Below are 72,089 nucleotides of genomic sequence, written 5' to 3'. Positions count from 1 at the left end.
GCAATGTGACTAATGAGTTAGTTACAGGATGATGCATTATGGAACGAGTAAAGAGACTTGCCGGTAACGAGACTGAACTAGGTATGAGGATACCAACGATCGAATCTCAGGCCAGTAACATACCGATGACAAAGGGAATAACGTATGTTGTCATTGTGGTTTGACCGATAAAGATCTCCGTAGAATATGTAGGAACCAATATGAGCATCAAGGTTCCGTTATTGGTTATTGACCGGAGATGTGTCTCGGTCATGTCTACATAGTTCTCGAAGCCGTAGGGTCCGCACGCTTAACGTTCGATGACGATTTGTATTATGAGTTATATGTTTTGGTGACCGAAGATTGTTCGGAGTCCCGAATGAGATCACGGACATGACGAGGAGTCTCGAAATGGTCAATAGGTACGGATTGATATATTGGACGATAGTATTTGGACACCGGAATGGTTTCGGGATGTTTCAGATATTTATCGGAGTACCGAGGGGTTACCGGAACCCCTCGGGCAAGTAATGGGCCAACATGGGCCATAGGAGAGAAAGAGGGGAGCCCACAAGGGGTGGCACATGCCCTCTTCATGGGTTGTCCGAATTGGACAAGGGGAAGTGGGCACGGCCCCCCTTTCCTTTCCCCCTCTCCCTCTCCTTCCCTCTTTGCCCCCTCCATGAGAAGGAAAAAGGGGGGTGGTGAATCCTACTAGGGCTGGAGTCCTAGTAGGACTCCCCCCTTCTTGGCGCGCCCCCTGGTGGCCGGCCTCCTCCTCTCGCTCCATTATATACTTGGGCAGGGCACCCCTTGGAGATAGACGAATTGTTCCAAGCCGTGTCCGGCTTCTCTCCCCATAGTTTACTCCTCAGGTCATATTCACGTAGTGCTTAGGCGAAGCCCTGCGCAGATCACATCACCATCACCGTCATCATGCCGTCGTGCTGACGAAACTCTCCCCCGACCCTCTGCTGGATCAAGAGTTCGAGGGACGTCATCAAGCTAAACGTGTGCTGAACTCGAAGGTGTCGTACGTTTGGTACTTGATCGGTTGGATCACGAAGACGTTCGACTACATCAACCGCGTTAACCTAACGCTTCCGCTTTCGGTCTACAAGGGTACGTGGACACACTCTCCCCCTCTCATTGCTATGCATCTCCTAGAAGGATCTTGCGTGAGCGTAGGAAATTTTTGAAATTGCATGCTTCGTTCCCCAACAGTGGCATCCGAGCCAGGTCTATGCGTAGATGATATGCACGAGTAGAACACAAAGAGTTGTGGGCGATAATAGTCATACTGCTTACCACCAATGTCTTATTTTGATTAGGCGGTATTGCTGGATGAAGCATCCTAGACCAACCTTACATGACCACGTTCATGAGACCAGTTCCACCGACAAACATGCAACTTGTTTTGCATAAAGGTGGCTCGCGGGTCTCTGTTTCTCCAACTTTAGTTGAATCGAATTTGACTACGGACGGTCCTTGTTGAATGCTAAAACAACACACTTGCCGAAAAATAATTGTGGTTTTGATGCGTAGGTAAGAACGGTTCTTGCTAGAAGCCCGTAGCAGCCACGTAAAACATGCAACAACAAAGTAGAGGACGTCTAACTTGTTTTTGCAGGGCATGTTGTGATGTGATATGGTCAAGACATGATGTGATATAAGTTATTGTATGAGATGATCATGTTTTGTAAAAGTTATTGGCAACTGGCAGGAGCCTTATGGTTGTCACTTTATTGTATGAAATGCAATTGCCATGTAATTGCTTTACTTTATCACTATGCGGTAGCGATAGTTGTAGAAGCAATAGTTGGCGAGATGACAACGATGCTACGATGGAGATCAAGGTGTCAAGCCGGTGACGATGGAGATCATGACGGTGCTTTTGAGATGGAGATCAAAGGCACAAGATGATGATGGCCATATCATGTCACATATTTCGATTGCATGTGATGTTTATCTTTTATGCATCTTATTTTGCTTAGTACGACGGTAGCATTATAAGATGATCCCTCACTAAATTTCAAGGTATAAGTGTTCTCCCTGAGTATGCACTATTGCTACAGTTCGTCGTGCCGAGACACCACGTGATGATCGGGTGTGATAAGCTCTACGTTCATGTACAACGGGTGTAAGACAGTTTTGCACGTACAAAATACTCAGGTTAAACTTGACGAGCCTAGCAGATATGGCCTCGGAACACTGAGACCGAAAGGTCGAACGTGGATCATATAGTAGATATGATCAACATAGAGATGTTCACCATTGAAAACTACTCCATCTCACGTGATGATCGGACATGGTTTAGTTGATATGGATCACGTGATCATTTAGATGACTAGAGGGATGTCTATCTAAGTGGGAGTTCTTAAGTAATATGATTAATTGAACTTTAATTTATCATGAACTTAGTCCTGATAGTTTTTGCATATCTATGTTGTTGTAGATCAATGGCCCGTGCTACCGTTCCCTTGAATTTCAATGCGTTCCTAGGGAAAGCTAAGTTGAAAGATGATGGTAGCAACTACACGGACTGGGTCCGTAACTTGAGGATTATCCTCATTGTTGCATAGAAGAATTACGTCCTAGAAGCACCGCTAGGTGCAAGGCCTGCTGCAGGAGCAAATCCGGATGTTCATGAACATCTGGCAAGCTAAATCTGGTGACTACTCGATAGTTCGGTGTGCCATGCTTTACGGCTTAAAATCGGGACTTCAAAGACGTTTTGAAAGTCATGGAGCATATGAGATGTTCCAAGAGTTGAAGTTAGTATTTCAAGCAAATGCCCGAGTTGAGAGATATGAAGTCTCCAACAAGTTCTATAGCTGCAAGATGGAGGAGAATAATTCTGTCAGTGAACAGATACTCAGAATGTCTGGGTACCATAACCACTTGACTCACCTGGGAGATCTTCTGGATGATAGTGTCATTGACACAGTTCTTCAATCACTGCCACCAAGCTATAAAGGCTTCGTGATGAACTATAATATGCAAGGGATGTGATACGTCTCCAACGTATATACAATTTTTTATTGTTCCATGCTATTATATATTCTGTTTTGGGTGTTTAATGGGCTTTATTATACACTTTTTTATTATTTTTGGGACTAACCTACTAACCCAAGGCCCAGTGCAAATTGCTGTTTTTTTGCCTATTTCAGTGTTTCGCAGAAAAGGAATATCAAACGGAATCCAAACGGAATGAAACCTTCGGGAGAGTGATTTTTTGGAACAAACGTGATCCAGAGGACTTGGAGTCGACGTCAAGAAACAAACAAGGAGACCACAAGGCAGGGAGGCACGCCTGCCCCCTGGGCGTGCCCCCCACCCTCATGGGCCCCTCGTGGCTCCCCTGACCGACTTCCTTCGCCCATATATACTCATATACCCTGAAAACATCCAGGAGCACCATGAAACCCTATTTCCACCGCCGCAACTCTCTGTACCCGTGAGATCCCATCTTGGGGCCTTTTCCGGTGCTCCGCCGGAGGGGGAATCGATCATGGAGGGCTTCTACATCAACACCATAGCCTGTCCGATGATGTGTGAGTAGATGGCTTCTTCTCTCTCTTTGGATCTCAATACAAAGTTCTCGATCTTCTTGGAGATCTATTTGATGTAACTCTTTTTTGCGGTGTGTTTGTCAAGATCCGATGAAATGTTGGTTTATGATCAAGATTATCTATGAACAATATTTGAATCTCCTCTGAATTCTTTTATGTATGATTTGTTATCTTTGCAATTCTCTTCGAATTATCAGTTTGGTTTGGCCTACTAGATTGATCTTTCTTGCAATGGAAGAAGTGCTTAGCTTTGGGTTCAATCATGCGGTGCTCGATCCCAGTGACAGAAGGGGAAACGACACGTATTCTATTTTTCCATCGAGGATAAAAAGATGGGGTTTATATCATATTGATTGAGTTTATCGCTCTACATCATGTCATCTTGCCTAATGCGTTACTCTGTTCTTATGAACTTAATACTCTAGATGCATGCTGGATAGCGGTCGATGTGTGGAGTAATAGTCGTAGATGCAGAATCGTTTCGGTCTACTTGTCGCGGACGTGATGCCTATATACATAATCATGCCTAGATATTCTCATAACTATGCACTATTCTATCGATTGCTCGATAGTAATTTGTTCACCCACCGTAATACTTATGCTATCTTGAGAGAAGCCACTAGTGAAACCTATGGCCCCCGGGTCTATTCTCCATTATATTAATCTCTCGCAAACTAGCTATTTCTGTTGTCATTTATTTTGCACTCTTTACTTTCAATCTTTATCATAAAAATACCAAAAATATTATCTTATCATCTCTATCAGATCTCACTTTTGCAAGTGGCCGTGAAGGGATTGAGAACCCCTTTATCGCGTTGGTTGCAAGGTTCTTATTTGTTTGTGTAGGTACGAGGGACTTGTGTGTGGCCTCCTACTGGATTGATACCTTGGTTCTCAAAAACTGAGGGAAATACTTACGCTACTTTGTTGCATCACCCTTTCCTCTTCAAGGGAAAACCAACGCAGTGCTCAAGAGGTAGCAAGAAGGATTTCTGGCACCGTTGCCGGGGAGTCTACGCACAAGTCAAGACATACCAAGTACCCATCACAAACTCTTATCCCTCGCTTACTTTATTTGCCATTTGCCTCTCGTTTTCCTCTCCCCCACTTCACCCTTGCCATTTTATTCGCCCTCTTTTCCGTTCGCCTCTTTTCCGCTTGCTTCTTGTGTGCTTGTGTGTTGGATTGCTTGCTTGTCATGATGGCTCAAGACAATACTAAATTGTGTGACTTTTCCAATACCAACAACAATGATTTTCTTAGCACTCCGATTGCTCCTATAACCAATGCTGAATCTTGTGAAATTAATGCTGCCTTGCTGAATCTTGTCATGAAAGATCAATTCTCTGGCCTTCCTAGTGAAGATGCCGCTACACATCTAAACAACTTTGTTGATTTGTGTGATATGTAAAAGAAGAAAGATGTGGATAATGATATTGTTGAATTAAAGCTATTTCCGTTTTCACTTAGTGATCGTGCTAAAACTTGGTTTTCGTCTTTGCCTAAAAAGAGTATTGATTCTTGGAATAAGTGCAAAGATGTTTTTATCTCTAAGTATTTTCCTCCCGCTAAGATCATCTCTCTTAGAAACGATATTATGAATTTTAAGCAACTTGATCATGAACATGTTGCACAAGCTTGTAAGAGAATGAAATTAATGATACGTAATTGCCCTACACATGGTTTGAATCTATGGATGATTATACAAAAAAATTTATGCCGGATTAAATTTTGCTTCTAGAAATCTTTTAGATTCGGCCACGGGAGGCACTTTTATGGAAATCACTTTAGGAGAAGCTACTAAACTCCTAGATAATATTATGCTTAATTATTCTCAATGGCACACCGAAAGATCTACTAGTAAAAAGGTTCATGCGATAGAAGAGATTAATGTTTTGAGTGGAAAGATGGATGAACTTATGAAGTTGTTTGCTAGTAAGAGTGTTTCTTCTGATCCTAATGATATGTCTTTGTCCACCTTGATTGAGAATAATAATGAATCTATGGATGTGAATTTTGTTGGTAGGAACAATTTTGGTAACAACGCGTATACAGGAAACTTTATACCTAGGCCGTTTCCTAGTAATTCCTCTAATAATTATGGTAATTCCTACAACAATTCTTATAAAAATTTTAATAAGTTGCCCTCTGATTTTGAGACCAGTGTTAAAGAGTTATGAATTCCCAAAAGAATTTCAATGCCTTGCTTGAAGAAAAATTGCTTAAGGTTGATGAGTTGGCTAGGAACGTGGATAGAATTTCTCTTGATGTTAATTCTTTGAAACTTAGATCTATTCCACCTAAGCATGATATCAATGAGTCTCTCAAAGCTATGAGAATTTCCATTTATGAGTGCAAAGAGAGAACCGCTAGGATGCGTGCTAAAAAAGATTGCTTTGTGAAAGCGTGTTCTTCTAGTTTGCATAATAATAATGATGAAGATCTAAAAGTGATTGATGTGTCTCCTATTAAATCTTTGTATTGCAATATGAATCTTGATAATGATGGGACTGGAGATGAGTTAACTTTAGTTAAAAGGCGTCCCAATAATTTGGAGTTTTTAGATCTTGATGCAAAAATTGGTAAAAGTGGGATTGAAGAGGTCAAAACTTTAGATAGCAATGAACCCACTATTTTGGATTTCGAGGAATTTAATTATGATAATTGTTCTTTAATAGATTGTATTTCCTTGTTGCAATCCGTATTAAATTCTCCTCATGCTTATAGTCAAAATAAAGCTTTTACTAAACATATCGTTGATGCTTTAATGCAATCTTATGAAGAAAAGCTTGAATTGGAAGTTTCTATCCCTAGAAAAATTTATGATGAGTGGGAACCCACTATTAAGATGAAAATTAAAGATCATGAATGCTATGCTTTGTGTGATTTGGGTGCTAGCGTTTCTACGATTCCAAAAACTTTGTGTGATTTGTTAGGTTTCCGTGAATTTGATGATTGTTCCTTAAACTTGCATCTTGCGGATTCCACCATAAAGAAACCTATGGGAAGGATTAATGATGTCCTTATTATTGCAAATAGGAATTATGTGCCCGCAGATTTAATTGTTCTTGATATAGATTGCAATCCTTCATGTCCTATTATTCTTGGTAGACCTTTCCTTAGAACGATTGGTGCGATTATTCATATGAAAGAAGGAAATATTAGATTCCAAATTCCGTTAAGGAAAGGCATGGAACACTTTCCTAGAAAGAAAATTAAATTGCCTTATGAATCTGTTATGAGAGCCACTTATGGATTGCATACCAAAGATGGCAATACTTAGATCTATCCTTGCTTTTATGCCTAGCTAGGGGCGTTAAACGATAGCGCTTGTTGGGAGGCAACCAAATTTTATTTTTGTTCCTTGCTTTTTTTTCCTGTTCAGTAATAAATATTTGATCTAGCCTCTAGTTATATGTGTTTTTATGTTTTAATTAGTGTTTGTGCCAAGTAAAACCTATAGGATCTTCTTGGATGATAGTTATTTGATCTTGCTGAAAAAGTCAGAAACTTTCTGCTCACGAAAACAATTGTTAAAAATCACCAGAACGTAATAAAATACTGATTCCAATTGCAGTAGATCAATAAACAAATTATTTAGGTCTTCCTATTTTGGTAGATATTTCTGTCTTACAGAAGTTTGCGTTTGGTACAGATTACTACAGACTGTTCTGTTCTTAACAGATTCTGTTTTTCGTGTGTTGTTTGCTTATTTTGATGAATCTATGGCTAGTATCGGAGGTTATGAACCATAGAGAAGTTGGAATACAGTAGGTTTAACACCAATATAAATAAATAATGAGTTCACTACAGTACCTTGAAGTGGTGGTTTGTTTTCTTTCGCTAACGGAGCTCATGAGATTTTCTGTTGAGTTTTGTGTTGTGAAGTTTTCAAGTTTTTGGGTAAAGATTTGATGGATTATGGAATAAGGAGTGGCAAGAGCCTAAGATCGGGGATGCCCAAGGCACCCCAAGGTAAAATTCAAGGACAACCAAAAGCCTAAGCTTGGGGATGCCCCGGAAGGCATCCCCTCTTTCGTCTTCGTCCATCGGTAACTTTACTTGATGCTATATTTTTATTCACCACATGATATGTGTTTTGCTTGGAGCGTCTTGTATGATTTAAGTCTTTGCTTTTTATTCATAACTATGCACTATTCTATCAATTGCTCGACAGTAATTTGTTCACCCACCGTAATACTTATGCTATCTTGAGAGAAGCCACTAGAGAAACCTATGGCCCCCGGGTCTATTCTCCATTATATTAATCTCCCGCAAACTAGCTATTTCTGTTGCCGTTTATTTTGCACTCTTTACTTTCAATCTTTATCATAAAAATACCAAAAATATTATCTTATCATCTCTATCAGATCTCACTTTTGCAAGTGGCCGTGAAGGGATTGACAACCCCTTTATCGCGTTGGTTGCGAGGTTCTTATTTGTTTGTGTAGGTACGAGGGACTTGCGTGTGGCCTCCTACTGGATTGATACCTTGGTTCTCAAAAACTGAGGGAAATACTTACGCTACTTTGCTGCATCACCCTTTCCTCTTCAAGGGAAAACCAACGCAGTGCTCAAGAGGTAGTAGGATGGAAAAGACAATTCTCGAGCTATTCGCAATGCTTAAAGCTGCGGAGGTAGAAATCAAGAAGGAGCATCAAGTGTTGATGGTTAACAAGACCACTAGTTTCAAGAAAAAGGGCAAAGGGAAGAAGGGGAACTTCACGAAGAATAGCAAGCAAGTTGCTACTCCCGGGAAGAAGCCCAATTCTGGACCTAAGCCTGAAACTGAGTGCTTCTACTGCAAAGGGATTGGTCACTGGAAGCGGAACTGGCCCAAGTATTTGGCGGATAAGAAGGATGGCAAAGTGAAAGGTGTATTTGATATATATGTTGTTGATGTGTGTCGGTGTACAATAGAAGGGGCGCACCTTTGTACCCCTTTACCTGTGCACGGACAGTCGGAGCCGCGCCCACGGCCACACCAAGCAGAGCAGGGGAAGTGAACCGAGGTAAAACCAAAGCCCGAGGTAGCCAAAGCAACGCCAAGGCCAAGACCACAAAGAGCAGAGGGACGAAGCAGGTTCCCCCGGCAAGGCCCTTGCCGGGGGGCAGCCTCAGCAGCCCCGGCAAGACCCTTGCCGGGGCTGCTCGCCCCACACCAACAGAGCGAGCCACCCTTGAGCCCGCGGTCTCCGACATCACATTGGGCCAGGGCTCGGGAGGCACCTCTGTGGTGGCATGCAGATCTTTTTGAAGACATATTCAAGATCAGATGAGGATTAAAAGACCACGATCCTCGGCAAGATCCTTGCCGAGGAAAGCCACGAGACCCCCGGCAAGATCCTTGCCGGGGACGATAGCGCGCCACGGAAAGACCCTTGCCGGGCCACCCGGCAAGGCCCTAGCCAAAAACAACAGCAGGGCCACTGCCAGGCCCACATCAACCAAGTTTCCACCGCCGTTCACATACAGCTGCCAGCCCAAACCAGCCGGGAAGGCACCTGCGTGGCAACATGCAGCTTCCAGGCCAACTCAGCAGGTGCCTGCGTGGCGGCATGCAGATCTTCGAGAAGGCCCTACCACTGCGCCACCTCAGCTGCCTGCCTGCCATGGCGCCGCACGCATCGCTGGCCAGGGCGCGTGTCGAAGCGAGGAGAAGCGGCGACGGACGGGACGGGCCTTGCCCCCGTCCCCGATCAAGCTAGGGGACACCTAAGCTACGCATTATATGCGTCTTGTCCTGTAATGCGAGCGATAAGCTCATAGCACTGTGCGCCTTTTCACCTCCTGTGTGCCACTGTGGCAGCCCCTTTTGACTATAAAAGGAGGACCATGGCATACTGGAGAAGGATTCGGCTCTTTCGAACCACGCACTCACCACAGCTAGTTCGAGAGCTCAAGAACTCTCTGAAATACACCCACCAAAGCAGGACTAGAGTTTTACGCATCCTCGCGGCCTGAACCTGGGTAAACGATTCTTGTGCTGACTACTGATCCTGCTCTTCTTGCAACCCTGCGCCCCGGCAACCGTAGTAGGGATTCTTGTGATCCCATAGGTGTCGTTTCCCCGACATCTTTGGCGTGCCAGGTAGGGGGCGCAATTGTGAGAATCTGGTCTAGTAGTTAGCCTAGCAGTTCTTCATCGCCATGGCTCCCAAGAAGGAGACGGCCAGGAGAAAAGAGCGCCGCCTGCAAGCGTGAAGGATGCCAGTGCGGCAACAGAAAAGCTAAGTCATTTAGAGCCTTGAGTTATTTCCTCTTATACATAAGGTTATCGTCCTCGGAGATCTTGCCTATGTATAGAAAACCTGCACGCGAAGGGGCCTTTCCGCGATTGGCAACGCCCTTGTTCTGTTTTGAGTCCGCTCAACAGCTCAAAGCGGTCGCGTTGAGAGTGGCAGGGTAGCCTTCCGCACCTGGCAACGCTCCCGACTCTGACTCGAGTCAAACTCGACAGTTCGGGCGGCTGCGCTAAGGGCGGTAAGGTGGTTCACCCGGCAGCAAGCACACCCGGCAGGCCAATGGGGATCCGTCCCCAAGACGCCGCCCTGGGTTTACGCGCCGGCAAACATACCTAGTTAACGTAGGGTGGACATACGAAGGAAAATCGAACAGGAAAATAACATGCATGATACTAAAAGTGTTGCAGAGTTATGTTACATCAAATTGTTGTTGCGGTTCTGACTAGAGATAGCAATTGTCTTGGTTGTGAACCTACAGCGGCGATGAAAAACGGGGTGCCTAATCCCGGCGCTGGCCCTCTACCCTCTGGATTTCGCCGACACGGCTGATGATGGGCTTGATGCGCTCCCTGAGCGGCGCAAGGTCAGTACCCTCCGGCAAGCTCTCCAGCGCGGTGTCGAAGTCGAGGTCGGGGTACCAGTACGCCACCTTGGTGAGAACCTTGGTCATGGCACCCTGGCAAAGCCTCCGAGACTCGTCGGCCAGTGAGGCCACCCGGTTGGCGTGAAGCCGCTCCAAAGCGCCGACGGCCTTCTCAAAGAACATGGTCAGGCTGCAATTGGCGCTCACGCTCCGCTCCGGGGCATACCTCACGTCTGGCATCCCCATGGTGGCCAGCTGTGCAGCGGCCTTGTTGGCAACGGTGGCAAGGCGGTCGAGCCAACGGTTCTTGCCCTCCACGTGATCCATGAAGTTGAGGGCCTCGTTCTTCCGCAGCTGCTTCTCGTCCTCCAGGTTTTTGGTCAGGGTCTCCTCCCGGGGCCTGGCCTCCGACGGTATCTTCTCGAGACCCTCCAGCTTCAGCTTGAGGTCCTGGATGGAGTTGTTAGCCTCGGAAAGCTCCCCGGCCTTGCTGACGACCGCGCCATGCGCCTCTGTCAGGGCGCTGTTAAGCGTGTCCTTCTCCTGGGACAGCTTCAGGGCCTGCTCCTTCAGCCCGTCGCGCTCCGCCTCCAGCTCCTTCACCTTGTCGGCGTGGACCTGGGCCTGGGCATTGAGTGCCTCTTTGCGCCTCTGCTCCAGCTCACTGGTCCGCTGCAAGACAAGCTTCTCCACCTCTTCATCCTTGCCGCGAAGCATGGCAGCAAGCTTCTCCTCGCGCGCGGCGAGGTCCTCCTCCTGGGAGTTCAGCGCGGCCTCGTGCTGGGTCCGGGCGGCTTCGGTGGCGGCGGCCAAGTTACTCGCCGTCTCTTGGGCTTTCTCGACGTCGACGAGCTTCATGGTGAGCTCCACGTCGCGCCTGGCCAGCTCGCCCTGGACAGCCTTCAGCTCCTTGTGAGCCTCGCGGAACCAGTCCTGCGTCTCGGCAACGCGCTTCTGGAGGTCCGCCTCCGCCTTCTCCACCACCGCCGCCCTGGACTTAGCCTTGTCCAGGCGGGCGCGGTGGAGCACCTGGAGCTTCCGGAAGCTGGCGCCCATGGCGTGGAGGAGCCACTCTTCCTGCGAGCCGTCGCCACCAACGCTCGGCTCGTCGACGACCACAAGCCCGGCGGCGGCAAGCACTTCGTCGTCGAACACCTCTCACTCGACAGGCGTCCTGGTGCTTGACGCGCCTGGAAGGTGGACGAACAAGTCGTCACTCACCCTCAGGTACTTGCGGGAGCCGGAAGCAGCAGAGGAGGAAGACTGGTCATCAGCCACCTCCTCCTCCTCCTCCTCGGCAGCGGCCTTGCCGGCCTCCCCGGCAGGCCCCGTGCCGGTCTCCTCAGCGGTGGCCTTGCCGGCTTCCCTGGCAGGCCCCATGGCAGCTTCCTCGGCGGTGATCTTCTCGGCGTCTGCCTCGGCGGCCTTAGTGACGTCCTCAATGACGGCGTCCACGTCCTCTGGGTTCACCGAGGAGGAATCTGGACGCCGAAGAAGGGGGTGAGGCAAGGCCAAGACCAAGGGTCAGCAAGAAAGAAAAAGGAACAGGGACGAATGGCAAACGACTTACCAGTACCAGGCTGGGAAACGGAAGTCCCCTCCCCGCCAACATTTGGCGTCGAGGCAAAGCCGCCGGCGCCCAAGTTCTCCTCCTCCTCCATGTGCGTAGGTTCGGTGCTTGGCGCCCTTGCCGGGGACGCCCTTCGGGGCGGCATGGTCGATGGGGCGGCGTGTTGGGAGTAGCCCTCTGCGGCTCCTCCTGCTGCTGCTCTCCTCCTGCATACCTGGCAAGGTGAGCACCAAAGTGTCGTGCCCCTGACACATGTCGATGGGGGAAGAGTGATGAACTTACGCTGGGGGCTATGCCGGGGGCTGCTGTCCGGGCTGCTCAACACCACCAGTGGCGCCCTCGAAGTACCAGCCGGGGGCTGGCCGCCCGCCGAGACCTTGGCCCTCTTCACTCTCCGGGCCAGCGTCTCCATGTCCCTGCAAAGACGAAGACAAGTCAAGATGAGCGACACAGATTGAGGAGGCAGAGATAACGAAAAGGAACCTGATACTTACTCGTCGTCCGCCTCCTCCTCTGCTGTCTTCCTCTTCCTCCTAGGGCTGAGGGATCCATAATCGAAAGTGACATCCGCGTCAACATCCGCTGGAGGAGGGGAAGGAGGCAGTGCCTGGAAACGCTTGGAGGAAGAAGGGGCGGCTGTCTTCTTCTTCACCGCGGCCTTCGCCGGCTTCTTTGCCGCTGCGGCCCTCGTGTGGCGTCCGGACCACTCCAAGGTCAGTTGCGGCCGCGCAGCCCTGCCGGGCCAGACCGGCTCGCCGGAACTAGCCCGCCGCAGGACTTGCCCTCTCCCCATAGCAGGCGCCGGGCCTGCAGCCTCGGCCTCCTCCGACGACGACTCGCCGACCACATCTTCAACCAGAGGAGCCTCGGTGCCAGCGCTGCTGGCCTCCCCGGCGGCCGCCGCCCATCGGGCGAGCTCCTCCTCCTCCGCGGCCATCGTGGCCTTGTCCTCCACACTGCCAGCGCTGCCAGCCTCCTCGGCAAGCTGTGCCTCCCTCGCCCTGGTGGCGATGTAGTCCAGTTCCGCCTGGGTGGTGTCCTGGACGAGCAGACACTCGGCGTCGGTGTTGACGTACCCCTCGTGCAGATTATCAAAGAACTGCTGCACCTCGGTGTCCTCCGGCTCCTTCCAGCTCGGGTCAAGGCCATGCGTGTTGCAGTCCGGCATCATGGCGATGATATCGGACCGGCGCGAGTTATTACACAACGGGACCAACACCGTCGGCAGCTTGAACAAAGGCCCCTTGAGGACCTTACCGGCCTTCGCGGCAGCCCTCGCGACCTTGCCAGTCCGCTCGACCTCGCCGTCACGGCCCACATCAAGCTGGAAGAGCCGCTGGCAGAAATGGGTGTGTCCCATCACTGTGAAGTTGTGGTCGAGGCCGAGACGAAGCCGCATGATGTCGGCGGGGTTCGTGAAGAGGCAGGCTGGCCTCCCCTTGTTGTGCAGTGGAGCGATTCGGCGGCGGATGAAGTCCGCCCTGATCATCTCAAGGGTGAGCCCGGCCTCGGTAAGCCGAAGGATCCTAGTGGTGGCTACCGTGAGCTTCTCGTCGTCGGCGTCGACGTCGCTCCAATCGCTTCTGCGGACCAGCGGCGCCCGGCAAACTTCGCAGAACGCCGGCGGGTCCTTCTCTTCGATCCAGCACCACCGTCCTCGCCATTCTTCCCACCTCTCCTTCATGGTGCCCTCCGGATACGCCCCCTTGGACCTTGAGATCCAGGCGATACAACCGGAGATGGCGCCCCCTGGTTGGATCCGAGGGGAGAAGTAATGGCGAAAGAGCGCCGTGTTGGGGTGCACCCCGGCCTTCACAGAGGTGCGCAAAGAGGGCCATGCACGCCACAGCGTTTGGGGTAAAATCCAAGAGGTGGAAGCCAAAGGTGTGCATGATGTCGTTGAAGAAATCAGAGAAGGGAGGACAGAGCCCGCAGGAAAAATAATCGACAAAGAAGGGGTACCGATTTGGGGCAGCCTCGGCACAGTCGGTGGGGATGACGCGCGTGGCTGGATGCCCCAAATTCTCCCCCCCCCCCCCCCCCCGTCTTCACCCCCCACATGGGCCTGAAGGATTCCCGAAGCTCGAACACGTCAACTGTCGAGGGGAAGAAGGCGGACTGCGTCCGCTGCACCGCCAGTGCACTCTCCGGCGGCTCCGCAGCCCCGGCGTCCTTGGCCACTCCCTTGCCCTTGGTGGATTTTGGCGCCATGGCAGCTGGGGGAGGAGGGCAAGGCAGAGGGCGGCGGAAACACAATGGCGGCGAGCAGGGGCAAAGCTTGAAGAAGAAGAAGAAGAAGAAGATGAGCGGAAGCTTTCGAGATTGGGATTGCGCGAAGGGTGAAAGGAACAGTGCGCTCACGGTTATCCCTTTTTATGGGGAAACTACGGGTCACGCTGCCCATTTACTGTGATGTGACGCATGCGTGCAGGAACCACCCCACGCATGTCGCCCACCTCACGTGCACCCCTCCACGCCACGTCGCGCTGCATGCAGGACGTGGGAAGCGTAGCGCGCGAAAAGTTTTACCGCGGTAAGAACTGCCCTGCCTGACCGCATACCATTTTTGGGCCTGGCCCAACAACGCGTCGCGCTTATGTGTGGCCCAGGCTCGGGGGCTCCTGTCGGTGTACAATAGAAGGGGCGCACCTTTGTACCCATTTACCTGTGCACGGACAGTCGGAGCCGCGCCCACGGCCACACCAAGCAGAGCAGGGGAAGTGAACCGAGGTTAAACCAAAGCCCGAGGCAGCCAGAGCAACGCCAAGGCCAGGACCACAAAGAGCAGAGGGACGGAGCAGGTTCCCCCGGCAAGGCCCTTGCCGGGGGCAGCCTCAGCAGCCCCGGCAAGACCCTTGCCAGGGCAGCTCGCCCCACACCAACAGAGCGAGCCACCCTTGAGCCCACGGTCTCCGACATCACGTTGGGCCAGGGCTCGGGAGGCACCTCTGTGGTGGCATGCAGATCTTTGTGAAGACATATTCAAGATCAAATGAGGATAAGAAGACGACGATCCTCGGCAAGATCCTTGCCGAGGAAAGCCACGAGACCCCCGGCAATACCTTGCCGGGGACGATAACGCGCCACGGCAAGACCCTTGCCGGGCCACCCGGCAAGGCCCTCGCCAAAGACGACAGCAGGGCCACTGCCAGCCCACATCAACCAAGTTTCCACCGCCGTTCGCATATAACTGCCAGCCCAAACCAGCCGGGCAGGCACCTGCGTGGCAACATGCAGCTTCCAGGCCAACTCAGCAGGCGCCTGCGTGGCAGCATGCAGATCTTCGAGAAGGCCCTACCACTGCGCCACCTCAGCTGCCTGCCTGCCATGGCGCCGCACGCATCGCTGGCCAGGGCGCGTGTCGAAGCGAGGAGAAGCGGCGACGGACAGGATGGGCCTCGACCCCGTCCCCGATAAAGCTAGGGGACACCTAATCTACGCATTAAATGTGTCTTGTCCTGTAATGCGAGCGATAAGCTCATAGCACTGTGCGCCTTTTCACCTCCTATGTGCCACTGTGGCAGCCCCTTTCGACTATAAAAGGAGGCCCATGGCATACTGGAGAAGGATTCGGCTCTTTCGAACCACGCACTCACCACAGCTAGTTCGAGAGCTCAAGAACTCTCTGAAATACACCCACCAAAGTAGGACTAGGGTTTTACGCATCCTCGCGGCCCGAACCTGGGTAAACGATCCTTGTGCTGACTACTGATCCTGCTCTTCTTGCAACCCCGCGCCCCGGCAACCGTAGTAGGGATTCTTGTGATCCCATAGGTGTCGTTTCCCCGACAATGTGTACCTTACTAATGCTTGTAGTAGCGCCTGGGTATTTGATACTCGTTCTGTTGCTCATATTTGCAACTTGAAACAGGGGCTATGTATTAAACGAAGATTGGCTAAGGACGAGGTGACGATGCGCGTCCGAAATGGTTCCAAGGTCGATGTGATCGCTGTCGGCATGCTACCTCTACATCTACCTTCAGGATTAGTTTTAGATCTAAATAATTGGTATTTGGTGCCAGCGTTGAGCATGAACATTATATCTGGATCTTGTTTGATGCGAGACGGTTATTCATTTAAATAAGAGAATAATGGTTGTTCTATTTATATGAGTAATATATTTTATGGTCATGCACCCTTGATGAGTGGTCTATTTTTGTTGAATCTCGATCGTAGTGATTCACATGTTCATAATATTGAAGCCAAAAGATGCAAAGTTAATAATGATAGTGCAACTTATTTGTGGCACTGCCGTTTAGGTCATATTGGTGTAAAGCGCATGAAGAAACTCTATGCTGATGGACTTTTGGAATCACATGATTATGAATCACTTGATGCTTATGAACCATGCTTCATGGGCAAGATGACTAAGACTCCGCTCTCCGGAACAATGGAGCGAGCCACTGACTTATTGGAAATAATACAACTGATGTATGCGGTCCGATGAGTGTTGAGGCTCGCGGCGGGTATCGTTATTTTCTGACCTTCACAGATGATTTGAGCAGATATGGGTATATCTACTTAATGAAACATAAGTCTGAAATATTTGAAAAGTTCAAAGAATTTCAGAGTGAAGTGGAAAATCATCGTAACAAGAAAATAAAGTTTCTGTGATCTGATCGTGGAGGCGAATATTTGGGCTACGAGTTTGGTCTTCATTTGAAACAATGTGGAATAATTTCACAACTCACGCCACCTGAACACCACAGTGTAATGGTGTGTCCGAACGTCGTAGCCGTACTTTATTAGATATGGTGTGATCTATGATGTCTCTTACCGATTAACCACTATCGTTTTGGGGTTATGCTTTAGAGACGGCTGCATTCACATTAAATAGGGCACCGTCTAAATCCGTTGAGACGACACCAGATGAACTGTGGTTTGGCAAGAAACCTAAGCTACCGTTTCTTAAAGTTTGGGGTTGCGATGCTTATGTGAAAAAGCTTCAACCCGATAAGCTTGAACACAAATCGGAGAAGTGCGTATTCATAGGATACCCAAAAGAAACTGTTGGGTACACCTTCTATCACAGATCCAAAGGCAAGATATTTGTTGCTAAGAATTGATCCTTTATAGAGAAGGAGTTTCTCTCGAAAGAAGTGAGTGGGAGGAAAGTAGAACTTGATGAGTTAATTGTACCTTCTCTCAAATTGGAAAGTAGTACATCACATAAATCAGTTCAAGTGATACCTACACCAATTAGTGAGGAAGTTAATGATGATGATCATGAAATTACAGATCAAGTTACTACCCAACCTCGTAGGTCAACCAGAGTACGTTCCGCACCAGAGAGGTACGGTAATCCTGTTCTGGAAGTCATGTTACTAGACCATGACGAACCTGCGAACTATGAGGAAGCGATGATGAGCCTAGAATCTGCAAAATGGCTTGAGGCCATGAAATCTGAGATCGGATCCATGTATGAGAATAGAGTGTGGACTTTGGTTGACTTGCCTGATGATCGGCAAGCCATAGAAAATAAATGGATCTTCAAGAAGAAGATTGACACTGACCGTAATGTTACTGTCTTCAGATCTCGACTTGTTGCGAAAGGTTTTCAACAAGTTCAAGGAGTTGACTACGATGAGACCTTCTCACCCGTAGCGATGCTTAAGTCTTTCCGGATCATGTTAGCAGTGGCCGCATTTTATGATTATGAAATTTTGCAAATGGATGTCAAAATTGTATTCCTTAATGGATTTCTTAAAGAAGAGTTGTATATGATGCAACCAGAAGGTTTTGTCGATCCTAAAGGTGCTATCAAAGTGTGCAAGCTCCAGCGATCCATTTATGGACTGGTGCAAGCCTCTCGGAGTTGGAATATAGGTTTTGATAGTGTGATCAAAGCATATGGTTTTATACAGACTTTTGGAGAAGCCTATATTTACAAGAAAGTGAGTGGGAGCTCTGTAGCATTTCTAATATTATATGTGGATGACATATTGTTGATTGGAAATAATATAGAATATCTGGATAGCATAAAAGGATACTTGAATAAGAAATTTTCAATGAAAGACCTCGGTGAAGCTGCTTATATATTGGGCATCAAGATCTATAGAGATAGATCAAGACGCTTAATTGGACTTCCACAAAGCACATACCTTGATAAAGTTTTGAAGAAGTTCAAAATGCATCAGTCAAAGAAAGGGTTCTTGCCTGTGTTACAAGGTGTGAAATTGAGTCAGACTCAATGCCCGACCACTGCAGAAGATAGAGAGAAAAAGAAAGTCATTCCCTATGCCTCAGCCATAGGTTCTATCATGTATGAAATGCTGTGTACCAGACTTGATGTGTGCCTTGCTATAAGTTTAGCAGGGAGGTACCAAAGTAATCCAGGAGTGGATCACTGGACAGCGGTCAAGAACATCCTGAAATACCTGAAAAGGACTAAGGATATGTTTCTCATTTATGGAGGTGACAAAGAGCTCGTTGTAAATGGTTACGTCAATGCCAGCTTTGACACTGATCCGGATGACTCTAAGTCACAAACCGGATACATATTTATATTGAATGGTAGAGCTATCAGTTGGTGCAGTTCCAAGCAGAGCGTCGTGGCGGGATCTACGTGTGAAGCGGAGTACATAGCTGCTTCGGAAGCAGCAAATGAAGGAGTTTGGGTGAAGGAGTTCATATCCGATCTAGGTGTAATACCTAGTGCATCGGGTCCAATGAAAATCTTTTGTGACAATACTGGAGCAATTGCCTTAGCGAAGGAATCCTGATTTCACAAGAGAACAAAACACATCAAGAGACGCTTCAACTCCATCCGCGATCAAGTCAAGGAGGGATACATAGAGATTTGCAAAATACATACGGATCTGAATGTTGCAGACCCGTTGACTAAGCCTCTTCCACGAGCAAAACATGATCAGCACCAAGACTCCATGGGTGTTAGAATCATTACAATGTAATCTAGATTATTGACTCTAGTGCAAGTGGGAGACTGAAGGAAATATGCCCTAGAGGCAATAATAAATTTGTTATTTATATTTCCTTATATCATGATAAATGTTTATTATTCATGCTAGAATTGTATTAACCGGAAACTTGATACATGTGTGAGTACATAGAAAAAACATAGTGTCGCTAGTATGCCTCTACTAGACTAGCTCATTAATCAAAGATGTTTAAGTTTCCTAACCATAGACATGTGTTGTCATTTGATGAACGGGATCACATCATTAGGAGAATGATGTGATGGACAAGACCCATCCGTTAGCTTAGCATAATGATCGTTAATTTTTATTGCTATTGCTTTCTTCATGAATTATACATGTTCCTCTGACTATGAGATTATGCAACTCCCGAATACCGGAGGAACACCTTGTGTGCTATCAAACGTCACAATGTAACTGGGTGATTATAAAGATGCTCTACATGTGTCTCCGAAGGTGTTTGTTGGGTTGGCATAGATCGAGATTAGGATTTGTCACTCCAAGTATCGGAGAGGTATCTCTGGGCCTTCTCGGTAATGCACATCGTGATAAGCCTTGCAAGCAATGTGACTAATGAGTTAGTTACAGGATGATGCATTACGGGACGATTAAAGTGACTTGCCGGTAACGAGATTGAACTAGCGATGAGGATACCGACGATCGAATCTCGGGCAAGTAACATACTGATGACAAAGGGAATAACGTATGTTGTCATTGCGGTTTGATCGATAAAGATCTTCATACAATATGTAGGAACCAATATGAGCATCCTGTTCCGCTATTGGTTATTGTCCGAAGATGTGTCTCGGTCATGTCTACATAGTTCTCGAACCCGTAGGGTCCGCACGCTTAACGTTCGATGACGATGTGTATTATGAGTTATATGTTTTGGTGACAGAAGATTGTTCGGAGTCCCGGATGAGATCACAGACATGACGAGGAGTATCTAAATGGTCAAGAGGTAAACATTGATATATTGGACGATATTATTTGGACACCGGAATGGTTTCGGGACGTTTTGTATATTTATCGGAGTACCGAGGGGTTACCGGAACCTCCGGGGAAGTAATGGGCCAACATGGGTCATAAGGGAGAGAGAGGGGATCCCACAAGGGGTGGCGCAACCCCCATGGGTTGTACGAATTGGACAAGGGGAAGGGGGTGCGGCCCCCCTTTCCTTTCCACGTCTCCCTCTCCTTCCCTCTTTCCCCCCTTCATGAGAAGGAAAAAGGGGGGGCGAATCCTACTAGGACTGGAGTCCTAGTAGGACTCCACCCTTCTTGGCGCGCCCCCTAGTGGCTGGCCTCCTCCTCTCCCTCCTTTATATACTTGGGCAGGGCACCCCTTGGAGATACACCAATTGTTCCAAGCCGTGTGCGTCGTATCTCTCCACAGTTTACTCCTCCGGTCATATTCACATAGTGCTTAGGCGAAGCCCTGTGCAGATCACATCACCATCACCACCACCACGCTGTCATGATGACGAAACTCTCCCTCGACTCTCTGCTGGATCAAGAGTTCGAGGGACGTCATCGAGCTGAACGTGTGCTAAGCTCGGAGGTGTCGTACGTTCGGTACTTGATCGATTGGATCACGAAGACATTCAACTACATCAACCGCGTTAACCTAACGCTTCCGCTTTCGGTCTACAAGGGTAAGTGGACACACTCTCCCCCTCTCGTTGCTATGCATCTCCTAGATAGATCTTGCGTGAGCGTAGGAAATTTTTGAACTTGCATGCTTTGTTCCCCAACAGCTACTAACTACGGACACGTAGGTCTACAATGAACTACTCACGCATCATCAGAGAGGCACCAATGAACATGATGAACCCCTCCGTGATGGTGTCTAGATTGGACCTGGTGGTTCTAGAACTTGCGGCGGCTGGAATTGATTTTCATCGACTCCCCTAGGGTTTCTGGAATATTGGGGTATTTATAGAGCAAAGAGGCGGTGCGGGAGGCCACCGAGGTGGGCACAACCTACCTGGGAGTGCCTGGGGGCCCAGGCGCGCCCTGGTGGGTTGTGCCCCCCTCGGGGCACCCTAGGTGCTTCTCTGGCACATTGGGTGTCTTCTGGTCCATAAAAATTTCACAAAAAGTTTCGCTGCATTTGGACTCCGTTTGGTATTGATTTCCTGCGATGTAAAAAACAAGGAGAAAACAACAACTGGCACTTGGCACTATGTCAATAGGTTAGTACCAAAAAAGATATAAAATGACTATAAAATGATTGTAAAACATCCAAGAATGATAATATAATAGCATGGAATAATTCAAAATTATAGATACGTTGGACCATTATCACAGTGCTGCCTGAGCGATACTACCGCTCCTACCAGCGGTACTTCCTCTTACGTTGCACGTAGAAGTGGAACCACGGTAGTAGAGGCAGGTAGAGCGGCAGTACTGCACCGAGCGGTACTACCGCTAGCTACTACAGTGGAGTGGAGAGGGGTTACAGAAGCATAACACTAAGCAGTAGTGAAGGCAGATTTGGAAGCCTGTAGTATCGCACAAGTGGTACTACTGCTCTCAATCAGCAGTACTACTACTTAACCCTATGGTGTTCGGTGAATCCGCAGTAGTGGGGTGGTAGCACGAGCTGTAGCACCACTTGAGCGGTACTACCAAGCAACTTTCGCTCAGTTATAGAACACAAAGCACAAGCAGCAGTGCTCAAACCACTAGAGGGCGGCAGTACTGCTAGAGTGGCACTACCGCTCCCTAGTGTGGTACTTCCGCTTATGTGCTTCTGGAAAGACCAAGTAGAAGACAGAAGAGCTCCAAATTGTTGGGAAGGAAAGAGGGTGCAAATGTGAGTGTGTGAATGTTGGTTCCACCCTAACCTTTCCAATTTGTAGACCCCCTCTTAATAGTACAGATTTCCTACGACTCAAATCCACCAAAAAGAAATCATCGGAAAATAACCGTCTTCGCTCTTAATCACCGAGGGGAAGCAAACCATCTCATGCCATCTAATAATCTCTGAAAACTCAATGCACATGGTTAGTCCGCAAAACGCATTGTCATCAATCACTAAAACCACTAAGGGAGAAATATTCCCTAACACCAGAAGACATGGATCTCTGTGTTGGAACTCGAGGGCCTCCTGTTCTCTGAATCGGGGTGTCGCAGTGAAGGCACCAACCATTTAATAAGATAGCTTTGGATCATGACACTCAAAATGGAAAGGCCACAAACTTATGATGAAGCATTAAATCCAAGAGGCTGAGGATGGAACGAGCCTGAGTTCCAAAGCCTAAAAAACCTTTGTTGCTTCCAAAGCTAAGTAGGGTGGTGCCAATGATAACAGGTGAGAATCTTCCATCAAGGGATTGTACTCAGTGATCTCAAAGAAGGCTCCAAGAACCCCCGAGGTCAAGAATACGAAGTTAAGGTAGCGCACAGGTGTTCTAACATGGAGAAAACTTAAACCTATAATTCTAGAAGACAACTCCCGATTTCATATTTTGGGTAACTGAGGAACAAGATTTCAATGAAACCTTACTGGAACATTTTTTTGTTTAGTTAGAGACAACAAATCTAATGCAAGTGCCAATTATTGCCATTATTTCCTTAATTAATATGTTTACATATTAAAACATGAGCAATATGACAATAAATAAGCATTCAACACTGATGAACACAGATACACAATAATAATGCAAGTTAACTAAGCATGACATCATTGCCCTACTCTTGTTTACTGGCGCCTGGCACGTTGCATGTTGTCAAGCATAGTTTCCAAGTTCAGGAGGGTGGGCTGCTTGCAATTGATGCACATAGGGAAGTCCTCCCTATGCACAAAAACATGCATATAGCATCGTGGGCAGCCCCCATGCATCAACTTGACGGGGCTGTTATCGGATGATACACATGAACTAGGAGATGACGATCCGGTGCTTTCATCCTGAATGTTTTCCATCTCAAACCTATCACCCTCAGCTACTGCTATCGGCAAGTGGTCCAACCTACAAATTAGTAGGAAGAAAAATATGAATGGTTACCTAGATAACTTTTCACAATGCAAGATGAAGAACACATAGAATTAAGGAATGTTCACCTGAATGTTGAGTAGATAGAAGAGGATAGGCGTGCGTTCTTTGGTTGTATCGCCTCCAAGGGGTTATTTATATAGAGATGTAGATGGGGAGAACTAAATGCCATTTATTTCATTCATAATCAAACAAGATAAGGACCTCTTCATTACACAATGCTCCATTTCGCTGGTCAAACCTATTTACTTGCTCCATAAATGTTGTTCATTTATTTCTCCGTCAACACCCATTTCTTTTGCTTTGAATTTACATAGAGAAATCTTTCTCCCATTCCCTTAATTCGGGAATAGTCAATTGTGATTGAATGACGATGGGAATGTATGGCGGTTCTCATTAGTAAATTTGCACAGGGGAGAAATTCACTCTTGAAAAGAGGGACACTTTTAAATAGGTAAAGCCGAGACGACGTAATTATTGAGTTTAGAGGTGCTTTGCTGGAAGCTAATCAATGAATTATGTAGGAAATATCTTTAGATGTTCCAGCTTCATGCAGTAGTTAGCATGATTGTACATTAGTGAAAAATCTACAACTATGATCAGCTTGTAGAGGTTTTTTCACATCGATTACATCAATTAACAATAGTAACTAGAAGCATGGTGGATATTTTGTTAGTAGGTATCTTTCTTTTATTTGTGATAACGTGATTCATATATTTGTAATAAGGTGTACTTTTTATAGCATCATTCTATGGGATTTGCAAGCACATAGTTTTGGATTCAAGAAATTTGCAAATATTTCATAGTCTTTAGTTTTATTAGAATCATTCTCATAAGGCATGTATTTCTGAATCAAAGGTTATCTTTATTTGCAACTTTATTTTTCTTACCTTGGATCTTACTGTGTGGAGTCTCCTCTTCAAAGTTATCTTTGTCTATTTGAGCATGTTGTTGTTTTTTGTGGGGGTAAAGAGAGTTTTATTCTTAAATTATTGGGTTACAGTCGCAAGGAACTAAATCCTCCATACATGGGGGTTGGGCATGTGGCCATGATTTCTACTACACAGCTTATTCTTGTAGACTCGTGTTGGGCCTCCAAGCGTAGAGTTTTGTAGGACAGTATCAATTTTCCCTCAAGTGGATGACCTAAGGTTTATCAATCCGTGGGAGGCTTAGGATGAAGATGGTCTCTCTCAAACAAACCTGCAACCAAATACAAGAAATCTCTTGTGTCCCCAACACACCCAATATAATGGCAAATTGTATAGGTGCGCTAGTTTGGCGAAGAGATGGTGATACAAGTGTAGTATGGATAGTAGATAGGTTTTTGTGATATGAAAATATAAAAACAGCAAGGTAGCAAGTGATAAAATGGTGCATGAACGGTATTGCAATGCTTAGGAACAAGGCCCAGGGTTCATACTTTTGCTAGTGCAATCTCTCAACACTGAAAACATAATTGAATCATATAACAATCCCTCAACAACATGCAACAAAGAATCACTCCAAAGTTATTATCTAGCGAGAACATAAGATGAAATTTTTGTAGGGTACGAAACCACCTCAAAGTTATCCTTTCCGATCAATCTATTGAGCTATTCCTATAAGTGTCACAAACAGCCCTGGAGTTCATACTAAAATAACACCATATGATACACATCAACAAAATCTAATGTCACCTAGATACTCCAATGTCACCACAAGTATCCGTGAATTTATTATTCGATATGCATCAAACAACTTCAGATTCATAATATTCAATCCAACGCAAAGAACTTCAAAGACTACCCCAAGATGTCTACCAAGAAAGTAGAATGAAAATGTACATCAACCCCTATGCATAGATCACCCCAATGTCACCTCGGGAATCCACGAGTTGAGTGCCAAACATATATCAAGTGAATCAATAGAACACCCCATTGTCACCACGGGTACCCATATGCAAGACATACATCAAGTGTTCTCAAATCCATAAAAGTATTCAATCCGATAATAGTGAAACCTCAAGGGTAAAAACTCAATTCATCACAACAAGGTAGGGAGGGAGAAACACTATATGATCCAACTATATTAACAAAGCTCGCGGTACATCAAGATTGTTCCAAATCAAGAACACGAGAGAGGGGGAGAGAGATCAAACAGATACCTACTGGTACATACCCTCAGCCCTGAGGGTGAACTACTCCCTCCTCGTCATGTAGACCGCCAGGATGATAAAGATGCCATCCGGTCATGATTTCCCCCTCCGGCAAGGTGCCGAAAAAGGGTTGTTGATGAGATTGTGGAGGTACATAGGCTTTCGGCGGCGGAGTCAAAGTTCTAGGGTTATTTATGGGGGTTTATCTATTTATAGGATTTTTTAGCGTTGGAATCACACGAAGATGGGCTAAGATGGCCCCACAAGCCACCACGGCAAGCCGACCCCCCTGGGCGCGCCCAGGTGTGTTGTGGCCACATCGTGGCTCTTCTGGTCTTCCCATGAAGCTTCGGGAGTCTCTGTTGTTCCAACAAAAATCATCAAAGAGTTTCATCCCATTCCAAGAACTTTTATTTCTGCACAAAAAAACACCACGATAGTTCTGCTAAAAACAGCGTCGGTCTGGGTTAGTTCCATTCAAATCATACCAAACCATATAGAATTGTATGTCATAAGTAATAGATACGTTGGAGACTGTAAGTGCATCTAGTGCCACCCCTAGTTGGTTTTGGAGTATTGGCGACAAACGTGGTTGAGGGACTAATGTGTTTGTGAGATTCACAGGAGAACACAGGTAGAAGTCCCTATTGATTCGGTTTACCCATCGAAGATGACCCCTTAAAATGCATGAAGACATTGGTGGTTCGCAAAGACATTCGCGTCGAAGATAATGACATGTGAAGACATTCGCTTGAAGACAATGGAGTGTGAAGATATAGTTCTTTTCATAGTTTCATTTTATACTTTCTTGAGTCGTAGGAACCACCGAAATTTTAAGTGGGGTCCAAGTGAACAAAGTCAGAAAACTGACATTATGCTCAACTCAAATCCTAGGTCTTCGAGTGAAGACAATGAGAGAAAATCCTATCCTGAGTTGGATAAGTCAACTTTACTTGTAGCCCAAGTAAAGCTACATGCAACCTTCCACCTCCGGTTCGTCTGTCCGAAAATGCAAACTTCAAGAAAACTTTCCCGGATGTTATCCCCCTTCACCTATATCATGTAGTGCCGCGTTAGAACACCCCTAGCACCGTATATCGTCTTGTCATGCTTAGTAATGCACTTGTTTGCTTTATATTTACTGTTTCTTCCCCATCTTCTTCTCCGGTAGACCTCGAGACCGCTGTTGATGCCACTGTGATCGACTACGTTGACGACGACCCCTCCTCCCCTTTCAGCAGAGCTTCCATGCAAGCAAACCCCTTGATCATTCTGATATCGCCCATTCTATTCTCTCTCATGCTTGCATTAGATTTTACTACTTTAATTGATTACTCCTATTCTGATGCATAGCCTACTTTTGTAACCTGATCTTGTACCTTACCTAATTATCCTAAAACTACTTAGTATAGGTTGGTTAATGATCCATCAGTGACCCCTCACCTTGTCCCCTTTTCCTCGACTTGATGACCGATGACTCGATCAACATGATCAACGTCCGGGGCCTGACACATCACATCACACCCCCTTAATTGCTTGGCTCTACAGAGCTACTATCGAGTGCCGAAGGTGATACCTTATAACGCACTCCTGATGATAACTTTGTAGTGTAGTTATTCGGCCGTGGTCATCGAGGGTTATTCCTCCTTCACCACTCCCGATACGACTCTGTCATGCAACACCTCAAGTGTGAACCTCGAGGGTGATTCCTCATACGTTCACCTTGATGATTACATCAGGTGGATTCCATTGAGGGTGATTCCTCGGGTTTCTCCCCTTGATGTTACGGATCCCCCCTTGATGTTATGGACACATAGTTACCTTTACCTGTAGGCCCCGTGAACTGTTACTGCGGGACTGAAGGGACAGGCGGTACCAATCCAGTTGAGGTGGACCTGAGTTCCCGACAGTCTCTGGTTAGTCGGACCGGCCCTGACGGGTACCCGCGAGTTGACATGAAAGTTGGGCGGGCCCGGAGAGCACCCGCGAGATTATTATGAGGCACGGCCGGGCAGGTAGACCGCCCTGGAGAGAGAGGGTTGGGCCTGGCCCTTGCCGTATTTCCTCGAGACGGGGCGACGGGGTCACATCATCGTGAGTCTCTGCTCGTCTCCGCGAGCTCCCAACACACTAATGATTTGGGTAATTGTTCTGAGTTGGCCACTGGACTTTACGCACTAACCACCACGCGGGAACAGATATGGGCACTCGGCGTCGCAGTATCAGCCAAAGCTTTGTCGGACGTCCAGTTCAGCATTGCGTTGTTGGGGAACGTAGCATGCAATTTCAAAACAATTCATACGCTCACGCAAGATCTATCTAGGAGATGCATAGCAACGAGAGAGGGAGAGTGTGTCCACGTACCCTCATAGACCGAAAGCGGAAGCGTTTGCCAACGCGGTTGATGTAGTCGAACTTCTTCTAGCTCCGACCTATCAAGCACCGAACGGACGACACCTCTGAGTTCTGCACACGCTCAGTGCGATGACGTCCCTCGCCTTCTTGATCCAGCAAGGTGTCCAGGAAGTAGATGAGTTCCGTCAGCACGACGGCCTGTTGACGGTGATGGTGAAGTGATTCTCGCAGGGCTTCGCCATAGCACCACAAAACTATGACCGGGGGTGTAAACTGTGGAGGGGGGCGCCGCACACGGCTAACAATTGTTGGTGTGTGTTCTAGGTGCCCCCTCCCCACATATATATAGGTGTGAGGGGTTGGGGAGCAGCCATGGGACGCCCCAAGTGGGAGGAATCCTACTTGGGGTTCTATCCCAATTCGCCCCCCCCCCCATCCTTATTTCACCGGAGAGGAAAAGGGAAGAGGGAAGGGAGGAAGGAAAGGGGGGCGAACCCCCTCTTCTTTCTCCAATTCGGCCTCCTGCCTATGGGGGGAGCCACCCCTTGTGGTCTGGTGTGCTCCCCTCTTATGGCCCATAAGGCCCGTTATTCCCCCGGGGGGGTTCCGGTAACCCCCCGATACTCCGATAAATACCTGATACTACCTGGAACACTTCCGGTGTCCGAATACTATCAACCTATATATCAATCTTTACCTCTTGACCATTTCGAGACTCCTCGTCATGTCCGTCATCTCATTCGGGACTCCGAACAACATTCGGTCACCAAATCACATAACTCATATAATACTAAATCGTCATCGGACGTTAAGCGTGCGGACCCTACGGGTTCGAGAACTATGTAGACATAACCGAGACACCTCTCCGGTCAATAACCAATAGCGGAACTTGGATGCTCATATTGGATCCTACATATTCTACGAAGATCTTTATTGGTCGAACCGTTATGACAACATACATTATTCCGTTTGTCATCGGTATGTTACTTGCCCGAGATTCGATCGTTGGTATCTTCATACCTAGTTCAATCTCGTTATCGGCAAGTATCTTTACTCGTTCTGTAATACATCATCCCGCAACTAACTCATTAGTCACTTTGCTTGCAAGGCTTCTTATGATGTGCATTACCGAGAGGGCCTAGAGATACCTCTTCGATACTCGTAGTGACAAATCCAAATCTCGATCTATGCCAACAAAACAAACACCTTCAGAGATACCTGTAGAGCATCATTATAATCACCCAGTTATGTTGCGACGTTTGATAGAACACAAGGTATTCCTTCAGTATCCGGGAGTTGCATAATCTCATACTCGAAGGAATATGTATTTGACATGAGGAGAGCAATAGCAATAAAACTGAACGATCAAAATGCTAAGCTAACAAATGGGTCTTGTCCATCACATCATTCTCCTAATGATGTGATCCCGTTATAAAATGACAACTCATGTCCATGGTTAGGAAACCTTAACCATCTTTGATCAACGAGCTAGTCAAGTAGAGGCTCAGTAGGGACACGGTGTTTCTCTATGTATTCACACATGTATTTGGGTTTCCAATCAATACAATTCTAGCATGAATAATAAACATTTGTCATGATATAAGGAAATATAAAATAACAACTTTATTATTGCCTCTAGGGCATATTTCCTTCAAACTCCCACTTGCACTAGAGTCAATAATCTAGATTACATTGTAATGATTCTAACACCCATGGAGTCTTGGTGTTGATCATGTTTTGCTCATGGAAGAGGCTTAGTCAACGGGTCTGCCACATTTAGATCCGTATATATTTTGCAAATCTCTATGTTTCCCTCCTTGACTTGATCACGGATGGAGTTGAAGCGTCTCTTGATGTGTTTGGTTCTTTTGTGAAATTTGGTTTCCTTCACCAAGGCAATTGCTCCAGCATTGTCACAAAAGATTTTCATTGAATCCGATGCACTAGGTATTACACCTAGATCGGATATGAAATCCTTCATCCAGACTCCTTCATTTGATGCTTCCGAAGCAGCTATGTACTCCGCTTCACACGTAGATCCCGCCACGACGCTCTGCTTGGAACTGCACCAACTGACAGCTCCACCATTATATAAATACGTATCCGGTTTGTGACTTAGAGTCATATGGATCAGTGTCAAAACTAGCATTGACGTAACCATTTACGACGAGCTCTTTGTCACCTCCATAGACGAGAAACGTATCCTTAGTACTTTTCAGGTACTTCAGGATGTTCTTGACCGCTGTCCAGTGATCCACTCCTGCATTACTTTGGTACCTCCCTGCTAAACTTATAGCAAGGCACACATCAAGTCTGGTACACAACATAGCATACATGATAGAACCTATGGCTGAGGCAAAGGGAATGCCTTTCATTTTCTCTCTATCTTCTGCAGTGCTCGGGCATTGACTCTGACTCAACTTCACATCTTGTAACACAGGCAAGAACCCTTTCTTTGACTGATCCATTTTGAACTTCTTCAAAACTTTATCAAGGTATGTGCTTTGTGAAAGTCCTATTAAGCGTCTTGATCTATCTCTATAGATCTTGATGCCCAATATATAAGCAGCTTCACCGAGGTCTTTCATTGAAAACCTTTTATTCAAGTATCCTTTTATGCTATCCAGAAATTCTACATCATTTCCAATCAACAATATGTCACCCACATATAATATTAGAAATGCTACAGAGCTCCCACTCACTTTATTGTAAATACAGGCTTCTCCAAAAGTCTGTATAAAACCATATGCTTTGATCACCTCATCAAAGCGTATATTTCAACTCTGAGATGCTTGCACCAGTCCATAAATGGATCGCTGGACCTTACACACTTTGTTAGCACCTTTAGGATTGACAAAACCTTCTGGTTGCATCATTTACAACTCTTCTTTAAGAAATCCATTAAATAATGCAGTTTTGACGTCCATTTGGCTGATTTCATAATCATAAAATGCGGCAAATGCTAACATGATTCGGACAGACTTAAGCATCACTACAGGAGAGAAAGTCTCATCGTAGTCAACTCCTTGAACTTGTCGAAAACCTTTTGCGACAAGTCGAGCTTTGTAGACAGTAACATTACCATCAGCGTCAATCTTCTTCTTGAAGATCCATTTATTTTCTATGGCTCGCCGATCATCGGGCAAGTCAACCAAAGTCCACACTTTGTTCTCATACATGGATCCTATCTCAGATTTCATGGCCTCAAGCCATTTATCGGAATCCAGGCTCATCATCGCCTCTTCATAGTTCATAGGTTCATCATGGTCTAGTAACATGACTTGCAGAACAGGATTACCGTACCACTCTAGTGCGGATCATGCTCTGGTTGACCTATGAGGTTTGGTAGTAACTTGATCTGAAGTTTCATGATCATTATCATTAGCTTCATCTGTAGTTGGTGTAGGCATCACGGAAACGGTTTTCTGTGATGAGCTACTTTCCAATTCGAGAGCAGGTACAATTACCTCATCAAGTTCTACTTTCCTCCCACTCACTTCTTTCGAGAGAAACTCCTTCTCTAGAAAGTTTCCATTCTTGGCAACAAATATATTTCCTTCGGATTTGTGGTAGAAGGATTGTTTCCTTAGGGTACCTATGAAGACGCACTTCTCCGATTTGGGTCCGAGCTTATCAGGCTGAAGCCTTTTCACATAAGTGTCGCAACCCCAAACTTTAAGAAATGATAGCTTAGGTTTCTTGCCAAACCACAGTTCATATGGTGTCACCTCGATGGATTTAGACGGTGCCCTATTTAACGTGAATGCAGCTGTCTCTAATGCATAACCCCAAAACGATAGTGGTAAATCGGTAAGAGACATCTTAGATCGCACCATATCTTATAAAGTACGATTACGACGTTCGGACACACCATTACGCAGTGGTGTTCCAGGTGGCGTGAGTTGTGAAACTATTCCACATTGCTTTAAATGAAGGCCAAACTCGTAACTCAAATATTCGCCTCCGCGATCAGATTGTAGAAATTTTATTTTCTTGTTATGATGATTCTCCACTTTACTCTGAAATTCTTTGAACTTTTCAAATGTTTCAGACTTGTTTTTCATTAAGTAGATATACGCATATCTGGTCAAATCATCTGTGAAGGTCACAAAATAAGGATACCTGCGGCGAGCCTCAACACTCATCGGACCGCATACATCGGTATGTATTATTTCCAATAGGTGATTAGCTCGCTCCATTGTACCGGAGAACAGAGTTTTAGTCGTCTTGCCCATGAGGCATGGTTCGCATGTATCAAATGATTCATAATCAAGTGATTCCAAAAGCCCATCTGCATGGAGTTTCTTCATGCGCTTTACACCAATATGACCTAAAAGGCAGTGCCATGAGTATGTTGCACTATCATTATCAACTTTGCATCTTTTGGCGTCAATATTATGAATATGTGTATGACCACAATCGAGATTCAACAAAAATAGACCACTCTTCAAGGGTGCATGACCATAAAAGATATTACTCATATAAATGGAATAACCATTATTCTCTGATTTAAATGAATAACCGTCTCGCATTAAACAAGATCCAGATATAATGTTCATGCTCAACGCTGGCACCAAATAACAATTATTCAAGTCAAAAAGTAATCCCGAAGGTAGATGTACAGGTAGCGTGCCAATGACGATCACGACCTTGGAACCATTCCCGGCGCGCATCATCACCTCGTCCTTAGCCAATCTTTGTTTAATCCGTAGCCTCTGTTTTGAGTTACAAATATGAGCAACTGAACCAGTATCAAATACTCAGGTGCTACTACGAGCATTAGTAAGGTACACATCAATAACATGTATATCAAATATACCTTTGTTCACTTTGCCATCCTTCTTATCCGCCAAATACTTGGGGCAGTTCCGCTTCTAGTGACCAGTCCCTTTGCAGTAGAAGCACTCAGTTTCAGGCTTGGGTACAGCTTTGGGCTTCTTCGCAGGAGTGGCAACTTGCTTGCCATTCTTCTTGAAGTTCCCCTTCTCTCCCTTGCCCTTTTTATTGAAACTAGTGGTCTTGTTAACCATCAAAACTTGATGATCCTTCTTGATTTCTACCTCCGCAGCTTTGAGCATTGTGAAGAGCTCGGGAATTGTCTTATCCATCCCTTGCATATTATAGTTCATCACGAAGCCTTTGTAGCTTGGTGGCAGTGATTGAAGAACTCTGTCAATAACACTATCATCTGGAAGATTAACTCCCAGCTGAGTCAAGTGATTATGATAGCCAGACATTTTGAGTATGTGTTCACTGACAAAACTGTTCTCCTCCATCTTGCAGCTATAGAACTTGTTGGAGACTTCATATCTCTCAACTCGGCCATTTGCTTGAAATATTAACTTCAACTCCTGGAACATCACATATGGTCCATGACGTTCAAAATGTCTTTGATGTCCCAACTCTAAGCTGTAAAGCATGGTAAACTGAACTATCGAGTAGTCATCAGATCGAGCTTGCCAGACGTTCATAACATCAGCATCTGCTCCTGCAGCAGGCCTTTGACCAAGCGGTGCATCAAGGACATAATTCTTCTGAGCAATGAGGATACTCCTCAAGTTAGGGACCCAGTCCGTGTAGTTGCTACCATCATCTTTCAACTTAGCTTTCTCTAGGAATGCATTATAATTCAAGGGAACGGTAGCACGGGCCATTGATCTACAACATAGATATGCACAAACTATCAGGACTAAGTTCATGATAAATTAAGTTCAATTAATCATATTACTTAAGAACTCCCACGTAGATAGACATCCCTCAAGTCATCTAAATGATACGTGATCCAAATCAACTGAACCATGTCCGATCATCACGTGAGATGGAGTAGTCATCAATGGTGAACATCTCTATGTTGATCATATCTACTATATGATTCGCGTTCGAACTTTCGGTCTCCAGTGTTCCGAGGCCATGTATGTACATGTTAGGCTCATCAAGTTTAACCCGAGTATTCCGCATGTGCAAAACTGTCTTGCACCCGTTGTATGTGAATGTAGAGTCTATCACACCCGATCATCACGTGGTGTCTCAACATGACGAACTTCCGCAACGGTGCATACTCAGGGAGAACACTTATACCTTGAAATTTTAGTTAAGGGATCTTATAATGCTACCGCCGTGCTAAGCAAAATAAGATGCATAAAAGATAAACATCACATGCAATCAAAATATCTGACATGATATGGCCATCATCACCTTGTGCTTCTGATCTCCATCTCCAAAGCATCGTCATGATCTCCATTGTCACCGGCTCGACACTTTAGTCTCCATCGTAGCATCATGGTCGTCTCGCCAACTATTGCTTCTACAACTATCGCTGACGCATAGTGATAAAGTAAAGCAATTACATGGCGTTTGCATTTCATATAATAAAGAGACAACCATAAGGCTCCTGCCGGTTGCCGATAACTTTTACAAAACATGATCATCTCATACAACAACGTATATCACATCATGTCTTGACCATATCACATCATAGCATGCCCTGCAAAACCAAGTTAGACGCCCTCTACTTTGTTGTTGCAAGTTTTACGAGGCTGCTACGGGCTTCTAGCAAAAACCGTTCTTACCTACGCATCAAAACCGCAGCGGTGATTTATCAAGTTTGCTATTTTAACCTTCAACAAGGACCGGCCGCAGTCAAATTCGATTCAACTAAAGTAGGAGAAACAGACACCCGTCAGCCACCTTTATGCAAAACTAGTTGCATGTCTATCAGTGGAACCGGTCTCATGAACGTGGTCATGTAAGGTTGGTCTGGGCCGCATCATCCAACAATACTGCCAAATCAAAATAAGACATTGGTGGTAAGCAGTATGACAATCACCGCCCACAACTCTTTGTGTTCTACTCGTGCATATCATCTATACATAGACCTGGCTCGGATGCCACTGTTGGGGAACGTAGCATGCAATTTAAAAAAAAATCATACGCTCGCGCAAGATCTATCTAGGAGATGCATAGCAACGAGAGGGGGAAAGTGTGTCCACCTACCCTCGTAGACCGAAAGCGGAAGCGTTTGACAACGTGGTTGATGTAGTCGAACTTCTTCTAGCTCCGACCGATCAAGCACCGAACGTACGACACCTTTGAGTTTTGCACACGTTCAGCACGATGATGTCCCTCGCCTTCTTGATCCAGCAATGTGTCGAGGAAGTATATGAGTTCCATCAGCACGATGGCATGGTGACGGTGATGGTGAAGTGATTCTCGCAGGGTTTCGCCTAAGCACCGCAAAACTATGACCGGGGGGTGTAAACTGTGGAGGGGGTGCCGCACAAACAATTGTTGGTGTGTGGTCTAGGTGCCCCATCCCCACGTATATATAGGTGGGAGGGGGAGGGGAGCAGCCATGGGGCAACCCAAGTAGGAGAAATCCTACTTGGGGTCCTATCCCAATTCGCCCCCCCCCCTTCCTTATTTCACCTAAGAGGAAAAGGGAAGAGGGAAGGGAGGAAGGAAAGGGGGGCAAACCCCCTCTTCCTTCTCCAATTCAGCCTCCTGCCTAAGGGGGGGGGTGCGCCACCCCTTTTGGGCTGGTGTGCTCCCGTCTTATGGCCCATAAGGGCATTATTCCCCCCGGGGGTTCCGATAACCCCCGGGTACTTCGATAAATACCCGGAACACTTCCGGTGTCCGGATACTATCATCCTATATATCAATATTTACCTCTTGACCATTTCTAGACTCCTCGTCATGTCCGTGATCTCATCCGGTACTCCGAACAACATTCGGTCACCAAATCACATAACTCATATAATACTAATCGTCATGCAACGTTAAGCGTGCGGACCCTACGGGTTCGAGAACTATGTAGACATGACCGAGACACCTCTCCAGTCAATAACCAATGGCGGAACCTGGATGCTCATATTGGCTCCTACATATTCTATGAAGATATTTATTGGTTGAACCGTTATGACAACATACGTTATTCCCTTTGTCATCGGTATGTTACTTGCCCGAGATTCGATCGTCGGTATCTTCATACCTAGTTCAATCTCGTTACCGCCAAGTCTCTTTACGCATTCCGCAATACATCATCATGCAACTAACTGATTAGTCACTTTGCTTGCAAGGCTTCTTAAGATGTGCATTACCGAGAGGGCCCAGAGATACCTCTCCAATACTCGGAGTGACAAATCCTAATCTCGATCTATGCCAACCCAACAAACACCTTCGGAGATACCTGTAGAGCATCTTTATAATCACCCAATTACGTTGTGACGTTTGATAGCACACAAGGTATTCCTCCGGTATCCCGGAGTTGCATAATCTCATAGTCGAAGGAATATGTATTTGAGATGAAGAAAGCAATAGCAATAAAACTGAACGATCAAAATGCTAAGCTAACGAATGGGTCTTGTACATCACATCATTCTCCTAATGATGTGATCCCGTTATCAAATGACAACTCATGTCCATGGTTAGGAGACCTTAACCATATTTTATCAACGAGCTAGTCAAGTAGAGGCTCACTAGGGACACGGTGTTTGTCTATGTATTTGTCGTTGTCAAAACCGGTGGATCTCGGGTAGGGGGTCCCGAACTGTGCATCTAGGATCGATGGTAACAGGAGACGGGGGACACGATGTTTACCCAGGTTCGGGCCATCTCTATGGAGGTAATACCCTACTTCCTGCTTGATTGATCTTGATGAATATGAGTGTTACAAGAGTTGATCTACCACGAGATCGTGATGGCTAAACCCTAGAAGTCTAGCCTATGTGATTATGGTAATGAGTCTGTCCCTATCCGGACTATGCTCTCCGGTTTATATAGGCACCAGAGAGATCTAGGGTTACATGGAGTCGGTTACATAAGAGGGAATCTTCATAGTCGGTCACCAAGCTTGCCTTCCACGCCAAGTAGAGTCCAATCCGGACACAGGTACAATCTTCGGCCTTCATGTCTTCACAGCCCATCAGTCCGGCCCAACGAATAACAGGCCGGACGCCCGAGGACCCCTTAGTCCAGGATTCCCCCAGTAGAATGTGAGAGCTTTGATATACGTACGATTTGATCATTCTGCCCTAGGCGGTTTGATCAATTTGCGTTCTCCCCTTCTGTTGGAGCCTCTGGTGGGATCCTCGTTGTTTCGAACTCCTCGATCTTTCATGGTCAGCTTGTGGATATTCAGAGGTTTGGTGTTATTGTCTCTTTCCAGTCGTTGCAGAATTCTGAAAAATGGACCCTAACCTCTGTCTATGGGCCATGTGCGGGCCAGCCTAGGGATGATTTTGTTAGTTGGCTTTATCACCTACAAATCCCCCCGGATGAAAATTGGCTCTTGTTGGGGGACTTCAATTTCATCAGATCTTTGGAGAACCGAAACCTTCCGGGTGGTGATACCAATGATATCTTTCTATTCAACGAAATAATTGGTCACCTGGGTCTTTTGGAACTGCCCTTGAAGGGCCGGAGCTTTACCTGGTCTAATATGCAGCAGAACCCCCTGCTTGAGCAACTCGACTGGTTCTTCACTACTGCTGATTGGATTTCACACTACCCAAACACTGTGGTTACACCACTAGCCAGAACTTCCTCCGATCACGTGCCTTGTGTGGTGTCCATTGACACTACCATTCCTGCGGATATTGTAACATCGTGCCTTACATATATGAGCACCTCGTATATGGCGTATTGTAACATCGTGCCTTACATATTCTGATCTAAAAAAGATCCTTCGTGTAACACGGAGAATCACTAAGGATTCCAAGAAGTCGTCAAGTGGTTGACCAGCTCACGCCGCATCATGACAGTCAGTTTTCGGCTTTCTCTACTAAGGTGCTCATCCGGTTTAGACCAGGGCACAATCGCAGTAGTTCTCCCTTTACTACCCTAGCCGATAGAGCGGAACGTAGGGTAGCAAGCACAGGAGCCGGGCAACCCAACTATTGACCCAAGACAATGATTCGGAGCTGATGCATATAAGGCCAAACTTGCGATGTCGAAGTACGTTGTAGAGCTTTTCGGGCTTTTGCTGGCAACTCATTTGTTCCCATACCGAGCCCCTGGCAGGTTATGCCGAGGTGCCTCTATAAAGTAGCCGTTAAGGCCGTACTCAGAGTATGAAAGATTAAGTCGAATGAAGTTTACTGGGAGCGGAGCAATATGCCAATGATAAATTCATATATAGAAACCACCAACCCGGCTATTTGACATGCTCGGGGTCGGGGATGGAGGTAAAAGGGCATAGTACAGGCTCGAAATATAGAGTGCGGTCTACAAAAAGTGATTTTGGACCTCCTGTCGCACGTCTGTGCCGCCCGTCCTCGGGGAGGGGGATCCTTAATGGGAGTAGCCCCTTAGGTGAGTGTACGGATCCGAACTCCGATGGAGCCCGTTGTAGATGCTATCCTTTTCGTCACCTATTTTTTAAGAGATAATAAAGAAAGAAAGACAAAAAACAGATAAAAACGTTACGAGAATGCTCGCAGGGTTGTCCTTATTGTGCTTCCGTCGACGCCCATGGTATCTTGAGTGTGTAGTGATGTACGCGCGGTGTGAATCTTGCCGGAATAAGAGGTGGGCAGCGGAAGCCGAACTGCTATTTCCGTTCCGGGAGTGGTCGAACTTCGGGAGGAAACTTTTTCTGGCCCCTGGTACTTGGCCGGTGAGCCGCTCCGTCACCCTTATCGCCTGGCAGCCTCCTCCCCTTGTGTTCGGCGTTGAGCTTGCCTGCCTGCTTGAAGACCCAACAGTTTCTGTTGGTATGATTAGCTGGCTTATCAGGATGGCCGTGAATCTGGCAAGGTCGGTCCAGTATCCTGTCAAGGGTGGATGGCCCGTCTTGGTTTGCCTTCAGTGGCTTGTTCCGTTGACCGGTGTTCGGATTGTTGAATCCGGCGTTGACCACTGTGTCGCGTGATCTATCATTGTTATTGCAACTGTTGTGTTTGGTTCATCGTGGCTTGCCGTTGCCGTCACGGATTTCGGAGGTGCCCGGGTCGCTGGCGTTGTTGCTTTTACGAGCAAGCCAGTTGTCCTCTCCCGCGCAAAAGCGAGTCATGAGAGCGGTGAGTGCTGTCATGGATTTGGGTCCTTCCTGGGCGAGGTGACGTGCGAGCCATTCATCCCGGACACTATGTTTGAAGGCCGCAAGGGCTTCCGCATCCGGACAGTCGACAATTTGGTTCTTTTTGACTAAGAACCTAGTCCAGAGCTCCCTGGCTGATTCGCCGGGATGCTGGACAATATGACTTAAGTCATCAGCATATGGTGGCCGGGCATATGTTCCTTGGAAGTTGTCTCGAAAGGCGCATTCCAAATCTTCCCAGTTGCCAATAGAATTTTCTGGCAAACTGTTTAGCCAGTACCGAGCTGGCCCTTTAAGCTTGAGAGGTAGGTATTTAATGGCATGAAGGTCGTCTCCGCGAGCCATGTGAATATGGAGGAGGTAATCCTCAATCCATACCGCGGGATCTGTTGGTCCATCGTACGATTCGATGTTAATGGGTTTAAACCCGTCTGGAAATTCATGCTCCATTACCTCATCAGTGAGGCAGAGAGGGTGTGCGGCTCCTCTATGTTGGGCCACACTATGAAGCACCTCCGGCGGACTCCGTTTACGGTGCTCGGACCGGGCGTGGGTGGCTCTGTTGTGTCCGAATAGGTAACCCTCATCGCCGGTCGGTGCATGTCCCCGCGATCTGTATATCGATTTGTGTGTCCTGTTCTACCCTCCAGGTCTTGTTGGATGTCGCGAGTGTTCCCCCGAGCTGTTTTGTTCTTGTGTTGACAGCCTGATGGGTTGGTATGGTCCTCTGCTTGGGCTGCTGCTTTGTCCGAACCAAGTTGTGGTCGTCCAACCGCGTTGTTCGATGGTGGTGTGGGCTCCAACGCCCTGCCATCGTATTGAGGGAGCCACCTGCTCTTGGGGTGGCTTTCGTCTGGGCCGCTAAGGTCGCATTCTTCGGCGGCCAGGACTTCGGTCCATCTATCATTGAGCAGATCTTGGCTTGCTTGAAGCTGCAGCTGCTTCTTCCTTAGGCTCCTTGCAGTGGCTATAAGCCGGCGTTTAAAGCGCTCCTGCTCGAGAGGCTCCTTAGGCACGATAAAATCCTCGTTGCCAAGGCTCTCCTCATCCTCGGAGGGTGGGAGGTAATTACTATCCTCCGAGTCTCCATATGTGGCCTGTCCATCAAGGCTGTCTTGCCCGCTTTCCTGTTCCTCCTGTTCGGATTCTACCTCAACAGGGTCTTCATTGTCCGGAGTGTTTTTTCTTGGGCGATGTGACTTAGGGAGGCGCCGTGGGCGCCAGTGTTCGGACTGTGTACCAGGAGGTTTATCCTCGACTGGGTCCTCCTTGTCATCGTCAAGGGCGTCGTCAGGTGTGTCTATCATACACACGTCATACCATGAAGTGGCCATCCCGTGTCTAGCGGGTAGTAAGCTCTGGCCCTGCCCCGTACCGTCGACGTTTTCGGAGTGGGGGTCAGGCGTGTTGGTTGGATCTTCAACAGTGGCTATGAAGTGGGTGGCGGGTGGGAAGCAAAATTCTCCATCATCCGCCGTAAGTTCGAACCGAACATAGTTCGGCGACGAGTCATCCGCCAGGGATAGGTTTTTTAGTGAGTTTAGTAGGTCGCCCATGGCGAGTGTTGGAAGACATCTGCGGCGCTGAACTCGAAAATCGATAACCGATCAAGCTCGGTGTTCATAGGCGCGCGCGGTTCGGAACTCGCAGCCGGACACGAGTCTGGCATTCCGTTATCACAGATGTTGCATGAGGCTGAGTCTGTGTTCGGCTCCAATGCCGCAGACTCTGTGGCCTCGGATGGCGCAATCTGCTTCGGCCTTAAGGTCGTTGCAGCAACAGGAACCATCTCCTGGATGCGATCCGGTGACAGATTTAGGTTATGTTCATCGGGGCGGGCGATCGCCGCGGTCTCAAATCCGGTGAAAATCAAATCTTCACGGATGTCCGCGACGTAATTCAAGCTTCCGAATCTGACCTGATGGCCAGGGGCGTAGCTATCGATCTGCTCCAGATGGCCAAGGGAGTTGGCCCGCAGTACGAAGCCGCGTAATACGAAGATCTGTCCGGGGAGGAAGGTTCCTCCTTGGACGGAGTCATTGCCGACGATTGAAGGGGCCATCGAACCTTTCGTCGACGACACAGTGGAACTCTCAATGAAAGCACCAATGTCGGTGTCAAAACCGGCGGATCTCGGGTAGGGGGTCCCGAACTGTGCGTCTAGGACCGATGGTAACAGGAGACGGGGGACACGATGTTACCCCAGGTTCGGGCCCTCTCTATGGAGGTAATACCCTACTTCCTGCTTGATTGATCTTGATGAATATGAGTGTTATAAGAGTTGATCTACCACGAGATCGTGATGGCTAAACCCTAGAAGTCTAGCCTATGTGAATATGGTAATGAGTCTGTCCCTATCCGGACTATGCTCTCCGGTTTATATAGGCACCGGAGAGATCTAGGGTTACATGGAGTCGGTTACATAAGAGGGAATCTTCATAGTCGGTCGCCAAGCTTGCCTTCCACGCCAAGTAGAGTCCAATCCGGACACGGGTACAATCTTCGGCCTTCATGTCTTCACAGCCCATCAGTCCGGCCCAACGAATAACAGGCCGGACGCCCGAGGACCCCTTAGTCCAGGACTCCCTCAGTATTCACACATGTATTTGGGTTTCCGATCAATATAATTCTAGCATGAATAATAAACATTTATCATGATATAAGGAAATATAAAACAACAACTTTATTATTGCCTCTAGGGCATATTTCCTTCATGCGGCACGGCCTAGTCGGCGCCCCAGAGGTGGTGGCCTGGATCACCCTGCACGCAACGACCCGGAGTGCAACGGGCGATGGGCCCAAGACCCCGGAGTGCTTAGGATGTAGACCGGCGGGGACCTCTCTACTAAGCCTAGGTAGGGTTGCGACGTGTTGATCTTCCGAGGCCAGGCATTGACCCAGAAAAGTGTGTCCGGCCAGAGTAATCAAGCGTGTAGGGTAATGTGTTGCACCCCTGCAGGGAAGTTATCTATTCGAATAACCGTGTCCATGGTAATGGATGCTCAGGATTGCTTTCTCGCAGGCAGTCGAGGAAGGATCTCGGGGCATTAATGCTACAACATGCTTGTTATTTATAAACTGCTATTATATAATGTTCTAAATGCTGCAAGATGCTTGGAGCTGCCTGAAGATGCTAGTCTTCGATAGGCTAGGCCTTCCCTCTATTCTAGCATTCTGCAGTTCAGTCCACGTATACAACCCTTCCATTTGATACTGATGCATACTTAGTATAGATCTGATGTTTGCGAGTACTTTGGATGAGTACTCACGGTTGCTTTGCTACCTCCTTCCCCCCTTCTTTCTTCTTTCCGGTTGTTGCAACCAAATGGTGGATCCAAGGAGCCAGATGCCACCCCCGTCGACTACTACTACTACTACTACTACTACTACTACTACTACTACTACTACTACTACTACTACTACTACTACTACTACTACTACCACCCCCGAGGGTGCCTACTTCTACGTGGAGACCGCCGACGACCAGGAGTAGTTAGGAGGTCCCAGGCAGGAGGTCTTGCCTCTTCGATCGTTGTTGGTTTTGTTTTTGCCTTCTTAAGGCATCCTTGTTTAACTTATGTCTGTTCTAAGATATTGTTGCTTCCGTTGACGCTGCTATCTTGAGCTTTTGTATTCAAGCCCTCGAGCATGTATGTTGCGGCCAGGATCGATACTATGTGGATGCTAGCGGAGATATTAGATTTGGATAGTGAAAATCCTGGGGAATTACAGTACAAGAGCTGGCGGAGGCCGTCGAGGGGCCATTGCGACTCTACCTGGTGCACAAGGAGAATGACCTACTGGCCGCTGATGAGATGATGGAGCCCATCCCTTCCGTCGGTCTTAGTTTGCTGACGGACATCGACGAGGCTGACAAGCTCTGGGCGGTTCTACACACCTCGGGCCTCTTCCTAGTGAGCATATCCACCTTAGTGTCTAAATTCAAAATTTTAACATTTGCTGAAATTAGTTTATAAACTATTCAAGTTTTGCTGAAATTGTATACAGGTGGCCAATGATGGAATTGAGGAGTCTCTTATGGATGCCAGATGAGTGCGTCAAGGTACTTCTTCCAGCAAACGTATGAAGAAAAACAAAATTGCAGCAACTTGATAGACGACAAGCGCTTCAAGGTGGAAGGCCGTGGAAATGACAAAGTGGTAACCCAGGATCAGGGCCTCAGCTAGAACGACCGGTGGCATCTGAGAGTGGAGCCAGAAGATGACAGGACTTACGCTAAGTGGCTCACTCACCCGGAATCTTTCAGGTTAATTACCTACAACCTTACCTTAATTCAGTGTTGTTTTACATTTCTAATACACTCTCTACGTTCCAACAAGTAAGGTGTATTTTTGTAAACTTCTCATGATGATGTAGTTTTTTTTGGTTGCTTGTGATGTAGTTTGTGAAATTTATTGATTAATTGCTTCTTTAGAAGATATATAGATTTTTTGAAGAAAAAAAGATGTTCACGGTGAATTCACAGAAACTGAATAAATAAATCAAAAGCTTTGATTGACTACACTATTCTACATGGGTGTGCTACATGAGTACCCATGAAGAACCAAGAGGAAGAGACCTTATCTTGTGACAAATGGCCAAGCTCCTGGACCATGATTAGGATTACTTCGTCAACCAAATATAAAACAACGCTTCTGGGTTTGCTAAATCCAACTACTACCCTCCATGTTTGAGATCTGACCTAGTTTTGGGCATGAGGCCCCACTCTGATGGTGATATCCTTACCATTCTTTTTGCCGATGACGATCTCGGTGGCTTGCCAGTTAACAGAGATAGGAAATGATACAATGTTGTACCAAACCGTATAAGTTAGTCATTAAGTTAGCAAACTAAATGGATTACAAGATATGATGAAGCTAATAAGTGCTTGCTCTCTTGAATAATCTATAATAACCAGTGTTGTATTTTCGACAAAGGGTGGATCTTATTAACTCAAAATGGGCATCAAGAAGATACATCGCACAATGAAGACACACCCGACCTCCACGTAGCTAGGATGCACACATCATCAACTCACACACACACGCAAAAACATGTCGGCAACTAGCAAAGTCATATAGGACAAAAACTATGTGTAAGCGAAAAAAAAGACCTAAAGCGGTCACGGTCGGCAAACTACAATAATGAACATATTCGCACCAACCATCTCATGACGCCGCATAGACGACGAGGTTCACCAATAGCAATGCCTTCAAGAAGAAAGTGACACTCAAGCCCCGCTGTTACCAGATCCAACCACAAGGCGAGATTCTAAGTTTTCACCCCGAAGAATCAGCCCGAGCAATGCCTTCATCGGGGTAATGATGTAAGAAAAACATCGTCATTGACAAGTATAACCACTCGGTTATGACCTAGGCTTTCGCCCCGGAGTTCGAGACTAGGTGCTTGAGTAGCACCACCATCGGACTCACATGAGCTGCCGCCGTCACTTCTCCACGATCCTAACAGTTACATGCGATGCGATCTCTACCACTGTACAACCATCCCTCTGTGTCAAGTCTCCGTCCATAATTTGTATCTCACCACCGAAGTCAACCATTAGATCAAGAGAGATGAACCCTCTGAAGACCTTTAGATGACTGTAGCCGTAGGAAGTCGCTACAGTACAGCCTATAGTAACCACCATCCGACCGATCGTATCTGGATCACCACCACCAAGTCGTGGACAGTAGCGTCACCGGCCGACCACTGCACATACGGAAGGCCAGTACGTCGCCGCCACGGCCTACATCCAGTAGAGAGCCTGCCGCACATTGGGCACCCCGATGCCAAATCCAATCGGATCTGGCCGGAGATAGGCCCGCACACAATGCCCCTGTCAGCTCTGCAACCTCGCTGGCCACCATGGCCAGAGCCCTCCGCACCATGCACCAACAGCCTCACCGCCCCCTAGAGGGCCACCGCTGCTTGCGCGAGCGTGCATCTACGCTGCCCCAACCGGCGCACTGGCTAGAGCGGCACGTCCCCGCTTGCCAGCACCGCGCAAGTTGGGAATGTCACTCAGGCCGGCAAGGAACCACAATCGAACCGCGGAGCCTCACCTTCCCACGCTATGACCCGCCGCTGAGCTCCGAGTCCGATAGAACCAGCCTCTCTGCGCCTTCAGATGTTCCCGCCGCCGCCAACACCGAATGGGCTTTGCCCGGCGACACCCTCCGGCGGTGGTGAGGAGAGAGGAGGTGCTAGTGGAGGCCCTCGGTTACCGGATGGGAGCGCCCTGACGTGACTTGTTCAGTGAGAACTGTCCCGTATAAAAAAGGATCAAACACTGTTCTTTCATTGAGTTGTATGCAAATTAAATATTTGACGCATTTTTCGACGAAGAGTGACTTTTATTGGCTCAAAATGAAGCATTGAGATGATACAAATAAAAAGATCACACATCCGGTCTCTGCATAGTTAGGATGGACATAGTTAACCACAACGCACTCATACAAAAAGCACACCCGCAAAAAGCAAAGTCATATAAAACCAAAGCTATGCGTAGGTGAGTGAAAAAAAAAACCAAGCGGTCAAATCCGTGGTCCGCAAACTACAACAATGATCATATCCGCACCAATCTTCTCATGACACCATACGGACGACGAGATTTTTCAACAATAACCCCTTCAGAAAGGGAGCGAAACTCAAGCATCGCCGTCACCGTATCCAACCACTAAGGTCGGAGTCTAGATTTTCACCCCTGAAGAATCAATACGAGCATTGGGTGCTCGAGTAGCACCACCATCAAGTCACTCAAGTGTTGTCATCATCACTTTTCCTCGTACTAGCAGCTACATGTGATGCTACTGCCGCTGCACAATCATCCCTCTACATCAAGTCGTCGTCCATAATTTGCATCTCACGCCAAAGCCAACCATTGGATCTTGTGTGCATCGCTCTACATGTGTGCATCCCTCTGCACAACCGTCATATGCAACTTAAATATTTGACGCGTGCAGATGATGAGCCCGGTTCATAGGTTGGAGACGAATGCCGAGAAGGAGAGTCTTTCACTGGCCATGCCTTGTAAGGTGGATGAGGAAACGGAGCTGAAGCCGGCGCCTGGTTTGCTGGATGACAAACGACCACCAAGATATAGGAAAATCAAGACCAAGCATTTCGTTCTTTTTTCTCGATTGAAAGTTTTCTAGTTGGGCACTTTGAACATTATATTTTCGTCAAGGAAAGAGATTAATCAAGACCCTGGAAAAGCAAGGATTTTGATTGCACGTTTTTTCAGATAAAAACAGTCTTCACTGGGAACTCCAACATACTTGTCAGCTATTCGGTGAGCTATAGAAAATCTATGTTAGTCACTGGATTCTTTCATACGACCATGGCATTGCATTCTGACTGAATTTGTGATTCTCTCCCGCCACAAAATGAATTTTAGTCAGTTAAAACAGGCAACAGGGAGCATCTGTGTAACTGGATAAGCTCTGCCTGGAGAACAAGCAACTGCGTAAGTTCATCTGAAATAACAACAGTTGGACATCCTTTACTGCCTTTTTCAAACAAATAAATACACTCTAGTCGTTACAGTGTACGATATGCAATGCACCCTGCACTAATACTCTCTCCGTCTCAAAATAAGTGTCTCAACCTTAATATAACTTTACATTAAAATTATTGCAAAATTTAAACACTTATTTTGAGACGGAGGGAGTATTATACAACAACTGCTTTACACTCTCAAGACTGCTCCAGCCATGCACCAGTTTGTTTCTGTTGGCCGCCTTCTTTCCTCTCTCGCTTGTTTTGGTGGACTCGGTACGTGCTGCTGCTGGTTGATATAATGGACACACAGGCCAACAAGAACAGAGGAAAAACAGAGCAACAGGACCCGGCTGTGTTCCAGCCAACCAATTCAATGCCTCCTTCCTTTTTCACTAAGAGTGAACTAGCAACACACTCGGTACGAGAGAATTGCACAACCACCACTTATTGAGGCTAGTGTTGCACAAAACATCTGCTCCCTCCGTTTCATAATGCAGTGCCTATAGATTTTTGCAGAAGTCAAACATTACAAACTTTGACCATATTTATAGAGAAAAGTAGGTACACGTAGAATACCAAATGCACATCATTGAATACATCATGAGTTATATTTTTAGAATATACATGTTTAGTATTGTAGATTTAGACAGTTTTCTCTATACACTTGGTCAAAGTTGGCAAAGTTTGACTTTTATAAAAATCTATAGACACTACATTGTGGAATTGGGGAAGTACTATACAGGTTTGTTGCGAGAAACATCATATATTGGTGTAATACATTAAGATAGGTCTAATCTAGTGTCTAGAAACATTGACATAATTTCAGACAAATAGGTCCCGCTTGTGAGGGTAGTTTCAACTGGCCGATGCAAACGAACGTGATTTTTGTTCGCTTGTTGCTTGTTGCTTGTTTGGGTTAGCCGAGCATGCACGTGTGTCCGGTTTTTTATTTGGTCCGGTCGGTGCGCCCATTATGGCCGACGCATTTGTCCGCGCCCTCATCCTACTGAGCCACACCGGCGGCATGCTGACTCTCCCGCACAATGCCCTGCCACCACCTATGTCTAGGTGGCTGCGGACGGTGCCGGCGCGGGCGCATGCGGTGCCAATGGCGATGGCGGTGGCAGTGGCAGTGGTTGGCTGGTTGCGGTGGCGGTGTGACAGTTGGTGGATGCGGCCACGGGGGCTAGTGTGGTGGCGAATCGACCGAGAGTGGGCAGCGACGGCGAGGGCCATGAGGCCGGTGTGTTGTGGTGAAGACGAGGTTGGGGTGCTAGTGTCGAGGAGGAGGGTCCTGAGAGGACAAGGGAAGGGTACCGCGGGCCTCCATAGCGCGTTCACCCGGGAGCAAACTCGGTCTAAATTTGGGCTGGAAATAGATCATCATGGACAAAAATGTTAAAACCCGTTCGTTTGCGTGTGTGTATTGGGTCGTGTTTTGTGTCCATGCACATTTAAACGGTGTTAGAATAAATCCGAGGCGCTCCGTCGATCTACCGAGGATCAAGCAATCACACAATCACCGACTAATGCCGAGTATATCACTTCTCCGTCAGACCACTGGTACCCAGTCCGATCCACGTGTCTCTCGCTATCCCGCTGAAATAGGCTTCGATTCTCCGATCTTACACCGTAGCCCCTCCATCAGCTCAGAGCATAGTCATCCATCAGACTCCAGCTCCACCTTCAACATGACTCTATGTAGCTGCGCCGTGCTACCCCGCGCCCTGTTGACTTCAAGCTCCCTTGTGCGCACCATCTTGAATCAACCCCGCGCCATAGTCTGTCGAAGCCGCACAAGCCCTCAGGCATGCACCACGTGTTTCCACACCCCAGAAGTCGGCCACCATCAACATCACGCTCCTGTGTCGTCGTCGCTGAAATCACCGCCATCTTCTGTCTAACCAACATCAATGTCGATCCATCAGACTGTCCAGTCCGACCCAGCCGAAATTATCCGACTGCAACCATGCTCCACCCTGCGTCGTGTCTGCCCGCACATCCGTGCATTGCCTGACGCCCTGTGTATGCATGATCCTGCCGCGCCGCACTTCAGACTCCTCCAAGCCTTATGCGCGTGTTACCATCCTTAACGCACACGCACCAAGCACTCTTAGCAAACATGACCCACCAGAAAAAATCTCCATGCAAACATGACCCCATGAATACTTCCTGCATAATTTTTCTTGTCGCCATTTGCTAGTAACTTCTGTGTACGCATAGACTTTTTATCCAGAACTTGTCCCCTTTTAGCCTTCTGTGTATCCTTGGCAAAATAGGATCCAAAAAACTCTCAAGATCCACACCAATGCTCCTGGACATCACGCATGCACGTCAGGACTTTGTTTCTCCTTTTTTTTCACAACAAATCCTCGGCTGCATGGTTCTGTACGCACCAGCGCCTGCTAACTTCCTCGATCCCCGATCGCTAGCGCCCGCCTCAGCCTGCCAGCCAGCCTTATCCGGGCCTTGGGCTCCTGCAGCCGCTTGCCTGCTTGCGCACGGCCTACTGCGCCACCTGTGGGGCCACGCCTGGCCTGGGTCTTTGTCCCTGCGTTGCAGCTTCCTGGGCCGCAGCTTGTGCCAAACCAATCGAGTTCAACTCGTTCGATCCGTCTCACCAAACTCTGCTGCCCACACGTTCCGCCGCCGCCGCCGCCGCTTTCGATCAACCGAACCAATCTAGCCGCCCGCTGATGCAACTCACCGATGCTAGTTGCTCCCGATCGCTTTTGATTCGAGCTTCCGTACGGCCTGCTTCCTTATGCTTATCCTGATCTCGTCAACAGCACACCCAACAACCGCCACGGAACAATCACTTCCGCATATCGTTTTTTGCCGAACTCGACGATGATCCATCCTCTAAATCTCATCCGCAGCCTCTTCGAACCTTGCTCATAATATCATTTGTTAGAATAAATCCGAGGCGCTCCGTCGATCTACCGAGGACCAAGCAATCACACAAGCACTACACCGAGATTTGTTAACGAGGTTCACCGATATGGCTACATTCCCGAGGCCTGACTACGGGCGCCCCTCCCCATGACACCGTCACAATACCGCACCCCGGCCGCCCGGGCGCCTGCACACTCCGCCGGCTCCCCCGCGTGCCCGTGCTATTATATTGGCATAGGTTACATCGTGTGTCTACCCTCGCTATATATGAGAGGCCTAGGATACAAGTGTCCTACTTGGACCGACTCCACATCATATATAAAAACAGTACAACTACAAGTCCCACAGTAACCTATATTATACAATAATATTCGACACAACTCTAACAAACGGGAATGGACAAAATGTGTTATGTGTTAAAGTTGGCCTTGATGCCCTTAAAAAGACACCCCGTCTTCCTCTCGATCTCGTCGACAAGCCCCAGTCCACCGCTTCTTCCCACTCCACTCCTCCCAACCTCGCTGGTACTGGTAGCTTCCACTCCATTGCTCCTTTCCACTCGCCTAGTATCCAGCGCACCACCATCAAGATGGCGTATCCCTTAATGCCGGAGGGCGCGACGGCGTTGGAGATCCCCACCGACCGGCCGGCCTTCTACGAGTGTTTCAAGTCTTTTGGTGTCCCCGCGGCCGCGACCGCGTTCCGCCTGGTCACTCCGCCGACGGAGACAAGCGCGTCCCGCCCAGAACGCATCACCATCTACATGCCTCCTTCCCCTCCCGAGATGGTCTACTTCGCCAAGCGCTTCGCGTACGCCTACATCACCCCGGAGACGGCCCCGTGCCGCGCCGACCCGGGGGCCTTCTTCCGCCGGGTCTTCCGCACCCTGGCGCTCGACCTGCCGCAGAGCTTCGAGCTCCTGCCCCCCGGCCACGGCGCTGACGCGACGGTGCGCTTCCGCACGCCCGACGACCGGGAGGCGGCCATGCGCCGGCAGCCTTTCGAGCTCGACGGCGCCACCGTGAAGCTGGTGCGCGAGGGGGAGACCAGTAACTGCTCCCGCGCCAGGAACGACTTCATCGCCCACGTTGCGCTGCACGACTACCCCGTCGAGCAGCGCACCGAGAAGGAGATCGGCGCCAACTGCGGCAGGTTCGGATTCGTCCGCGAGATCGACCCGGCCTGCTTCGCGGCGCCCGATCTCGCCACCGTCCGCGTCGTCCTCCAGCTCGAGGACCCTCGAGAAATCCCCCGCCACGTCCGGATCAGGTACCATGGTGGCTCCACCAGCGTCGTCCCCGTCGAGATCGTCAGGCTTTGGGACCACGCACACTCCTCCGACGCCCATGGACAGTATGTTCCTCTCTTCCAGGCCCCGACCGCGGCGGTTTGACAGATCATCAGTTGGTTGCATTGTGTGCTGCATGAATTTGGCATTCCCAATCCCAGCTAGCAAGTAGCAGTATTATGTAAGGTCTAAGTTCTAAATTAGAGCCGTAGCCGGCTGGAATTGGTCGCAGTAATGTCAGTCAGTTCTCTCCGTAGCTATATTATGCCAGTGCGTCTGTTTAAGCCTTGGTTCATTCTTCATTGTATGATGTCTCGGTGGCGATGCTCGCTTAGTGTCGCTCTAAAAAAATGTGTGGTAGAAGCGACATAAAAATGTAATACCTCATCTTTCTTACGGAATGGATGCGTCTTAGTAGTATAAAACTGCAAATGCTGCATCTGTTGTTAGCAATTTCTGAACGTTTCCGTGAATATGATATGTTATGCCTTTTTTTTGCCAACAGTACCTGGCTGGCAATTTTACCTACTTCCTCCGGTCCAAATTGAAGGACACAACTCTAATGCGTTCTCTCTCCGTTTCAAAATAAGTGTCTTAATTTTATACTAGCTTTAGTACAAATTTATGCTAAGTTTGAAGCAACTCCAACGGCCGACCGAAACGGACGGCGCTTTTGTCCGTTTGGGTCGGCCGCCCGCCCGGCGTCCGCCTTGTTTTAGATTTGGGTCGGCTGTGCGCCTAACGCGCCGACTCATTTCATGTCCGCACGCAATTTTTTAAAGAGGCCCGCAGCCATCGATCATGCCGGCACCATGCCAGCGTCGACATACAATGCCGGCTTCAAAATATCACCACACAGTTCATGCTGGCGCACTCACCAGCGGTCGGCACACATGCCAGCACACACAAAAGGGTGGGACTTGAGTTCGATCACGCCATCGCGGCCCCGTGGTCATGCCAGCACACCTATCGGCATACAAAAAAAGGATGGCGCTCGCCGCCATAGATCACTCGTCGTCGAACTTGAGCATGTCGGCCTGCATCTTCTCGAACCACGGCCTCTTCCTCGGCGACACGGTGTTAAGATCCATCTTCATGATCTTCACCCCGGTCATCATGCTTGCGAGAGCCAATTCTTTCGCCTTGGTCTTGGCGTTGGCGGCCTCGATCTCTAGCATCTTGACTTGCTTCTCCGCCTCCATCTCAAGCATCTTGGCTTGCTTCTCCGCGTCCATCTTAAGCCTCCTCCTTTGGATCTTCATGAAGGCGTTCATTTGCTCTTCTTTGTAATGCCGGCGCTCCTCCTCCCTTGAGTCCTTCTTACTCATCATGCTCTCCACGCTTGCGATCAAGGCGTTCGAGCCGCATCCCGCTTGTCCTCCTTCTTGGAGTTGGTCTTCCCCCGCGGTCGTGCCTTCTCGCCGTCCCCAACCTCCTCCACGGCTTGCATCCCCCCACGCGACTTAAGGGCGGCATATTGCGCCTTGAACTTCTCCTCGTCTTTGATGACCCTAAAGCAATGGGAGAGGTTGAAGCACTTGCCATTGTGTTGGACCTTGAATGCCTCCAAAGCTTGAAATGCCTACAAATGTATTTCATGCAGGCATATTGGCAAATGGTACGCAAAATGAACACGCTAGCATAAACGGAATGACACAAAAGAGGGCGGCTTGCTAGCATACCAAGTCTTGCATGCTGATGCCGCTCACGGGGCGGGCCTTGACGCTCTCAAGAGTGGCACAAAACGTGTGGCACTCTTGTTACATCACCCTCCATCGCTTCGAAATGGACACCCACCCGCGCATGCTTACTATTTGGTACGACGGAAACTTCTTGCGCTCATGGAACTCATGGTGGACATGAATCCAAAAAGTTGAATGCTTTTGTTCGGCGCCCGTCTTGGGGTCTTGCCCAATGTCTCTCCAACACTCACAAAGAAGCTTGTCCTCGGCCGCCGTGTATGCCTTGGTCCGCTTGCTCTTGCGCTTCGGCTTCGCCCCGGTGGCTTGGTTGGCGAGCTCGTCCTCGAACAAAGGCTCCCCTTCGATGTCGCACTCATCCTCTTCCTCTTGCCTGTAGTCCTCCGGAAACTCGTGGTCGAGTGGGAAGTTGTCCAGGTCCAGGCCGACCTGATCACGCATGAAGGCCGCCTGATCTTGATCAAAGGTGGACGGCGTGAACGCCCCTCGGCCGTCCTGGCTTTCTGTCTCGTCGGGATCGTAGCCAGCGGCCGGCGCACCACCCTCGAAGATCATGTTCTGCATGTAGTTGTCGTCGCCGGAGGCCGGCATTCCGTCGAACAGGTTGCGTGTGCCCAGCAGCACATCGGTTGGCATCTGCCGCGTGCATTTCCTCGCGCCTCCGGATGACGAGCCACCAGCCACCGGTGTGGCGTTGAGGTCGATGGGCGTGGGCGCGGGCGTGGAAGGCACCACCACGCTCACCTCGGGCGAGCACTCCCCGGAGAGGCGGGAGGCCTGTGGGTAGACGTGGAAGCCGGGCATCGGGGTGCAAGCCGACGCGCGGGGCGAGTCGGGCAGCACCATCCGAGGGAACGTGGATGAGCCGGTGCTGGCCGCGGCCATGGTGGCGTTGACGAGGCCGTGGTGGCTAGGGTTTAACCCTAGCATGTAGAGCGCCTCCCTCATTGCCGCCGCGACACGGGCGTTGGTGACCTCCTGCTGCGTGGTGGCGGAGACCGCGGCCGCCGCGATGGCTTCATCCCTCGTGTCCGCCGCGTGCCTCCGGCCCTTCCTCTTGGCCGACTCCCTTGCCCGCTGTGCGGCCGTCAGCGTCTTCTTCGGCTTGGACACGGCGGCGATCTTGCGGGGAGGGGAGGCTTGCCTTTGCCGGAGGGGGCGGTCGTCATGCCGAACGAGGCGAGGGAGGCGAGGCCGGCGGCGGCGTCGAGGTCGTCGTCCATGGCGGGGGGGGGGGGGGGAGGGAAATGGTGGAGGCTGCCATCAACGAGCGGGCCCGGAGGGAGAAGAAGGCGCGTGCGTCCGTCTCGTGTCCGCGCCGACGCAAATCTTGCTCAAAAATGGGTCGGGAATGGGTCGGCAGGCGGACGCCAAGCGGACGCGCGTCCGTTTGGGTCGGCGCATTGGGCCGACTTTTGTGTCCGCGCTGACCCAAATGGACGGACGAAATAGATCGCCTGTTGAAGTTGCTCTTAAGACACTTATTTTGGGACGGAGGGAGTACAACTTTAGTACAAACTTCACTAGCAGCGTCAATTAATATGAATCGGAGGAAGTATATATATGTTCTTGTTGGTCAGCAGGGTTTGAAACCCAATTTTCTCTCTTCTGAAAATATATTCATATGCAACACTCCTGCCAATGTTTAAAAATGTTGTGATTCAGATTACCGGTTAAAATTTAGTGAACAAACTGAGTACACAAAGGACAGCCCAATCTTGAAGGGAGCAACTGGCTCACACCTTGATTCTTTAGTCCTGCAGCTGAGAAATGTGTAGCATATGCCATTTCTAACCGGTTCCACTCCATTTTCACCCTACATGTTTGATGTTTAATTCAGATTTTGCTTACATCCTGACGAGTTACCTTTTCAACTATTATTTCCATGGGTGCGGTGTTGTATTTGACTCTCTGAAGTTCTTTTATCTCACCCTTTCTGAATGTTGAGGGACAAATCTTGAGGACCAGCATGTTCACAGAGCCAAAACTGTTTAAAACAACCGAGTGTTTTGCACGGTGCGGGTGACAGTGTTGCAGGCTGCAGCCGTCGCGCAGTAGGCGTACCTTCTAAACACTAGATTAGACCTATCTGCAATGTATTACACCAATATATGGTATTTCTCGCAACAAACCTGTATAGTAGGTGTTTTGTGCAACACTAGCCCAAATAAGTGGTGGTTTGTGCAATTCCCTACGTCAGATTAGTACAAGGCACGCCTAACCTGGCGGCGCCGGCAGCCCTAAACGTACCACCTCTACTTCCACGAACACCGCCGGAGGGCCCCTGCTTGGGGCAGGCCTACTGCGACAGACCAAGGACGGTAGCCGTGACTCGCCCACGCCCGCCTCTGTTGACGCCCACAAGATGCTAGTCCGTTTGCCCGGCCAAGGCTCCTCCACGCCCACAAGGTACGGATTCGTCACTCTGAATGAGCAATTGTGGATGGCTCGGATGCGTTTTGTTTTTGCAACAACATTGTATGTTCATCGTTCGACGATAAGTTCAAGGATGAGGGATTTGTGGTTCCTACTTTGGTCGTCAATGAGCACATCTCAAGCAAACGGACAATGTTTAGGGGATCGATCCCGAGCGATGCTCTGGGGTTGAATCGTAACAGAGAAAGTGGGCATTGCCTACTCTACAACGATTATTTCAAGCTCGATCACCCACTATTCCCTCCCAATCTTTTTCGTCAACGCTTCCGCATGGCCAGACATGTGTTCAACCGTCTCCGAGAGGGACTGATGGGGTATGATGATTACTTCAAATACAAGCCTGATGCCATTGAAAAGTTTGGCTTCTCCTTTTATCAGAAATGTGCCGAGGTTGCTCGAATCCTTGCACGGTCATACTTGAAGCTGTGGCATCACAAGATCTTTGAATTTGGCACTCTTTTTGGGCATGGCAGGTTCTCACAATGATATCAACATGCTTCAGCGTTCTTAGGTGTTCACTGGGCTTTCGGTACGCCAATCCCCAGATGTCAACTTTGAGGTCAATGACCACCAATACAACAAGGGATACTACCTAGCTGATGGTATCTATCCTCAATGGTCCATGATTGTCAAGACAAGCGCGTAGGAGAGAAGAAGGTTAGGTTTGCCCAAGAACAAGAGAGTAATAGGAATAATGTGGAGCATGTTTGGTGTGCTCCAATCTTGATGGGCTATTTTTAGGCATCCTGCTAGAACATGGAGCACTCAGAAGATGTGGGAGGTGATGATATGTTGTGTGATCATGCACAGCATGATCATAGAGGATGAGTGTGATGACAGCCTCTTTGACCAAGGGTGGGATTTCTAGGGTGAAAACACTGAGCGTGGGTATGGACGACAATGTATGCATAGTTCACCCAATTTTATTAAGAAATGCGTGATTGGAAAACTCATTCAATTTCAAAATGATTTGGTTGAGTATATGTGGACTCATGTAGGAGATCAAGAGATGCATTTGCTCTTTTTTTCCCAACGTATTTTGCTACAATTTTAAATCCATTTGGTTGTAAACTATGCAATTTTTATTTATTGCGTTGTAATAAAAACTATGTGATTTGTTTTTTAATTCGTGTGCAATGTTCCATTTTTTATTTTCATTTGATATATGTATAGAATGTCAAAATTGGCAAAAAAAACGACTTAGGCGGACCAAATGGGTCACCGGTTGGGCGCACTGCCAAGATTGGCGCGGACACTGGCCAAACTGGCAAACCATACAGACAAAAAATGAACAAAAAGTGTGTCCGTTTGCGTCCCTGTGTTGGAGTTTCCCCAAGGTTTGGGGAATGACTCAACACGAGGAGTGGAGGTGTGTAAGGGCATCTCCAATGTCATCCATCAAACCATCATCCATGCCTGCGTGGTTCAGACACTTTGTGTCCTTTGACGCCATTTCTCAAACACAATGTCATCCATCAAAAGTCACTCCAAAGTTCCTATCGCGGAGAACATAAGATGAAATTGCTTGTAGGGTACAAAACCACCTCAAAGTTATTCTTTCCGATCAATCCATTGAGCTATTCCTATAAGTGTCACAAACAGCCCTAGAGTTCGTAGTAAAATAACACCATATGACACACATCAGTCAACCCTAATGTCACCTAGATACTCCAATGTCACCACAAGTATCGGTGGGTCAATTATACGATATGCATCAAACAACTTCAGATTCATAATATTCAATCCAACATAAAGAACCTCAAAGAGTGCCCCAAGATTTCTACCGGAGAAACAAGGACGAAAATGTGCATCAGCCCCTACGCATAGATTACCCCAATGTCATCTCGGGAATCCCCGAGTTGAGTGCCAAAACATACATCAAGTGAATCAATAGAATACCCCGTTATCACCACGGGTATCCCACGCAAGACATACATCAAGTGTTCTCAAATCCATAATAGTATTCAATCTGATAATAGTGAAACCTCAAAGGTAAAACTCAATTGATCACAAGAAGGTAGAGGGGAAGAAACACCATATGATTCAACTATAGTAACAAAGCTCGTGGTACATCAAGATCGTGCCAAATCAAGAAGACGAGAGAGAGAGAGATCAAACACATAGCTACTCGTATGTACCCTCAGCCCCGAGGGTGAACTACTCCCTCCTCGTCATGGAGAGCACCGGGATGATGAAGATGGCCACCGGTGATGCTTTCCCCCTCCAGCAGGGTGCCGGAACGGGCTCCCGATTTGTTTTCCATGGCTACAGAGGCTTACGGCGGCGGAACTCCCGATCTAGGTTTATTTCTAGGGGTTTCTATATTTATAGGAATTTTTGGCGTCGGGAACAAGTCAGGGGGGTCCACGAGGAGCCCACAAGACCGGAGGGCGCCCCCAGGGGGGTAGGGAGCGCCCTCCACCCTTGTGGAGGCCTCGTGGCTCTTCTGGCCCAACTCTTTGGCTTCGGGGGCTTCTTCTGGTCCATAAAAAATCTTCGTAAATTTTGAGCTTATTTGGACTCCATTTGATATTTCTTTTCTGCGAAACTGAAAAACAAGGAAAAACAAAAACTGGCACTAGGCTCTAGGTTAATAGGTTAGTCCAAAAAATCATATAAAATAGCATATAAATGCATATAAAACATCCAAGATAGATAATATAATAGCATGGAACAATAAAACATTATAGATACGTTGGAGACGTATCACACGTCGGGTTGCAAGTATTTGTTATTTGTGTGCAGGTACCAATTACATAGTGTTGCTTGGTTCTCCTACTGGATTGATACCTTGGTTTCATAACTGAGGGAAATACTTACCGTAGTTGTGCTGCATCATCCCTTCCTCTTTGGGGAAATACCGACATAGTTGAAGCGACATCAGTTGCTCGGGGAGATCAACTGAAAAGCATGGTGCTTGGGTGGCCGAGGTCATCTCGGTGGCGTCTCCACTCGAGCTCGATGCCGAGGGCGCGGTGAGCGCTAGGGGAGCAGGGGGTGGTGTCTAGGTGGCGAGCAGCCTGCTCGCCGGCGCCTGGTCGTGGCGCTCATAGGCGCTCCCCACAGCGACAGATCTGGCCGGTGCGCCTAATCCAGGCCAGCAGCTGGCTTTGGGCGTCGGGGCTGCGGTCCCTAGCCTTGGCGTGGTGGTCGTGCCACCACTTGCGGTTGCTCGGGCAGTGTGGGGGCAGGGCCAGGCCGATGGCCAGCCATTTCATCTCTTCTGGGAAGATCCAGGTAGGGCGCGGGAGGTGCCTCCTCTGCTCGTGTCCTCCTCCTGATCTCGCACCCCCCGTCGCGTTGTGCTCACTTCTACCCATTTGTGGCTAATTGCGCGGCCTGCTGTTAGTTCTCTGCGTGTTTGGTAGCCATCATTACAGGAGGTTGGTAGCCTCCAGGCGGCGGTGACTCCGGTCTTAGCAGCGACGTGGCTCAACAAAAGGGTGGCGCAGGTGATGCTACATGTGAAAGCCCCGTGTCGAGTTCGGTCGGCACCGACAGGAGCGACGACCTTCGGCGTCGGATCCCTCCTTGGAGTTGCCCTTGTGTGATGCCTTGGTTGCTCGCCTACTCTGTTCATTCTTGGGGTGTAAGCCTTAGAACCAGCTACTGGATCGGATGGCGGTGGCATCCTTGATGTCATTATTACCATCTTGGTGGCGCCTGTCTTCGGAGATGCTACTGCATGTTGCTTGACTGAGGTTTGGGATGTTTTTTGGTTGGTGGTCGATGGTGGTGGTGCGACCAGTCTATGGTCGACGGTGGTGTGTGTCTTGCTCGAGTGCTCCGCGACGCATCTCTGCTTGGCAGTGCCTTGCGGCTACATCGTTGGCACACATGTACCGTCGCGTCGCCTCAGCCTCGCATAATCTTTCGAATGTACCCCGACACATGTGGCATCGCGTCATCGTGCAATCTCGGTTGTGAGGTGCCTTTTGATGCACTTCTTGGTTTGCTAGGCATGCCCTTCGACTATGGTGGTGTCACAAATGTGCCGTGGCGTCGTCTCGGCCTTGTGTGGCCCTTTGAATGTGCCTCGCGACACAGGTAGTGTCGCGGAGTTGTGCAGTCTCGAACGCGTGGAGCCTTTCGATTGCGTCGACGGTGCAGTGTCGTGGTTTGGTCCGGCTGGCCAATGCTGTTAGATTTCTCCTATCCTGCTCTTTGTTGTGTTTTTCCTCGTTGTTCCCCTCGTTATCTGTGTTGTTGGCGTGAGTTGTTTTTTGTTTATCTCTTCTCCCTTGTGCCACCCTCCCTTGTACTTCTAGTTCACTTGAACTTATCTTACGATAGGCTGCAAAGCCTTATAGGCAAATGAATACAATTCAGGTGGTAAAATCTCTCCCCGGTGGAAATTCAAAAAAATAGTACATTCATTGGAAACTTAAAACAATTAAAATAGTCAAAGATGTTTAGAATACATATATTTAAGAAACATCATCGAAAAAATATTTGGATGATTCATGTGTCCAGCGGCGCATAAGATGCGAGACAAATTATTATTTTAAGATTTTAAGATTTATTAAATAATTGAAAAAACACCTGACCTATTTTGATAATCTAGTTTGCCAAGTGTGATCCACTATTCCCCTTTCTTATAAAGTTCATGTATTCTTAATTTCTTATATACTTAGTACTCTTCAACAACAAAGAAAAAAGGTTACAAGACCCTACATGAGAAAAAACACACATGATTTTGTAATGGCATCTCCAAGGCGGACCCACAAACCGCATGCATCCGTTTGGACTGTGTTGTCCGGACTGCGGAAATCATCCAACACGGGCATGTATCGGTCTGCGGTGCGGTACGGACTTACTTTCTTGCGCAAAACGGAGACAAATGAGGGGAGCTTTGCGGGAGTCCGAACACCAGATACGTAGGACTCCGACAACTTCGGCCCACCCAAAACCCTTCCCGGACCCACGCCTCCATCCTTCCCATTTTCTCTGCTTCCTTCTTTCTTTCTCGGACCCGCTGCACCACCCTGGCCGCCACGCCACACCCCTACCGGAACTCTACGTCTCCATCACCTCTAGCGTTCCAGCCGGGCTCCACCTGCTTCTCCTCCATCGTCGTTCAACCCCTGTCCTTCGACCGCCCCACCAGGTACAATCCGCTACGCTATACTCAATGCCCGACAACTGTCCGATGAATGGCCTGAGAGAACCAATTGTGGCACACACCGAAAGGCTCTTGGCAATCTCAGAAACAAGAGAGCGGCCAGGTTTGCTTAGACTCTTGACTGCATGCATTGGGAATGGAAGAACTGCCCGAATGCTTTGCAAGGGCAATATCAGGGTCATGCTAAGAAGCCACCGGCATGCATGGAGCAGTTGCATCACAACATTTCTGGATTTGACACGCTTTCTTTGGCAATGCCCGGGTCTCACAATGACATCAATGTGCTGCAACGATCACCGTTGTTTGCGTGGCTGACTGAAGGAAAAGCTCCGCCTTGCCACTATATTGTCAATGGACATGAGTACAACATGGGCTACTATCTGGTTGACGGTATCTATCCTTTGTGGGCTACATTTGTGGGCATCATCTCTAACCCAGTTGGCCAGAAAAAGGCTCATTTTGGCCAAAGACAAGAAGCAGTTAGAAAGGGTGTAAGAGGGCATTTGAAGTTCTGCAGGCCTGTTTTGCAGTTGTTCGTGGACCTACTAAACAATTGGATCCGGAGACCTTGTAGGAGGCGATGACATGTTCTGTGATCATGCACATCATGATCTTCAAGGATGAGGTGATGATGCTGCCGCAGCTCTAGAATTTGAGAACATGGGTGATCCAACTTCCAGTCCAGAATCCGATTATATTTGAAGAGTATATTCAAATGCATCAATAAATTCGACATCGACCAAGTCACGAGCACCTGAAGGAAGATCTGATTGAGCATCAGTGGGCGGTTAAAGGGGACAACAATGTTGGAATGTAAAATTTGAACTTTTAAAATTTTGAACTAGGGCATGCGGCTATTTGAACGTATGCACCCTATGTATACGGCTATTTGATCGTGCGGACTTAGAAAAATAAGAGAGACCAGATATATGCGGCTACGATTGAATGGCGGTCTCCCGCATCCATATCCGCGAACGGATGCAGGAGGGAATCCGTGGGTTGCAGTTGGAAATGGCCTAACAAAGTAAAGCAAAACGATTTTGTATGAAACTAAAGTAAACCAAAATGCATTTGTCGATTGTGATAAAGGAAATGCATCCGTGGACTTTTTGAGACGGCGCTCTGGTTTGACCATCCATGCCAATGGCAGCAGGGTTGGATTTTCGTGGACGTTCAGCTGTGGCAGGAGCCTTCTGCAGCGGTGTTAAGTGAGGCAAATTTGACAAATTTAACCTATAGACGAAATCAAATCACTGAATGATTTGTCTGTGAAGCTATTTCACGTGGCTGACCCGTGGCGCCTAGCTCTCAGCTAGGCGTTGCACTAGTGCAACGCCTAGGAGCTAGGCGCTATACTGTATAGTGTGGCGCCTAGCTCTCAGGCGCTGCACACTGATTTAGTAATTTTCGGATCACACAGGTGCGACACTGGCCGTGTAGCGCCTATCTGTGAGGCGTTGCACAGTGTAATGTGGCGCCTTCGTGTCGGGCGTCACACAAAAAGGTCAGCCGCGTGAAATAGTTTCACGGACAGTTCATTTTATGATTTGATTTCGTGCATAAGTCAAATTTGTCTTGCCGTTAAGTGAAGCGTGCGGGGTGGGTTCGAATCAGGCTTTTACTCCGTCAGGGTGTGCACTGTGCAGCGCCGGACTACGGAAAGTGATAGCTGCTGCTGTGCTGTACAGCGTTCGACATGGCTCGCAAGGTCACTGGCTCACGTAAGAGAAAGCGCTGGTTAATGATGGAAAGAGAAAAAGAAGTGTTGGCGTGAAGTGATTACAAGCAGCATGGAGCACGCACGCAGCACTGCTGCTGACAACTGCTACGCACTATAGCCCTACTCGACTACGGGAGGGTGGAGTCAGCACTGTTGTACTGTTGTCGTGTCGTGTAGGGCTCTAGAATAAACATTGTTTTTTCTTCTCTTTTTTTCATGAAATGAAAACTCCCTTTTGGAGTTGGTGCCCTAGTAAGAAAAATCTCAAATTTTGATAATATTTTTAAATAACAGTAAGTTTTTGTGTAAGAACATCTATAACCACAAGTATCAAATTTCGATACCCAAACGTCCGCGGACCTGGCCGGGCCTGCGGACGCGTCGACACTGAACGGACAACACATAAAATAGCTCCTCCATAACCGGATGCATCTAAATCGAATAATCAAATTCATATTAGCTCATGCAACGTTGTACGTAGCTAAACACATGTCATCGGACTATCAAAAATTGACATGCCCTAACTATAAGCAAAACGATGACGGGAGAAGTTCATCCATGGCCGGCCTTGCCCTTGCCTTGCCATCGTCCTTGCCGCGATAGCGGTCGAAGATACAGAACGGATCGAGGCGGATCTGCTCACTGCCGGAGTTGTCTGATCTGCCGCCATCGATGTCTTTCTCCCACTTGCGGGGCAGTCTGGCAATGCCGTGGATCGCCCGGCTTTGGTCTTTTGCCATCGCCTTGACTGCTCTCCTCTGCCGCTTCTCGGCTATGCGGGCACGGCGAAATTCCTCCGACGCCGCGTCGTAGGCTGCCGAAGCCTCCTCCGCGTCGCTCGCTGCCATGCCCCCCTATGCCGCGAGGGCCACGGCAACCGCCTCCGCTTCAAACCGCGTCCGAAGCCTCGCGTGGCGGCATGCCACGCCTCCTTTTCGGATTCGTGTCGGGTCATGGAGGCGCAAATGAGCTCCGTTTCGGCGCCTGACGCCGCAAGGACGAGGTGCCACCTAAAAGGTTCCAGCGGCATGGTGGGGTTGCGCAATGCCATCATGGTGATCGCTGTTGGCAACGAGCGACGAGATCTGCCGGCCCGGATTCGGCCGCCAGTTGGGCAACGAATTCCTACCAGCTCGCTAAAGACCGTGGAGGGCGCACTCCTCCCAAGAGCATCGAAGAGCAGCGCAGACGGCCATATGCTCCTCGAGGTTGCAAGGGATGAGCTCCTAGTCCTCAGGTCCGTACATGTCAGAGTCAGATCTAGGCGTCGCCATGAAGGAGAATGCCGGAGCTAGCCACAGAAGAGCCAGGTAATTCAGGAGGGGAGTGGAGTGCAGTGGAATGCCTCTAGGGTTTCGGCCGGAGTGCGGAAAGGGTCCATTTTATGTGGGGTTGGGGGCCAGTGTGGGTCGGATCTGACGTGGCGGGCGTGCTCAGGTGCGTTCGGGCGTCCCATATCATCCCCAGATTTGGACTGGATATGGGGAGTGCGGGTCATGCCAACTCCACCGCATGACCCCAAATTGTGTGCGACGTATGTTTGGGCGAAACTTGACCCAACGGGCTTATCCAAACGAACAAAGTTGTCCGTAGACGTCTGTTTTTGCCCGGCCCGACCCCAAACCTGAAGCAAATTTGTGCCAAAATGAGGCAATGTGGACACAGACGGACACTCACGCTATAGCGGTCGGGCCAGCCAGGCCACCCCGCGAGCACGACGATGCGAACCGCCATGGGCCAGTCACGGCACGGGCTAAACGGGCCGTGCCCGGAACGCGACACTCCTTGCGTCATGTCTGGGCCTGGAGGCTTGGCACATGGGCCGGCACGGCACGGCACGGCACATTTATTTTATATATTGTTTTCAGATTTTTTTATATATACATAAAATACAGCCCAATAAGCCTAAAAATCAGTCCAACGGGCTAAAAATGTGCAGCCCAGCGTGCTAAACGGGCCAACGTCCCGACCCGTTTACTAAATAGTCCGTGCTTGGGCCTGGAGACGCAACACGTGGGCCGGCACGGCACGACCCACTTACTAAACATGCCTCCGTGGGCCGTGCCGTGCTTGGCACGATTAGCATGGGCCGGGTCGTATCGTGCCGGGCTGACCCGTTTGGCCACCTCTGCTCGCGCTGGTTGCCTTCCTCCGCTAGCTGGCCCACAAATCAGCCTCTGCCTCCCCACTATCCCGCTCGACGTGCACGCCCGCCTGCCCCGCGCTAGCGTCGCCGCTGCCCGCCCGCGGTCGCGCCACCGCAGCAACCGGCGCCGCACGCCGCCGTCGCGACCTCGCCGCCCAACTTGTCCGCGCGTCGCCGCGAGCTCGCTGCCGCCGCCCGTCCCGCCAAGGACGGTGCAGCACGGGGCTCTGAGCTCAAGATCGAGAAGGCACCGCCGGTGAGTGCCCGCGACTCGACGCCCAACCTGTCCATGTGCGACGCCGGGCCAGGAGTAGCAGCTACATCGGAGCCGGGCACGCGGACAAGGCCGCCGCCGCCGTCAAGAGCGCGTCGGTAGAGCAGCAGAAGGCCCTAGTGCTGCCGTTCCAGTCGGTGACGCGGGAAAGAAAATTGGAGTTTTGGTGCCATTCTAAGAAAAATCCCAAATTTTGATAATGTTTTCAAATAACTATATGTTTTTGGCTAAATTACTAAGGGGCTGTTTGGATCGATGCTAATGTCCGCCAAGCCAATTTTTTGACGTTGACTGAGTGTGTGGGCAACTGCTTGGAACGAAGCCAATTATTTGGCACGCCCTCGAAAGCCCTTCCCGCCGGTTCACTTTCACGTGAACTTTTGCGTCACTATTATCAATATATTCCTGTGTATTAGACCCCATATATGGACGAAGGGAGTACATCCTTGTATAGGCGTGTCTATATGTTTAAAAATTGTGAAACTGAAAATTTTGAATATTTTAAAATAAAGGCCTAGATGGAGCTCACTTCGCGTTGCAGCCATTAGTCGAGCGGGTCATCCTCATCCATGCAGCCAGCGGCCCAAGCTACACGCTTCCGTGCAGCAGAGCCTTGCTCCTGTCATTTGTCAAGCGACAGGACTGGACACTGACGAATCAGTCCACTATCTTGAGAAATTGATTCACTCCGTATGTATGTGTACACGCCACAATCTCGCAGGCAGGCCGCAGGCGCAGGGCAATGGCGCCCTAGCCTTCTGTCACAAGCAACAATGGCAGCTGATGTCAAATGCATGCCCTGCGCTGCCACAGTCCGACCCGACGTGTCTTCCTCGCTTTATTGCGGCCACACGGCAACGGCGAGCGGCCAACCACGATTCATGCATGCCCGTGGCCCGTGCCATAAAATCAGCACAGCTCTTCCTTCCTCCCAACGACACCTTCCAGTGCTTTTTGCGCTCTCAACTTCTCAAGAAGTCAGGATGCTGCCCGCCGACGCCTTGCTGCCGGAGGGTGCGACGGCACTGGAGATCCCCTCCGACCGCCCGGCCTCCGTGAACCATTTAAAGGGTCCTGGCTCCCTTGCCGCTGCCACAGCGACCCGCGGCCACGCCGATCCACCCCCACCGGACTTCGTCAAGGTGTACCACCATCACCATGGACGCAGTCCTGATGATGATGATACGGCGGTGCGCATTATGCAGAGCGTCGCCTACGCGCGCATCACCCCGTCCGGCGCCCCGTGCTGCGCGAACCCGGAGGCCTTCGTTCGCCGCGTCTTCCGCACTCTGGCACTCGACCTGCCACAGAACTTCCAGTTCTTGCCTCTTTTGGCCCGGCTGCGCAGACATTCCACTAGTAAAAAATAGGCTTTCGTTCGGCCTGGTCAGCCCATTAGTCCCTGTTCTTATACGGACCGGGATCAACGGGTGCATTCGTCCCGGTTTGTGAACTCAGGTGGCCGGCCGGGGCCTCGCGGGCTTTGGTCCCGGTTTGTTTGGACCCGTTTGTCCCGGTTCGAGGTACGAATCGGGACCAATGGGCCTCGCTCCTGGCCCATAACCATTGGTCCCGGTTCCAGCCACGAACCGGGACAAATAATTTGCCTATATATAGCCCATCGCCGGCGAGCAGAGCACTCCACACTGCTCTGTTTTTTGCTGGCCGGTGAGGGGAGGGTATTTGGGTGCTCTAGATCACCTCCTATGCACATGAGGTGTTTGATAAAATGTCCGAGTCACACTAGTTAATATTTCTTCTCTCGAAACTCGACCTCCGAGTTCCATTTTCCCCGAGATTTTTTTAGGTTTAGCGGTCCGTCACGTCCCGTCCCCGTCTTCACCGCCGTCGATCGCCCGCGCCGATCTCGTCGCCGGCACCACTGTGGTGAGCCTCTTGTTCTTATCTTCTTTCTGAAAGAAAAAAATTCTTAGTTGAGATAGATTCTTGTCTAATTTTTCTTACTTTTATTATTCCTTGTTATTATATAGTGCGATGGTTCTGGTATCCGCCCCCGTCGGCCCTCGTCCTGTCTATAATTCGGATGTGGTATATATATTATCTTTTTATAAATATTTGGTTCATTTATTGTTTATGACAATTATGCCGACCAACGTGACATAGATTTTATTTATGTAGGAGGTGGTTGAACCGGAAATTCCAACCGACCCTATTGTCGAGAGGTTAAATTTAGTCGAAGAAGAAAACAATTACTTGAAGGAAAAAATAAAAAAATTGAGGAGGAGAAGATGATATTGGAGTTGCATGTTGCGGATGTCGTCGATGATCACAAGATCAAGATGGATGCAATGCGGTTGAAGATTAGAAAGATTAGAAAATATGCCATTCATACCGAGGCTTGGTATCATTATGCCGTTGGATCAATTGTTACCTTAGTTGTGATTATGATCGCATTTGCTGTTGCATTGAAAGGTTTTACATAGTTTCAATGTATGGTTTAACTAGATGCTCTGGAGAGCTATATGTTGTTCAATTTGAACTATGTACGTACTTTGGTTTTAATGTGATGATTAACTACTATTAATTTGGTCACTTATCTATCCATGTTCATTTGTAGTGCTTTTCAATTTCAGGGTCTTGTAGCTGAAAAAAATCAGTAAATGCATGAAAAATAACTAATGAAGTCAGAAAAGGTTGAAAATTGATGATGTGGCTTTGAATGGTGCATTTTGAACACAGAAAAAGTATGGAGTTCAAATAAGTTCAAAAAATGAAATCCCTTTGTAACAGACGAGTTTCCGTATGAAACCCTGATACTTCAAAAGAAATTGTCCGTTTTGTACACGAAGTGCATCCAGTTTTTGCCGTAAGCCTCTCTACTTTCTTGCACATGCTATGTGGGTGAAATGATGATACCATGCCAACTTTCAACCTTTTCAGAGTTCATTTGAAATGCTTTTCAATTTCAGGGTCTTATAGATGAAAAAAATAGTAAATGCATGAAAAAATAAATGAAGTCAGAAAGGGTTGAAAATTTATGATGTGGCTTTGAATGGTGCATTTTGAACACAGGAAAAGTATGGAGTTCAAATAAGTTAAAAAAATGAAATCCTTTTGTAACAGATGAGTTTCAGTATGAAATCCTGATACTTCGAAAGAGATTGTCCGTTTTGTACACGAAGTGCATCCAGTGATTGCCGTAAGCCTCTTTTTTTTCTTGCATATGCTATGTGGGTCAAATGATGATACCAAGGCAACTTTCAACCTTTTCAGAGTTCATTTGTAGTGCTTTTCAATTTCAGGGTCTTATAGCTGAAAAAATCAGTAAATGCATGAAAAATAACAAATGAAGTCAGAAAGGGTTGAAAATTGATGATGTGGCTTTGAATGGTGCATTTTGAACATAGAAAAACTATGGAGTTCAAATAAGTTAAAAAATGAAATCCTTTTATAACATACGAGTTTCCGTATGAAACCCTGATACTTCGAAAGAGATTGTCCGTTTTGTACACGAAGTGCATCCAGTTTTTGCCGTAACACTCTCTACTTTCTTGCACATGCTATGTGGGTGAAATGTTGATATCATACCAACTTTTAACCTTTTCAGAGTTCATTTGAAATGCTTTTCAATTTGACGGTCTTATAGCTCAAAATAATCAGTAAATGCATGAAAATTTAAAAGCAAAAAGCTTATCATAAAATAAAATAAATAAGTAATTTGAAAAAATAATATAAACTTTAATGAAATATATAAGTACAAACAAAATAAAATAAAATAAAATAAACTTTAATAACATAAATAAAATTTATGAAACTAAAATTATCAAAGTATTTTCTGTTCAAAACATTATAAGCAACCTCTAAAATTTATGAAACTAAAACTATATAAAATTGATGCAACTAAAATTATCAAAGTATTTTATGTTCAAAATCATTAAAAGCAAAAAGAATTTTCATAAAGAACTTTGTTTGTTAGAAACTTTAATAGCAAAAAGAATTATCATAAAATAAATTAAATAAGTAATTAAAAACAAAATAAAATAAAATAAATAAGTATTTTTTTGTAAGTAGAAAGAAAACTAAAAATAAAGCAAAAAAGAAAACAAAAAAACTGGGAAAAATAAAAAATTTGCCACCTACTGAGCCACCACGGCCTGAATACGACTAGAAACCCATCCATGGGCCAGGATTCAGGCCCGCGTAAGGCCCAGTAGGCCCATCAGGCATAGCAGTCACAATTAGGCCCGTAAGCCTGCAATGGAGAGGAGCTCGAGAGGGGTGCGACAGTGGGGCTTATAAACTACTGCGCGCCCCTCTCAACTAGCGAGGTGGGACTAAACTTTCGACGCGGGCAGCAGCACAAGGCCTTTGGTCCCGGTTGGTGGCACCAACCGGTACTAAAGGGGTGCATTGGTACCGGTTCATGGCACCAACCGGGACCAATGCCGCCCCTAGTCCCGGTTGGTGCCACCAACCGGGACCAAAGGCCGCCGCTTCCCGCCCTTTGGGCTGCTGAAAAGAGGCCTTTGGTCTCGGTTGTTGGCACCAACCGGGACTAAAGGTCGCATTCGTCCCGGTTGCTGTCACGAACCGGGACCAATGCCCTGGGTATATAAGAAAACACTTAGCAGTTTCGACCAAATCCATCACTTCTTCCCCCGACGCCCCTGCTCCTCCTCGTCGTCGCCGCCCGACGCCCCTGCTCCACCTTGCCGTCGCCGCCACCACCGACGCCGTCAGGCTGCTCAACATTGCCGTCGCCGCCGCCACCGACGCCGTCAGGCTGCTCAACGTCGCCGCCGCAGCCGCTGACGCCCTCTGCCCCGACGACGGCGTCGACCCTCGCGCCCCTACCGGCCCTGACGCGCTGCCTACCGTGCCCCAACGCCCCCTGTGAGCACCAGCCTGCTCCCGCGCCCCTCCCCTGTCCCGCGCCCCTGCGCTGCCCCGCCGGCGCCGGCGCCGGCCCCTCCGCCCCTGCCAGGTGCTAGCTATTAGATTTTTAGATGTTTTTAGATGCTATTTTTAGATGTTTTTACATGTTTTTTAAATTATTTTAGTTTATGTTTAGTTTAGTTTAAAGATTAGGAAAATTTCAGATGTATAGTTATATTTATTTAGATGTATAGTTAATTTAGATGTTGTAATTTGTTCATAAAAATTGTGCACTTTTGTATAGAAACTTTTTTTTTCATATGTACGAAAATGTAGAATGAAAACGAAAACAAACATATAAGAAAAAACAAAGGAAAAAATGAAGAAGGACCCGCGGCGAAGCAAGTCTTTTTTTAAGGTAGTTCTTTGTTAAAGTGAGGGGGGACGTCCGGAGCACCCCCCGGCCCTCTCGCTCGACCAAAACAAGGACACCCAAACCCTAGAAAGAAAATGTCGGTCTCCTACCCCTTCCGCCGCGCCCCTACCCGATCGACAAACTCTCTTGAGGCCACCCAAATTTACCAAGTTAAAAGAGCATTGTCGTCGAGGCCACCCCGAACCCTTGAAGCGTTGTTGAGGCCACCCCAAACCCTTGAAGCGTTGCCGAGGCCACCCCAAACCCTAGAGAAGCGTCGAGGCCAGGCCACTAATATGATTCCTTATTGTGCTTAGCTAGCTAGTTCAACGTTTGCCACTAATATATCCATCCGTCATGTTTGAATAATAATTGCCATGTTGTAAATATTTGCAGAAACTATGGATCCGCACCCCCGAGACGAAGCAAAAGAAGCGGTGTTGGGGGAGATAATCGCACACGGAAGTGATGTCGTCTTCTCGTTTCTCAACGACACATGCACCGATGGTCTGGAAAGACAGGATGAAGAAGCAGGCTACGATGATGATCAAACAATGGAGGAGGAAGGACACCGTGATGACGGCTCCAGTGACCGAATGGAGGGGGAAGGACACCGTGATGACGGCTCTGGTGACCGAATGGAGGGGGAAGGACACCGCGATGACGGCTCCGGTGACCGAACGGAGTCCGGCCAGGTATATATATTAATTAATTAAGCATGTGCTGACTATAGCTAATTGATGCATTAATTGTTTTTGGTATGTACACATATTAACTCTCTTCTTTTTCTTCTTTTCTAGCCCTCCGGATCGAGCAACACTTCGGTAACGAGACGAGGCCCGAAGAGAAAGTTGCGTGCGGATGAAATGTACATGATCATCGAAATTGATCGCGCTGGCCAACCGATTGAACCCCTCCGGACCAAGCAAAAATTTAACGCTCAGTGCGGGGTTCTAGTTAGGGACATGATCCCGATCAGCATCGAGCAATGGTTGAAGCCTAAGGACAAAGACTCCCAGGTGTCTTATGTCAGCGATAGGCAGAAAGCAGATCTTTGGCCCGCGCTGCAGGAAAATTTCACCTTCCCGCCAGAGGAGGATCCGGAGAATCCAGTTAAAAAGCCAATGATCAAGGCTTATGCTCTTAAGAAGATGGCTGAGCTATTCAGGAGGTGGAAGAATGAGCTGAAATTATCGTTTGTCGACCAAGACAAGACTCCAGAATTCATCGGCCGATTTGAGAAGATCAAAGATCAGTGGCCCGCATTTGTCACTAAAAAGAAATCCGAGAGAGCAGCGAAGATGTCAGCGACAAACATGAAAAATGCTGCAAAGAAGAAGCATCACCATCGCACGGGGTCAGGTGGCTACCTGAAAGCCCGGCCGTTGTGGGACAAGGCTGAGAATGACCTCATTGATAAAGGGATCGAACCAGAGACGCGACGCTGGCCAGACCGTTGCAGGACTTGGTTCTTCGGGGTTGGGGGAAAATTGGACCCTGTAACAGGGAAGTGCGTTTGGACCAACGAGCAGCTGAACACACCCATCGAGAAGCTTCAGGAGTATATCGAAAAGGCGCAGCAAGGGACGTTCATTCCGGACAGAGAGAACGACGAGCTCACAGAGGCCCTCGGGAATCCTGAGCACCCCGGACGGACACGAGGTACGCCAGGCTCCCTTTCGTGGAAGGCTGGATTTCCCGAGCATGCGGTTACAAACGCCGGGAGAGGAAGAAGAAAAAGGAGTTGACCCAACTACAGGCGCTGCACGCAAGGGTACAAGCGCTAGAGGAACGAGACGCAGTTCGCAGCACGCGACCTGCCGAAGCTACACGCGAAGCTACCCCGCCATCTCAGTGGAGAAGCAGCGTGGCTTCCACGGAGCTGCTCCAGGAGCCTGTCTTCACGGCTCCTGCTAGCTACCCTGTGGATTCTATCACAGAGTCTCAGCATTGCCACCTTATGACGCAGTGGATGAATTTGAAAGTCAAGGCGGCTGTTGGCTCTGTTGCACCTCCTGAACCTGGCGCAACTTTTCATTGCCGGCCGATTTCAGAAGGATATGCTAGGGTGATGGTGGATGAAATCACAGAAGGATTTGAGGACCTCCAGCTTGACCACCCTACGGGTGACGGGGAGACTCGGCTGGGTTCTTGTCTGAAGATTCCATGCCTATGGCGGAAGGAGCTCATCAACCTTCCGAACTGGACGCCTCCGCCTCCTCCTCCTCCTCCGGCGAGTCAGGGCACTCCGCCTCCTCCTCCGCCTCCTCCTCCGGCAAGTGATCAGGGCACTCAGCCTCCTTCTCCGGCGCATGGCGGCACTCCGCCTCCTTCTCCGCCTGCGCCGGAGCGCCCGAGCAGCCAGCCTCCTCCTTCTCCGCCTCGCCAGCGAGGGCGGAAGAGACCCGCCGCCGCCCCGGCTGCTCCGGCGCGTTGTAGTCCTTCTCCTTCGCCTCGTAAGTAAGCACGAAAGAAGACAGCCGCAGCCGCTCCATCTGCTCCGGCGTGTAGCAGTACAGCCAGAGGCGGGAGGCAATACAGATATGGTCCTTCTCTGAAGACTCTGCCGAAGTTACCATACGAGAGGACCGTGGAGGAAAACGCGAAAATCGTGCGAGCCGAGGTGACGAACTTCTTTGAAGGGGTGAAAGCAAAGAAACATCCACCTCCGGAGGAGAAGATAGATCCGGTGAAAGCGAAGCGCACTCTGGCTGCCCTGAAGAAACCACCAAAGTCTCCGCCGAAAGCCAACTATGACCGCATTATTGAAAAGTCATTTCTCGAAGCGAAGCGGTCGGGAAGTACTATCAGTGATCAAAGGTTAGCAGAACGACGAGCTGGGAAACAAATTGCCCAGCTCGGCGAACAAGCGGACCAATCGTGCCCCCCGCTCAAGGTGTCTAGCGACATCATCGCTAATGATCCGAGGATGGTGCCCGGTTATAGCAATCTTGGAGATTACCTGCCCGACGATGTACATTATGATTTCTTGGAGGTGGACGAACACATATACGAGGACGGGAAGCCTCTCATCAAAGATGAAAAATCTCTAACAACGATGATGCGAAGATTCCATGATTGGTACATGAAAACCTGCAGAGAGTCTGGGAGGACGAATACTTTGACGCTGTTCGTTAAAGAGGAGCATGACCTCGTTGGAATTGATCTGTTGCATGTTCCATTTGAGGAGTTCTTCCATATTTTCAATCAAATGGCCCTCGATAAAGTAACGGTCACCTGCTATTGTCTAAGTAGTACTATTTCTATCATTAAGTCTCTATATATAGGTCAGCTTTTTCATTGCATGTATTTTTAATTATCCTCACTATATTATGCAGATTGAAGA

The 72,089-nt window shown here is 48.3% G+C and overlaps 1 protein-coding gene, 1 long non-coding RNA gene and 1 pseudogene across 2 annotated transcripts; 1 reads left to right on the top strand and 2 right to left on the bottom strand.

The window, feature by feature from the left end:
- Nucleotides 1-22,430: 22,430 nt before the first annotated feature.
- LOC123493912 (uncharacterized) lies at nt 22,431-23,039 on the bottom strand. The gene is made up of 2 exons (XR_006663330.1): nt 22,950-23,039; nt 22,431-22,857 (listed from the first exon to the last, which is right to left on the bottom strand). It is a non-coding gene; the product is annotated as an uncharacterized lncRNA (long non-coding RNA).
- Nucleotides 23,040-42,932: 19,893 nt separating this feature from the next.
- On the top strand, nt 42,933-45,565 carry LOC109784736 (protein SRG1-like; annotated as a pseudogene).
- A 5,877-nt stretch (nt 45,566-51,442) lies between these two features.
- On the bottom strand, nt 51,443-52,598 carry LOC109784737 (uncharacterized). The gene is made up of 2 exons (XM_020343335.1): nt 51,906-52,598; nt 51,443-51,676 (listed from the first exon to the last, which is right to left on the bottom strand). Exons 1-2 carry the CDS (start codon nt 52,596-52,598, stop codon nt 51,443-51,445), a joined length of 927 nt encoding a protein of 308 aa, XP_020198924.1.
- Between the last annotated feature and the right edge of the window lie 19,491 nt (nt 52,599-72,089).

Source organism: Aegilops tauschii, chromosome 5 (genome assembly GCF_002575655.3).
Source record: "Aegilops tauschii subsp. strangulata cultivar AL8/78 chromosome 5, Aet v6.0, whole genome shotgun sequence".
NCBI classification, from domain to species: Eukaryota; Viridiplantae; Streptophyta; class Magnoliopsida; order Poales; family Poaceae; genus Aegilops; species Aegilops tauschii.
Note: the sequence above shows the minus strand (reverse complement) of the source record. Positions and strands in the feature narration are given on the sequence as shown.

Coding starts and splice junctions, on each gene's coding strand:
- LOC109784737 (XM_020343335.1), bottom strand. CDS start 52,598: ATGCCCGGCTTCCACGTCTACCCACAGGCCTCCCGCCTCTCCGGGGAG. Junction 51,677..51,905: donor AGTTTCCGTCGTACCAAATA/GTAAGCATGCGC, acceptor ATACATTTGTAG/GCATTTCAAGCTTTGGAGGC.